At 41.8% G+C, this 72,089-nt stretch overlaps 1 non-coding gene across 1 annotated transcript; it reads right to left on the reverse strand.

Annotated features, from left to right (window-relative positions):
• Positions 1-32,023: 32,023 nt before the first annotated feature.
• On the reverse strand, positions 32,024-32,130 carry LOC113000580 (small nucleolar RNA R71). Its single transcript, XR_003265913.1, has one exon. It is a non-coding gene; the product is annotated as a small nucleolar RNA R71 (small nucleolar RNA).
• Positions 32,131-72,089: the final 39,959 nt, after the last annotated feature.

Consider the following 72,089-nt stretch of genomic DNA (forward strand, 5'->3'; position numbering starts at 1 on the left):
CCTCAAATAAACGTTGGTGGCGACTCCGCGCGTATTCCTTTCGTGGAACACGCATCCCGCGAGTCACGCGTCGCCCTCCCGCCGAAGGGTAGGTTGCGACAGTTGGCGACTCCACTGGGGACTGTTTTTTAGAGAGTTAGGCCATTTAATCTTGTGCAATGTTTTATCATGACTTTCTCCTTTGTTGGTTTCCCTTTATTTGTTTTATGTTCTTGTATATAAACTATTTGTTGCTTTTAGTGTGTTTTAGAATGTATGCATGAGGTAAATATTTATTCATTTGATGCACACAAACACTAACACTATTTGCACACACTGTGAGTGAAAAAGGGCCCTATACCCGGGTTCATGGGAACATAAGGAGTGGAGGTGAATCTGTGATCATGCTAGGTCTCCGACTTGCTTGATTACGGTGAACCCTCATCTAGAGCTTTTCTCTTTGAAAACTTATTGTTGCTAGTAGTCCCTACTGCTGCAATATGTTCTTCGAAGGGGATGATACCTCTAGAAACCATCAAGAGAGATATGACTACCTTGGGGATTATTGCTAAAAGCCTAGTTAGTTCTCTCCCTTATAGGTCCCTTAAATAGGGGGCACGGAGCAAACACGCTGCGTGCCATTTTTCACACTGCCATGCATGAGTATCATATACCCTTTTGCTTATGTTCGGTAAATATTGTCATACTGTGCACATTCCCGCATTGTGTCTTTTGCATAGGCATTGCATATGGGTTCTGTCTTGATCCCTACTGTAAACAAACCAACGGAGGGTCCGTGTCGCCTTCTTAAAAACGTGCGTTGGGGCATTTCGCTACCCCTAGACGTCGTATCTAAGAAGGGGACAAATTCCCCGGACCCCCGCATTCCTAGATTGCATCTGTGTCATATGCATTCCATCATGCATTCATCCATCCCACCCATGAGATATCGGAGTTTTGATTTGCACCAGCTTTTGTCTCACTTTAGTAAGCATGGGAACAAATCAAACCGGCAAGAGGTTCTACCAAGTCAAGGTCAAAAGCCTAGATACCACCAGCATCAAGGAATTAGGGCGGTTGATGGAACCCCTCCAAATGCAAGCCTTCCGCAAGACTTACGGAAAGATCTTAGAGTTGACCATAGCAGAGGTGTCCATAGAAGCCATTGCATCACTTACCCAATACTACGACCAGCCTTTGAGGTGCTTCACATTCGCAGACTTCCAATTAGTACCAACCATTGAAGAATTTGAGGAAATTCTAGGATGTCCTCTCGGGGGAAGAAAACCATATCTTTCCTCCGGGTGTCTCCCCTCTTTGAGCAGAATTGCAACTGTGGTCAAGGATTCAGCAAGAGGTTTGGACCGCATAAAACAGACTCGGAACGGCATAGCGGGCCTACCACAGAAGTACCTAGAAGACAAGGCGAGGGGTATGGCCAATCAAGGAGACTGGGTCCCGTTTATGGATGTGTTAGCTTTGCTAATTTTTGGGGTCGTCCTCTTTCCAAACGTGGATGGTTTGATAGACCTAGTAGCAATCGACGCTTTCCTTGCCTACCACCATAGCAAGGAAAGTCCGGTGGTAGCTGTCTTGGCAGATCTATTTGACACATTTGACCGAAGGTGCGAAAAGAGTAGCGCACGGATCGTCTGTTGCTTACCCGCCCTCTGTGTTTGGTTGGTTTCACACTTGTTCCAACAAGACACAAGACATCCATGTCCGCTCTTGAGCCATCGCTCGTGTACTGAAAAGAGGAGAATAGATTGGGACCAGCTCTTGGCCGGGATAGGAGGTAGAACAATCAGTTGGTTCCCCCGATGGAAGGAAGGAAAAGAAGGAGTCCTTTTCTCATGTGGAAGATACCCAAACATTCCGTTGGTAGGAACGGGGGGTTGTATTAACTACAATCCCGCGCTCGCTATAAGACAACTAGGGTACCCCATGAGGGGAGCACCGATGGAAGAAAGCATGTCTCCTTTCCTTGTGAGGGATTTCGGCGCACAAAATTCCAAGACTATACAAAGAATCCATAAGGCATGGGAAACCCCGTTAAGGAAAGATCAAGAGCTTAGAGGCGTTCGTAATGGCATCATTGGTGGGTACCACGAATGGCTGAAAGTTCGCATACGAGGTTTAGATTGGCTCGCCAAGTTAAAAGTCGTCAGCGAAGAGAATTTTGAAGCACCGGAAGAGGACGAGGAAGTCCAAGCTCTCAAAAGCGAGTTAGGAAAGGCAAAACTCGCCAAGGAGAAGTCCAAGTTGGCTGCTACACACGTTCGGAAGGAGTGTGCCGGGTTACGGGAAGAGAATGCAATTACCGCAAGAGCCCTTGAACAAGAGACCAAGAGGGCTCGCAAGGAAGAGTATGGCCGGAACAAATTTCGCGGAGCTCTATGGGGTAGCAATAGTGAACTCAAGTTGCGAAGGGAAGAAAGGGACCAGTCGCGAGCACATGGCATGGTTTTGAAAGAGGAGTTAGTTGCCTGTTCAAGGTCCAAAAGAAGCTTGTCTCAGCGTTTATGCGAGACGGAGACCAACATGCTAGCTATCATCGCCAAGTACCAAGAAGAGTTAGGTCTAGCCGTGGCCCACGAGCATAGGATTGCGGACGAATATGCCCAAGTATACGCGGAAAAAGAGGCTAGAGGAAGGGTGATCGACTCTTTACACCAAGAGGCAACCATGTGGATGGATCGGTTTGCTCTTACCTTGAACGGGAGTCAAGAACTTCCCCGATTGTTAGCCAAGGCCAAGGCGATGGCAGACACCTACTCCGCCCCCGAAGAGATTCATGGGCTTCTCGGCTATTGTCAGCATATGATAGACTTAATGGCCCACATAATTAGAAATCGTTAGGAAACTTGTATGGTCTCTTAGACCTTGACTAGATACGACTTCCTTTTTGAAATAAAATGAGTTGGTCCCATGTTTCTACTCCAAAAAGCTTGTGCAAATCAAGTCACTCCCGCATTTTATCTCTAGCATGCATTGTATGTTGGTCTCGTCCTTTGTCACGGGAAGCCGGAAGGTCCATATCACCTTCTTAATTGTACACATGGGGCACTGCGCCCTCAAATGCGCAAGTAAGAAGAGATAATTTTCCGAGCTCTCGTGTCCGTAAAATGCATTCATATCATGCATCGCATAAGCATCTCTTCATAACATCATAATGGACATATCCTGCATTTGTCCGTTATCATATTCCGGCCTCACATTTTGCATGAGTCATGGCATCATCATGCATATGCGTTCAACAAACTTTTTGATCTGCAAAATTGCATACCATTTGTTTTCATGTTTGCTCATCCTTGCGTTTTCCTCTACAAAACAAAAACAAAAAAGGGGGAAGCGTGAAACTTCACACTACATTCTTAGTTCCATGTGTTAGGCACCACGAGCCAACCATGTTGGGATCATAAACCCGTTTCACTTAAAAACAAAATAATTGAACATGGTACCTAATGCATGGTTAACTAGGAAATGGTGTTTCTTCGGGCATCTCAATTTCATAATTACATTTTCCATGCATAAGCTTAAAGTATGCCCGAGTCATTCATCCCTATGAGATGTTGTTGAAGTATTGGCGATCAGAATTGCCATTCCTTGGATTATAGGGTTGAACCAAGCTCATGCTTTTACAAAAAGGTTCATCAAGTCAAGTTGAAATATGGAAGTAACCGTCTTGCAAAATTGGGGCAAAAGATGAATCGAGTCACATCACTGCTTCGTCTACTGCCAAACATATTTAGGATTATTGATGTCCTTGTTACTTCCAGTTTCACCTTGACAAAGATGTCGTGGACCATGTTGAAAATCTAAATTGATTCAACCCCATATCCTGCGTAAAAATTCGCAATCTTCAACTGTACATCATTCGCATACATCCATGCTTTTCATTGGTTGCATTGCTCATTGCATTCTTTCCTTGAAAAAGAAAATAAAAATAAATAAATAAATAAAATAAAATAAAAATGATCTTAATCATTGTTATCAAAAAGAAAAGGACACGCTTTACGACTCCCTTACCGAACTCGTGCTAGAGCTAGAGTAATGGGTGAAGTAGAGGAGATACAAGAGAAGATGAAGGCCGACATGGAGGCCATTAAAGAGAAAATGGCCACAATGATGGAGGCCATGATGAGCGTGAAAAAGATAATGGAAGCCAATGCGATTGCAATTGCCGCTACCAGCGTTGTTGCTAAGGTGAACCTGATGTCCCCATCCGGCATCAACCAAATGAATCATCCAACCTCAGATATGGTAGGCAAAGATTTGGGAAGTACGGATGACCCCATGATGTGCAAATTCAAAACGAGCACGCCTTCCCATCATATGGCTTGCCTCCCAACTATACACCACCCAATATGGCGTACACTCCCAATAAGAATGTCAATAACTCCACTCCTATACCCATTGAAAGCCAGCAACCCCAAACTGATCATGCACATGTCTCTTAAACTGTGGAAGAGACCCATGAAATTCCCCATCACAATCTAGCCGACTTCGAGCCTTGGCTCGGATATACCACTGAAGGGCAAGCAGTTGGTGGTATACCCCTACAAAACCCTTTGGAGGGCCCTCAGTATCACCCACAACTGCACCTTTTGCATTCCACAGCGGTTAAAAACCCTTATGACTATGGCAGGAATGGGAAAGTTGGATCATCTAGAGGAAAGGCTCAGGGCCATTGAAGGAGGTGAAGATTATGCCTTTGCTAACCTAGAAAAGTTGTTCCTAATACCCAAACATGGTCATTCCCAAGTTCAAGGTGCTGGACTTTGACAAGTACAAGGGGACTACTTGTCTCAAGAACCATCTAAAGATGTATTGTCAGAAGATGGGGGAATACGCAAAAGATGAGGAATTGCTGATACATTCCTTCCAAGAAAGTCTTACTGGGGTAGCTGTTACCTGGTACACTAACTTGGAACCTTCCCGAGTCCATTCTTGGAAGGACCTAATGGTTGCCTTTGTTAGGCAGTATCAGTACAATTTTGATATGGTTCCGGATAGGATGCAACTACAGAACATGTGCAAAAAAGGGGACGGATCATTCAAAGAACACGCCCAAAAGGTGGAGGGATCTGGCGGCCCAGGTGGTACCCCCAATAATGGAAAGGGAGACGATAATCGTGATGGTAGACACATTATCGGTACTCCACTATGAAAAGATGGTGGGCTGCGCACCCTCAAAGCTTTGCAGATTTGGTCTTCGCCAGTGAAAGGATCGATGTGGGTCTGAAAAAAAAGGCAAATTTGATCATCCTACTAGGACGACTGAGAAAACTGGGGCAAATAAAGAGGGTGAGGATAAGGGAGAAACCCATGTTGTGACTGCCATTCCTGTACGACCAAGTTTCCCACCAACCCAACAATATCTTTACTCAGCCAATAACAAACCTTCTCCTTACCCACCACCCAGGTATCCACAAAGGCCATCCCTAAATCTACCACAAAGTCTGTCTACCGCACTTCCAATGACGAACACCACCTTTAGCACAAACCAAAAACACCAACCAAGAAGTGAATTTTGCAGCGAGAAAGCCTGTAGAATTCACCCCAATTCCAGTGTCCTATGCTGACTTGCTCCCATATCTACTTGATAATTCAATGGTAGCCATAACCCTAGCCAAGGTTCATCAACCTCCATTTCTCCGAGAATACGACTCGAACGCAACGTGTGCTTGTCACGGAGAAGCCCCGGGGCGTTCCATTGAGCATGGTAGGGCTCTGAAGCGTAAGGTGCAAGGTCTAATTGATGCGGGCTGGCTGAAATTTGAGGAGAATTGCGTGTAAATCCCGACATTGACAAGAGATGCCACACATGGGGCAATTTTGAAAGCTGTTGTTAGGTGTCCCTAATGACTCATCAGGGTTTCCAAGTTTATGCCATTATTGTAAACCACAGCTACAATGTTAAATGAAATGGATAAAGTTGATATCTTTGTCCCTCATCCTCTCACAAACGCATGTTTGCTTATTCAACTTTCATCGGAATGTGGGTGCAAGCCGTTGGTCTATTTGCTCAAGCGACCTGCGCTCCTGAGGGTTGACTTCAAAGACCGTTCAATCAGAGATTACTCATCTTGCACGTTGGTGGGGGTGCCGTAAAACAACGAGCAAAGTTCAAAGCAAATAAGTTTCAAAATAAAAAAATAAAAAGGCATTCGATTGACTGTGTTTTCAAGTAAAAATATAGACATTCATGTGACCTCATTTTGTCTTTTTAGAGAGAAGTGAGTTATCAAGAATAGGATGTTGGACAAATGGCCTCAGTTACCTTAAGAAAAAGGGGGGTTGAATTAAGATGCAAAGACTATTCCCCAATTGAACTATCAATCTCTCTTTTCGGATTAACAATGCACATAGGGACAACCCTTCCCTTGTGTTCAAGAATCCTCTACTACAAGAGACCCACGGTCTCTTAATCCCTTTTCAGAAATAAGAAGAAGAAATCTCTCTTAAAAGGGATAGATTGTACAATGAAGACCAATCAAAATTCATTATTGAATATGCAAGTGGTTGACCAAGGAATCTTTTTGAGAGGATAAGACATTTCAGTTCAGAAAAACTCTTGATCTTTCGAGAGGATAAAACTGTTTGGGCAATGAAAACTCTCTTTAAAACATTTGAATGGCCGTTCATAAAACATTTGAATAGATATGTCTCTTGGAAATTATTTTCTGAAAATCCCCTCTGGTAATCAATTACAAGACTTACGTAATCGATTACAGGTTTTAAAAATTTGAATAAAAACATTTTTAACTACTGGTAATCGATTACCAGAGAGCAAATCTCAAATTGAAATGATAGAATTCTTTGGTCAAACCTTTGTTTGTTTCAATTTGGAAACTTCTTCCTAAAGATTCTAAAGAGATCAAACTTGATCATATATCTTGATTTTCTTGGATAAAACTTAGAAGCACTTGATCCTTTAGCATCATCAAGACATCAAAACATCTTCTACATAGGAGTCATTTGACTTAATCCATCAACTGAAAGATCCTTCAATTATTTCTCGTCCTTGGAAAATTCTTTTTGCAAGAATCAACTGCTTCTTTCATTCTTCCTCACTATGAGGTCGTGAAAACAAGACAACACTTGGTACCTCTAAGCCCTACACTGGGGCAACGAAAGGCACCATGCAAAAACCTCAAGCGAACCTAGGGGCAGATTAGAAGTTCTCACCCAATAGGTTCCCTCCTACAAGGCCATGACGAAAGACAACGATTGGTACCTCAAAGCCTTACACTGGGGCAATGAGGGGCACCGTGCATGAGCCTCAAGTGAACCTAGGGGCAGATTAGAAGTTCTCACCCAATAGGTTCCCTCCTACAAGGTCATGACGAAAGACAACGATTGGTACCTCAAAGCCTTACACTGGGGCAATGAGGGGCATCGTGCATGAGCCACAAGTGAACATAGGGGCAGATCAAAAGTTCTCACCTGTCGATGTTTTTAAACAAGAAAAAGAAAAGGGGGGACAAACCCTAGGGTTTCAATGGATTGATCAAACATCAAACGACTCCATTGCCGTCACTCCAAAATGGTCAAGTGACTAAATCAAACAGAACACACACTCTGAGGGAGTTCCCGGAGAGATTTGCAAAAAAGATAGGATGAGGTTGCATGAATTATCAACTCTTTCAAAAGGACAGTCAATCTGTGTTTTCCAAAAAAAAAAAATTAAATCAAAATCAAAATCACAAAATAGGGAAAGAATGTCATGAACATTGTACAACTTTCCATTACATTGCATTGTTTCATATGAAGTCTGCATTTACCAAAATTTCACGACAAAGGTTGCATGCATCTGCATCCCCAAAAATTATGTTAACTGCATAGATTTCCTACATCTGATGTCCAAATCTTGTGGATTTGGGATGACCGGCCCTCTCGATGAGTCGATCTCTTGCTTTCTCATAAGGGTGGACCCTTGGGTACTTGTACCTATCACCTTTAGAGGACTACACGTCCTCGCCTTGAGAGGACTACATGTCCTCGCCTTGAGAGGACTACATGTCCTCGCCATCAGAGAACTACATGTCCTCGCCATGAGAGGACTACACGTCCTCGCCTTGAGAGGACTACATGTCCTCGCCATCAGAGGACTACATGTCCTCACCATCAGAGGGCTGCACGCCCTCACCTTGGGTACTAGTTACCCTCACCGATAGAGGACTACACGTCCTCGCCTTGAGAGGACTACGCGTCCTCACCATCAGAGGGCTGCACGCCCTCACCTCCAGAGGACTATACGTCCTCGCCTTGAGAGGGCTACACGCCCTCACCTTGGGTACTAGTTACCCTCACCGTTGAGAGGACTACACGTCCTCGCCATCAGAGGGCTGCACGCCCTCACCTTCAGAGGACTACACGTCCTCGCCTTGAGAGGGCTACACGCCCTCACCTTGGGTACTAGTTACCCTCACCAGTGAGAGGACTACACGTCCTCGCCATCAGAGGGCTGCACGCCCTCACCTTCAGAGGACTACACGTCCTCGCCTTGAGAGGGCTACACGCCCTCACCTCCAGAGGACTACCTGTCCTCGCCTTGAGAGGGCTACACGCCCTCACCTTGGGTACTAGTTACCCTCACCAGTGAGAGGACTACACGTCCTCGCCATCAGAGGGCTGCACGCCCTCACCTTCAGAGGACTACATGTCCTCGCCTTGAGAGGGCTACACGCCCTCACCTTGGGTACTAGTTACCCTCACCAGTGAGAGGACTACACGTCCTCGCCATCAGAGGGCTGCACGCCCTCACCTTCAGAGGACTACATGTCCTCGCCTTGAGAGGGCTACACGCCCTCACCTTGGGTACTAGTTACCCTCACCAGTGAGAGGACTACACGTCCTCGCCATCAGAGGGCTGCACGCCCTCACCTCCAGAGGACTACCTGTCCTCGCCTTGAGAGGGCTACACGCCCTCACCTTGGGTACTAGTTACCCTCACCGTTGAGAGGACTACACGTCCTCGCCATCAGAGGGCTGCACGCCCTCACCTCCAGAGGACTACCTGTCCTCGCCTTGAGAGGGCTACACGCCCTCACCTTGGGTACTAGTTACCCTCACCGTTGAGGGGACTACACGTCCTCGCCTCCAGAGGACTACATGTCCTCGCCTTGAGAGGGCTACACGCCCTCACCTTGGGTACTAGTTACCCTCACCGTTGAGAGGACTACACGTCCTCGCCTTGAGAGGACTACACGTCCTCACCATCAGAGGGCTGCACGCCCTCACCTCTAGAGGACTACATGTCCTCGCCTTTAGAGGGCTACGCGTCCTCACTTTCAGTGGGCTCCATATCCACACCTTAAGATAATTTAAGGTCCTCTATCCTTAAATGCTTAACCGAGACTTGCACTCCCGGTTAAGGGACCAGTAGTTTCCTTTTAACGGTTCCTGGGCCACCCCCTGATATTGGAGGAGGGCCAACTGTGCGAGCACAACTAGAGAGGGAGGCTATCACACTGCTACTATGCATACTGGGGCAAGATTTCACCCGTGCCGCTGCAAAGAGACGAGTGCGGATCATGCGCACCAACATGTCCACTCTTACACAGATATAGATGACATTGCTACTTAGCAACATTCTGCCCAGCGACCGCAACGCCAATCTCCCCCTGCAAAAGTATCAGTTGGTCTGTGTCGTCCCGACATGGGTAAGTATGCATATAGTTCAACTGATTTCTGATACCATCTATTGTTTGCAGGGATCGCACCCACAAGACACCCAGTGGACCCGGAAAAGTCCAACAGGGCCCTGGGGTTTCCAGCTCTGGTTACGGGCCTCTATCAGTCCTACAGGATGCCCGTACCCCCCCGGCAAGGTTATGTCATCATAGGTAAGTATGCACATCGCTCAACTGATTTCTGATTTCATCAATTGTTTGCAGGGATCGCACCTGCAAGACACCCAGTGGACCCGAAGAAGTCCAACAGGGTCTTGGAGTTGTCAAGCTCTAATTACGGGTCTCTGTCAGTTCTACAGAGTACCTGTAACCTCCAGCAAGGGCATCAGGCCCCCTACTGATCGAGCTTTCATCAAGAAGTACTGCGTCCCTAGGCAGGCGCAGGGCGAAACACTACAGCAGCATTGGGATGGCCGGTAGCGGGCAATAGACACACCGCCACCACCTCTAGAGTTCACCTCAGCTCATCCGCAAAAAGGTTAGAGCGTTGCCTACGACACATGGCCGACCAGCAGGCTACCAAGTCCAAAGCCAAAGGTAAGCAAAGTACTAGGTCCGTGACCTACAAGCCATCATGCGTCCAGCTAAAGACGTTAAAGAAGCGCTACTAGGAGGCAACCTAGTACCTTTTGAATCTATGCTTGTTATTTGATCACTTTTTATAGTAGGACGCACCTAGTTGCTCATGATCCTGGGGATTTAAATAAAACAAGCGCAAGCTCGGAAGGTAGTCATACCTCACAAAATATATATATGTATGTTTAGGTAGAAAGATACCTTAGATATGCATGTATGTAAACAAAAACACACTTCACAAAATATATATATGTATGTTTAGGTAGCAAGATACCTTAGATATGCATGTATGTAGCAAAAAGATACCTCACAAAATATATATATGTATGTTTAGGTAGCAAGATACCTTGGATATGCATGTATATAGCAAAAATACCTCGCAAAAATATACACATGTTTAGGTAGCAAAATACCTCATGAAAAAAAAAAGGGGGAAAAAAGAAAACAAACAAGAAAAAGAAATAAACAAATGATAATGATAAAAAAAAAAAAGAAGAAGGAGAAAAAAAGAAAATAAGTTGTCTAGCTGAAAAACCAACATGCTTTTGAAAAGAGACGATTTCCAACTTTTCTTTGAAAAAATTCATTGATCATAACCAATTTTTGGAGAATGTGTTTACACCTGAAGGGTGAATGCTGTGAAATTTCCCCGGACGCCCGAAATGGACTCGGATGAATGCACAAATTGATAAAAGAACATATTTTGGAAACATTGGGTTGATTAAAATAGAGGAAATGAATCCTGAGCCCTAGCATCACATGACCATAAAAATTTGACACTTGAGTGTCCGCATAGGTGCATGCATGACCAGTTTTGCATAAAGTTTCCAAATCATCATTTTTGCATTTGTGTCATGGAAATAATGTGGGGCATCCCTTTTTATCCTTGAACCAAACCAAACCCTGACATGTATCATGCCTAGCCATTCTACAAGTCTTGAGCCAAAATCCTGACTCACCATAAACCTTGACCCAGGGTGAGAATGTCAATCCTTACCCTCGGAAGCAAAAAAGAAGAGAAGGAAAATTTCCAATCAAAGAAAAAGAGAAGGAAAATTTCCAATCAAAGGAAAAAAGGAAGCAAGGAAATTCCCAATCAAAGAGTGGGAGAAAGAAAAAAGAAAAGAAAGAAAATTCCCAACCAAAGAATGGGAGAAAGTAAAAAAGAAGAAATCTCCTGGTCAAAGAAACCAGAAGAAATGTGCAGAGAGGTCTTTGGACCGGACAATATCTGAACAATACAGAATTGTCACCAAATGAACAAAAAGAAGGAAAGGAATCCACGACCTAAAATGGTCTTCTCCCTTTAATTACCAACCAAAATCCCGTGCGCTAGCGACCTTTTTTTCTCGCCCCGCACTAAACAAAAAAAAACAGAAAAAGAAAAAGCCAGAAAAATCAAAAGCCAAAAACACACAAAAAGCCGAAAGAAGAAACCACCAAAAGAACCCGTTCCCAAGGGAAGTCCTATTTGATCCATGATCACGCATGTAATTTTTGATTTGATAGGAAATAATTTGCAAAGTCAAGTCATGACATATCTATGGTTCGGAATTAGGATGAAACACTTACCTGTGCGAGATTAATACACTTTGAGTGGATTTCTTCTATTTTTGTCGAACCCAGTGTTTCCTCTAAATGGTCATTTAGAAACGAAATGCTAACATCCAAAATCTCATTTATGGTTATGGGAGATTTCATCGGCAGACTCTCCTTCCCCGGTAGACGCATTGTTTTTCACTCAAAAAAGCATATGCTGCTCTAAATCAGTTGGAATATTTGTCTCTTTGCTAAAGCATGTTTGCATTTTAGTGGAGAAAACACCGAGACTTTTTCCAGTCTCACAAGTTATCCAGAACTACGTAGGTCTGAGTTCCTCATTGGAGGATACGTAGGAGCAAGAGCCTCGCTTTTGTCGACCACACCGCCTTTTGTCGCCATGACTCAAGAGCTGGTAGCCCGCGGAGACACCTTACGGTAATCCGCACCTCGTCATTCAGTGATCCCAAGTGTGATTGACAAGCAGAGACCAATATGGTCATCTGCGCCCTTTCCGGAGATGTCAGCATTTTCCGATGGAGACTTTTCAAGTCTCACAAGTTATCCAGAACTACGTAGGTCTGAGTTCCTCATTGGAGGATACGTAGGAGCGAGAGCTTTGCTTTTGTCGGCCGCCCCATAATCTTTGTCATACTGACCCTGAGGTCATGTGACGCGCACCTTTTTGTCATCCAGAGGCGGCGGGCCCGATGACAAGCAGAGACCAAGTTTGGTCATTCTGCACCCATGATACGCGGAGATACCTTATGGTTATTCGCACCCTTTTGTCATCCAGAGGCGGCGGGCCCGATGACAAGCAGAGACCAAGTTTGGTCATTCTGCACCCATGATACGCGGAGACACCTTATGGTTATTCGCACCCTTTTGTCATCCAGAGGCGGCGGGCCCGATGACAAGCAGAGACCAAGTTTGGTCATTCTGCACCCATGATACGCGGAGATACCTTATGGTTATTCGCACCCTTTTGTCATCCAGAGGCGGCGGGCCCGATGACAAGCAGAGACCAAGTTTGGTCATTCTGCACCCATGATACGCGGAGATACCTTATGGTTATTCGCACCCTTTTGTCATCCAGAGGCGGCGGGCCCGATGACAAGCAGAGACCAAGTTTGGTCATTCTGCACCCATGATACGCGGAGATACCTTACGGTTATCCGCACCCCTTTGTCATCCAGAGGCGGCGGGCCCGATGACAAGCAGAGACCAAGTTTGGTCATTCTGCACCCATGATACGCGGAGATACCTTATGGTTATTCGCACCCATTCTTTTGCTATCTGTAAGACAGAACGCTTGATAGCATGCAGGGGCTGACACAGTCTTCTGCACCTTTTGTTCCTCCGGGAACAACAAAGTCATTTACATGCGGAAATTTCATGGTCGCCCGCGACTCTCGTCAACCGAGAGGAGCGAAATTAGTGTCATACACTGATTTTCGGGGACCTTTGCTTGATGACATGTGACCATTCTTTGGTCCTTGTGAGGTGCTTGGCACCCATCATTAGGCAATTTGTGAAATCCTAGGAACGACGAGTCACGGTCACCCGCGACTCTCGTCAACCGAGAGGAGCGAAATTAGTGTCATACACTGATTTTCGGGGACCTTTGCTTGATGACATGTGACCATTCTTTGGTCCTTGTGAGGTGCTTGGCACCCATCATTAGGCAATTTGTGAAATCCTAGGAACGACAAGTCACGGTCACCCGCGACTCTCGTCAACCGAGAGGAGCGAAATTAGTGTCATACACTGATTTTCGGGGACCTTTGCTTGATGACATGCGACCATTCTTTGGTCCTTGTGAGGTGCTTGGCACCCATCATTAGGCAATTTGTGAAATTCTGGGAACAACAAGTCATTTGCATGTGGAGATTTTATGGTCACCCGCGACTCTCGCCAAGTCGAGAGGAACGAAATTAGTGTCTTATCTTTACTTTCCTTTTATCTCCAATAAAAGACAAGTAAAGAGGGGCAACTGTCATACCCTAATTTCGTCCGGGGACCTTTGCTTGATGACGTGCGACCATTCTTTGGTCCTTATGAGGTGCTTGGCACCCATCATTAGGCAATTTATGAAATTCCAGGACATGCCGAAAAACCAAAAAAATATTGATGCACAATCCGTAAGTTTCCGTGACACACCGGAAATCAAATGGAAGCATCGTTGCATAATTAAGTGAGGTTCCGTAACATTCCGTAAGTCAAAAAGGGGATGATTATGTAATCCGCAAGGTTCCGTAACATTACGGAAAGAAAACAAGTATCGTTACGAAATTCGTAAGTTTCCGTAACTTTACGAAAAAAGAATCACCAAAAAACAGCAGAGGGGGGTGTACTTAGTAAAAAGGGGGGTGCAAATAGCACCCAGGCCCATTTGGGCCCTCCAGAAGATTCCTCCAGAAGGCGGTTGCTTCTGGAGGAAGCAACCCTGCTCGCCTGGGCGAGCTGAGCTCGCCTGGGCGAGCTGGGCGGCAACCACCTCCCCTATTTTGCTATAAATAGGGGAGGAATGCAAGAAGAAAAGGGTCCAGCCCCTTAGGCACTTCTCTCTCTTTCGAATTTGCTTGGAAAAATCGTTTCCGTGAAGAAAATCTAAGCCGAGGCGCTTCCGAAACGTTTCCGTAACGTTTTCCGTGAGGAATCTCGCAAAGGTTTCAACCGTTCTTCGACGTTCTTCATTCGTTCTTCATCGTTCTTCGATCTTCAACGGGTAAGTACCTCGAACCAAGCTTTTCGATTCATTCTATGTGCCCGTAGTGGTCCACATTGTGTTTCGTGCATTTTTATTCTCGTTTTGTTTACTTTTTGTACCCCCTGTTGACGTGCTTAAGCCATTTTACTTAAGTCATTTCTCGCTTAACTTAAAAATAAAATAAATTTCCACCGAACGTTTGAATTGTATTATCCATTAACTTCGGTTAAAATCAATTCCGACCGTTCGGTCGTGCCGTAACCACGTTGGAAATCAAAAAGAGGTAAAAAATAATATAATAATCAAAAAACATCTTTTAGTAAAATAAAGCGGAAAATCAATCGGACGTTTTCTCTTTGGGATTTCTCATTCTTAATCGAATTGATTAATAACTAAAGTGAAACTAAGGCTAAAATCAACTCGCCTAGTCAAGCTCGTCCACAAAAATAGGCTTTTGAAGTTTGTCATTTCAATTTCTCACTAAGTAAAATGGATCATTTTTTAAGGTCCAACGCCTTAAATGATCACCACTTAAGTAAAAAAGAATCACTTGACAAAAAGAAAGAACTACGTAGGTCTGAGTTCCTCATTGAGGATACGTAGGAGCAAAAGCCCCGCTTTTGTCGACCACCACAAGAGATCGTTAATGGTCCAATGCCTTAACATTTCTCTCTTTTCAAAAACAAGAGATCGTTAATGGCCCAATGCCTTAACGTTTCTCTCCTTTCAAAAACAAGAGATCGTTAATGGTCCAACACCTTAACATTTCTCATCTTTCAAAATCAAAAGACCGTTTAATGGTCCAACACCTTAAATGACCTTTTGTTCAAATAAAAAACATATTTTGCAAAAAAGACAAAAAAACAACTTAACCAAACACTTTGTTCCGAAAGAACTACGTAGGTCTGATTTTCTCATCCCAATTGAGGAATACGTAGGAGCAAAGGGAAACACCCTTGTCGACCACAAAAAAGGAAAAAATATAAAAAGGGTATAAAGGATATAAGAACATAAAAGGGAACATAAAAATCAAAGTCATGTTTGCACATTCGATTAAAGGCTGCCGTCCCTTGGGACGGGCGTGTGGGGTGCTAATACCTTCCCCGTGCGTAAATACAACTCCCGAACCTTTCACTTAAAAAGTTCGTAGATCGCGTCTTTTCCGGTTTTTCCGACGTTTTCCTCAAATAAACGTTGGTGGCGACTCCGCGCGTATTCCTTTCGTGGAACACGCATCCCGCGAGTCACGCGTCGCCCTCCCGCCGAAGGGTAGGTTGCGACACGCACCAATATGACCACCCTGACCCAGATATGGATGACGTTACTCCTCAGCAACATCCTGCCCAGCGATCATAATTCCGACCTCCCTCTGCCGAAGTGTCAGCTGGTGTACGCCATCCTGACGCGAATGAGCATCCATGTGGCTCAGTTAATCGCTGATGCCATTTATATTTTTGCAGGTATGGCGCCTACCAGGCACCCTTTGGATCCAGATAAGTCCAACAGGGCCCTGGGATTTCCCTCGCTGATCACAGGACTCTGCCAGTCATTTGGAGTCCCCGTTGCACCTACCAAGGTAATTCGGCCGCCCATCACCCGGGCTTTTATTGAGAAGTACTGTACCCAGAGACAGGCTCAGGGTGATGCTCCACAGGCCGCAGGCGCGCCACCACCACCTCATCAGGCTGGCCAAGCTGGGGCATTTGACATGGAGCAGTATTTACGGCATTTGGTTCGCCAGCAGGCAGCCAACCACCGGGCACATGTACAGACCCATGATTGTCTGTACCAGATGAGCCTCAGCATGCAGAGCCAAGGCTTTGCTTCTTTTTCATGCCCTACTCCAGACTAGTTCAGGGCAGAAGTCGCATGGCCCGGAGATTGGCCCGAGGCCCAAGCAGGAGAGGCACCCCCAGAAGCTCCCGGCGATGGAGAGGAGGCCCACGAGGACGAGGAGATGGCCGATTTGCTTGACTTCTTGGGAGGGAGTGGAGCTACATGATTGGGAGATCCCCAGATTCATGTTTTCTTTCATATTTTGTTTATCATTTTTATGTTATGACTTGAGAGACTAATGTTTGTTTTTGTTGTTTCGATTGTCGTTTGTACGGCGCATACATTTTTGTTTGGATTGTTGCGTTAGTGTTTATATCATTACTATCAATGATGTTTGAAATTCTGGAACGGTGTAGAGTTCTTCGTTTAGGAACATCGTCAAAAAAATATATATGTAAAACAAACAAAAATCATGATAAAAATAAAAATAGAAAAGAAAAAAATGAAATGGAAATAAGAGAGCAAGTAAGAAAAAAAGAGAGCAAGTAAGGAAAAAGAAAAATAGGTTGTCTAGCTGAAAAACCAACATGCTTTTGAAAAGAGATGACTTCCAACTTTTCTTTGAAAAAAATTCACTGATCATAACTAGTTTTTGAAAAAAATGTGTATACACCTGAAGGGTGAATGTTGTGAAAATTTTTCCGGACGCCCGAAATGGACTCGGATGAATGCCCAAATGGATAAAAGAACATATTTTGGAAACATTGGGTTGACTAAAATAGAGGAAATGAATCCTGAGCCCTAGCATCACATGACCATAAAAATTTGACACTCGAGTGTCCGCATAGGTGCATGCATGACCAGTTTTGCATAAAGTTTCCAAATCATCATTTTTGCATTTGTGTCATGGAAATAATGTGGGGCATCCCTTTTTATCCTTGAACCAAACCAAACCCAGACATGTATCATGTCTAGCCATTCTACAAGTCTTGAGCCAAAATCCTGACTCACCATAAACCTTGACCCAGGGTGAGAATGTCAATCCTTACCCTCGGAAGCAAAAAAGAAAAGAAGGAAAATTTCCAATCAAAGAGAAAGCAAAAAAAGAAAAGAAGGAAAATTTCCAATCAAAGAGAAAGCAAAAAGAAAAGAAAGAAAATTCCCAATCAAAGAATGGGAGAAAGTAAAAAAAGGAAGAAGAAGAAGAAGAAGAAGGAAAGAAAGCTCCAGATCAAGGATCGAAAGAAAAAAGGAAGAAATGTGCAGAAAGGTCTTTGGACCGGACAATATCTGAACAATACAGAATTGTCACCAAATGAACAAAAAGAAGGAAGGGAAACCACGACCTAAAGTGGTCTTCTCCCTTTAATTGCCAACCAAAATCTTGTGCGCTAGCGACTTTTTCGCCCCGCACTAAACAAAAACAGAAAAGGAAAAAGCCAACAAAAAAGGAAAAGGCCAAAAACACACGAAAGCCGAAAAAAAAAACCACCAAAAGAACCCATTCCCAAGGGAAGTCCTATTGATTCATGATCACGCATGTAATTTTTGATTTGATAGGAAATAATTTGCAAAGTCAAGTCGTGACATATCTATGGTTCGGAATTAGGATAAAACACTTACCTGTGCGAGATTGATACACTTTGAGTGATTTCTTCTATTTTTGTCGAACCCAGTGTTTCCTCTAAATGGTCATTTAGAAATGAAATGCTAAACATCCAAAATCTCATTTATGGTTATGAGAAAATTTCATCAGCATACTCTCCTTCCCCGGTAGACACATTGTTTTTCACTCAAAAAAGCATATGCTGCTCTAATCAGTTGGAATATTTGTCTCTTTGCTAACGCATGTTTGCATTTTAGTAGAGAAAACACCGAGACTTTTTCAAGTCTCACAAGTTATCCAGAACTACGTAGGTCTGAGTTCCTCATTGGAGGATACGTAGGAGCAAGAGCCTCGCTTTTGTCGACCACACCACCTTTTGTTGTCATGACCCAAGAGCTGGTAGCCCGCGGAGACACCTTACGGTTATCCGCACCTTGTCATTCAGTGACCCCAAGTGTGATTGATGAGCAGAGGCCAATATGGTCATCTGCGCCCTTTTCGGAGATGTCGGCATCTTCTGGTGGAGACTTTTTCAAGTCTCACAAGTTATCTAGAACTACGTAGGTCTGAGTTCCTCATTGGAGGATACGTAGGAGCAAGAGCCTTGCTTTTGTCGGCCGCCCCATAATCTCTGTCATACTGACCCTGGGGTCATGTGACATGCACCCTATTGTCATCCAGAGGCGGCGGGCCCGATGACATGCAGAGACAAAATTTGGTCATTCCGCACCCCTTTGCCATTCAGACACAGTTGTGTCCGATGGCACGCAGAGACAAATTATGGTCATTCTGCACCCTTTGTCATCCAGAGGCGGTGGGCCCGATGACATGCGGAGACAAAATTTGGTCATTCCGCACCCCTTTGCCATTCAGACACAGTCGTGTCCGATGGCACGCAGAGACAAATTATGGTCATTCTGCACCCTTTTGTCATCCAGAGGCGGCGGGCCCGATGACATGCGGAGACAAAATTTGGTCATTCCGCACTCCTTTGCCATTCAGACACAGTTGTGTCCGATGGCACGCAGAGACAAATTATGGTCATTCTGCACCCTTCGTCAATTGCGGCCGACAAGCCCGTTGACACGCGGAGATTTACATGATCTTCCGCACTCACAAGATCTGTCATACTGACTTTTGAGTCACGCTGACGGGCGGAAATACCCGAGTGGTTATCCGTATAAACATTCTTTTTCTATCTGTAAGACAGAACGCTTGATGGCAGGCAGAGACTGACACCGTCTTCTGCACCTTTTGTTCCCTCGGGAACAACAAGTCATTTGCATGCGGAAATTTTATGGTCACCCGCGACTCTTGTCAATCGAGAGGAACGAAATTAGTGTCTTATCTTTACTTTCCTTTTATCTCCAATAAAAGGCAAGTAAAGAGGGGCAACTGTCATACCCTAATTTCGTCCGGGGACCTTTGCTTGATGACATGCGACCTTTGTTTGGTCCTTGTAAGGTGATTGGCACCCATCATTAGGAAATTTGTGAAATTCCGGGACATGCCGGAAAACAAAAGAAAATATTGATGCACAATCCGTAAGGTTCCGTGACACACCGGAAATCAAATGGAGGCATCGTTGCACAACTAGTGAGGTTCTGTAACATTCCGTAAGTCAAAAAGGGGATGATTATGTAATCCACAAGGTTCCGTAACATTACGGAAAGAAAACAAGTATCGTTACGAGATTCGTAAGTTTCCGTAACTTTACGAAAAAAGAATCACCAAAAAAAGGCAAGGGGGTGTACTTAGTAAAAATGGGGGTGCAAATAGCAACCAGGCCCACTTGGGCCCTCCAGAAGATTCCTCCAAAAGGCTGTTGCTTCTGGAGGAAGCAACCCTGCTCGCCTGGGCGAGCTGGGCGGCAAGCATCTCCCCTATTTTGCTATAAATAGGGGAGGAAGTGAAGAAGAAAAGGGTTCAGCCCCTTAGGCACTTCTCTCTCTTTCGAATTTGCTTGGAAAAATTGTTTCCATGAAGAAAATCTAAGCCGAGGCGCTTCCGAAACGTTTCCGTAACGTTTCCGTAAGGAATTTCGCAAAGGTTTCGACCATTCTTCGACGTTCTACATTCGTTCTTCATCGTTCTTCGATCTTCAACGGGTAAGTACCTCGAACCAAGCTTTTCAATTCATTCTATGTACCCGTGGTGGTCCGCATTGTGTTTTGTGTATTTTTATTCTCGTTTCATTCACTTTTTATACCCCCTCTTGACGTGCTTGAGCCATTTTATTTAAGTCATTTCTCGCTTAAACTAAAAATAAAATAAATTTCCACCGATCGTTTGAATTGTATTATCCGTTAACTTCGGTTAAAATGAATTCCGACCGTTCGGTCGTGCCGTAACCACGTTGGAAATCAAAAAAAGAGGTAAAATGATAATATAATAATAAAAAAAATGTCTTTTAGTAAAATAAAGCGGAAAATCAATCGGACGTTTTCTCTTTGGGATTTCTCATTCTTAATTGAATTGACTAAATAACTAAAGTGAAACTAAGGCTAAAATCAACTCGCCTAGTCAAGCTCGTCCATAAAAATAGGTTTTTGAAGTTTGTCATTTCAATTTCTTACTAAGTAAAATGGATCATTTTCAAGGTCCAACGCCTTAAAATGATCACCTTTTAGGTAAAAAGAATCACTTGATAAGAAAGAACTACGTAGGTCTGATTTTCTCATCCCAATTGAGGAATATGTAGGAGCAAAGGGAAACACCCTTGTCGACCACAAAAAGAGAAAAAAAAATATAAAAAGGGTATAAAGGATATAAGGACATAAAAGGGAACGTAAAAATCAAAGTCATGTTTGCACATTCGATTAAAGGCTGCCGTCCCTTGGGACGGACGTGTGGGGTGCTAATACCTTCCCTGCGTGTAAATATAACTCTCGAGCCTTTCACTTAAAAGTTCGTAGATCGCGTCTTTTCCGGTTTTTCCGACGTTTTCCTCAAATAAACGTTGGTGGCGACTCCGCGCGTATTCCTTTCGTGGAACACGCATCCCGCGAGTCACGCGTCGCCCTCCTGCCGAAGGGTAGGTAGTGACACAAATAAACATTAAAAATGCAGTATCTAGGAAGTGATCCTAGGTCGTCTCCCAACGAGCAATGGTCAACCAAATGTTCATAACAGATAGAAGGAGAATAGTAAAATTCTTGGAGCCAGAGCATCCATCAGATCAACCTAGGCTTTGAATCAGCCTTCTTCAACAAGTACTTTAGAGCTGCATGGTCAGTATAAACAATAATGCGAGTACCAAGCAAATAAGAACAAAATTTTTCAAGAGCAAAAACTATGGCCAGTAGCTCTTTCTCAGTAGTAATAAAATTCGCTTGGGCAGCATCTAAAGTCCTAGAAGCATAATATATCACCCTGGGCAATTTATCAATTTTCTGAGCAAGGACAGCCCCTAATGCATAATTTGATGCATCACACATAAGCTCAAAAGGGGTTGTCCAGTTGGGTGCTTGGATGATGGGGGTGGTAGTCAGTGCTCTTTTGAGGCAATCAAAAGCCTATTTGCATTTATCATTAAAGTCAAACTCCACCTCCTTTTGCAACAAGTTGGATAGTGGAAGGGCTACTTTGCTAAAATCTTTTATAAAGCGCTTGTAGAATCCTGCATGATCAAGAAAAGATCGCATCTCTCGCACGCAAAAGGGGTAAGGAAATTGTGAAATAACAGAAATTTTTGCAGGATCTACTTCAATGCCCTTATTGGAAATAATGTGGCCTAAAACTATACCTTGCTCAACCATAAAATGACATTTTTCAAAATTTAGAACAAGGTTAGTTTCAGTGCATCTATTCAAATCCTTTTCCAGACTATCCAAACAAATATCAAAAGAGGATCCATATACAGTGAAATCATCCATAAACACCTCTATGCAATTTTCTAAAAAATCACTAAAAATACTGATCATGCACCGCTGGAAGGTACCAGGGGCATTGCACAGGCCGAAAGGCATCCTCCTATAGGAAAAAGTGCCGAAGGGGCAGGTGAATGTGGTTTTTTCCTGATCCTCAGGAGCAATAGTGATTTGCATATAACCAGAAAAACCATCAAGTAAACAGTAGTGAGATTTACCTGCCAGGCGTTCAAGCATGTTGTCAATGAATGGCAAGGGAAAATGGTCCCTTTTGGTAACCTGGTTCAGCCTCCTATTGTTGATGCAGACTCTCCAACTGTTCTGCACCCGAGTAGGAATCAGCTCCTCCTTCTCATTTTTTATGACGGTGAGGCCGGTTTTCTTCGGGACTACCTGGACGGGACTCACCCATTGGCTGTCGGAGATAGGATAAATGATTCCAGCTTGCAAAAGCTTGGTTACCTCCTTCTTCACTACATCAAGAATCACCGGGTTGAGTCTTCTCTGTGGCTGCCTTACTAGTTTAGCCCCATCTTCTAAATTTATTCGATGCATACATGTGGATGTGCTAATACCAGGAATGTCCACTAGGGTCCAGCCTATAGCCTTCTTATGCTTCTTGAGAGCAGATAACAGCTTCTCCTCTTACTCATCAGCAAGGGAGGCAGATATAATTGCGGGAAAACTTTTGCTATCATCCAAGTAAGCATATTTTAAATTTGATGGCAGAGGCTTCAATTCTGGTGTGGGCGGCTGGATAGTGGTAGAAAGAGATGGTTTCTCAGCCTATACCTCATAAAGAAAGTCAGAGGTATGTGTACTTCCTGAAACATGGTTAATTCTATCTGACTCTAGAAAATCAATCTGAAGAGGTAAAACATCACCAAACATGTAATCAATATCAATTTCAGATTCACTCTCAGCATCAAATTCAGACATATGATCAAGTAAAAATTCAGATTCAATGCATGAAGAGTGACAGGCATGCAGATTAGAAAGAAGATCAGTCATGTGTATTCATCAACAATATGGTCAATTATTTCAGCACGAAATATAGAAAGATCTTCAGATGGGTGTTTCATAGCATCAAGAATATTAAAATGAACAGTTATATCACCAAACTCCATAGATAGTGTGCCGGCATAAACATCTATCTTAGTTCTAGCAGTTTTCATAAAAGGTCTGCCTAGAATGATGGGAACTGATCCTTGAGAAAATCCTTCCTCCATATTCAAAATATAAAAATCAACAGGGAAAATCAGTTCACCACCTCTAACTAAGACATCCTCTATGAAACCAGCAGGATAGGCAACACTTCTATTAGCTAAATGAATTACCACATCAATTGACTGCAAAGGACCAAGAGATAGAGAATTAAAAATAGACAGAGGCATAACACTAACAGAAGCTCCTAAATCTAGCATGGCATTGTCAAACTTACTGTTCCCTATAATACAAGGTATGCTGAATGTACCTGGATCTTTACATTTTTCAGGGATTTGGGGAACAAATTTACTAATCAATGCGGAGACATTTCTGCCCATACTAATTCTTTCACTTCCTTTAAGCTTCCGCTTATTAGTGCACAACTACTTCAAGAATTTAGCATATCTTGGAATTTGCTTTATTGCATCCAGCAGAGGTATGTTTACTTCTACTTTTCTAAATGTTTCCAAGATCTCCTTCTCTGCCTCTTCCATTTTTTTGTTGGAAATTGCTCTTGGAGGGAATGGAAGAGGGATATGTTGCTTCTTTAAATCAGAATTACCAGTGGAAGATTCACCTGCATAGAAATTGTTAGGTAACTTACTCTTTAAATTTTTGTCATCATCTTTTTCTGGAGTAGAGTGAAGTTGGGCAGGTTCATTTGCAGATGAGGAAGATGTTGCTGGTTGAGGTCCTTGACACTGCTTTCCCGACCTCAATGTAATGGCACTCACATTTTTGGGATTCTGGACAGATTGAGAAGGTAATTTGTCAGAATTCTGGGACTGTTGTTGATTTAACTGTGTAGCTAATTGTCCCATCTGATTAGTTAAGCTATGAATGGAGGCTTTGGTCTCTTGTTGAAACTACATGTTTTGCATAGTCATTTGCCTCACAAGTTCTTCAAGGGAAGGTTGCGAAGGAGCCTCATACTTCTCTCTATGTTACTGAGTCCTTCATAAAAAATATTGGAGAAGAAGCAACTCAGAAATCTGGTGGTGAGGGCAACTGGCACATAGTTTCTTAAATCTCTCTAAATATTCATATAAGCTCTCTTCACTGAGTTGCCTAATTCCTGAAATATCTTTTCTGATGGCCGTGGTCCTGGAAGCAGGGAAATTTTTTTCTAAGAATACTCTCTTGAGGTCATCCCAGCTCGTGATTGACCTTGGAGCAAGGTAATATAGCCAGTCCTTTGCCACTCCCTCTAAAGAATGAGGAAAAGCCTTCAAAAATATGTGATCCTCCTAGACATCTGGGGGTTTCATGGTGGAGCAGACAATATGGAATTCTTTCAAATGTTTGTGCGGGTCTTCACCTACAAGGCCATGAAACTTTGGAAGCAAATGGATCAGTCCAGTTTTAAGAACATATGGGACATCCTCATCAGGGTATTGGATGCACAAGCTTTCATAGGTGAAATCAGGTGCAGCCATTTCCCATAGAGTCCTCTCACGGGGTGGAGGTTGGGCCATGTTCTCAAAATGCTCAAAATCAGGATGTTCAAAATTACCAACCACAAAATGCTCAGTCTCACCAATAACAGAATGCTTAGGATGCTCAAAAGGTACAAAATGATGCCTAACTAATCTATGAAGTGTCCTATCTATCGCAGGATCAAAGGGTTGTAAGTCAGATGGATTGCCTCTAGTCATACACTACATTCAGCATGCACAACTAGTTGCCTTCTTATGCAAGTAACAATGTAGGTTTGAACTACAGCTACCCTCAAATGATATCCAAATGACTTAAAATTTTTTGAGCAACACCCTAAAATCATGAACAGATGGCCCAAAAATTTTCAGGCAAAAATTCAAAGTCTAACTATGGAAACTACCTAAGGAAAGTTTAGAAAAATAAAACAATAAAACTTGAAAAATAAAAAAAAAACTAGTAAACAGGAGATTTGGGCTAGCTAGAGACCTCAGCCGGCCTTCGGCAGGTTGCCACTTAAAAGGAATTTTTTTCTACCCCAAATACATATATAATAATAGTTATTCTGATACCCGGAGCAAAAGTTATGGCCATTTGAAGTTTTGCTAAACACAAGTTCTCAAATTTTTTTTGAATCTCTCAAATCTGGCCACAACAAGTGTTCCTGGTATTTTTACACAAAATATGAGTCAAAAGAACCTACCATACCAAAATTCAGCCAAAAATAACAACCTTAACTATCAAAACAAAAATCGCCAATTAAATTGTCAGCAGCAGTCACTAATTCAGTCGCTAAGGGATTTGCACTACTACTCTGTTTTCCAAATCAGCAAAAGTGGTCGCTAAATCCGTCGCAAAGCACTATTCACAGCAAAACACAAAAACTGAAACAAGGGAAGCGCTGAACAGAAAAACTAAAACAAAACACCACACTAAACAAAATAACAAGACACTAAACAACACTAACGCAACACTAACACAACACTAACACAACACATGAAAGCATAAAACAACTAAACATAAAACACAAATCACTAGCTATTATGAACCTTTGGACACTGCTCCCCGGCAACGGTGCCAAATTTGATCGAGGCCATACCCGAATCAAATAAACATTAAAAATGCAGTATCTAGGAAGTGATCCTAGGTCATCTCCCAACGAGCAATGATCAACCAAACGTTCATAATAGATAGTAGGAAAATAGTAACGAATTCAGGGTTTCAAATTGTAAGAGTGCTAAGGAAATGTGGGACACTCTACAATTAACACATGAAGGAACAACAGATGTTAAAAGATCTAGGATAAACACATTAACTCATGAATATGAACTATTTAGGATGAATGCAAATGAAAGCATTCAAGACATGCAAAAGAGGTTTACACATATAGTAAATCATATTGCAGCCTTAGGGAAAGAGTTTCAAAATGAAGATCTCATAAACAAAGTGTTAAGATGTTTAAGCAGAGAATGGAAACCTAAAGTAACAACCATTACTGAATCAAGAGATTTATCTAACATGACTCTTGCTACTCTATTTGGAAAGTTACAGGAACACGAAATGGAATTATTGAGATTAAGTCAACATGAAGAAAATGACAAGAAAAAGAAGGGAATTGCTCTTAAAGCCTCGTCTTCAATCCAAGAAGAAAGTGATAAGGAAATTGATCTAGATGGAGATGATGATCTTAGCCTTTTTTTAAAAAGGTTCAACAAGTTTCTTAAAGTAAGAGGAAATCAAAGGCGACCCAATTTTAAATCTAAAAGAAGGATAGAAACTTCATTCTCTACTCCAAAGTGCTTTGAGTGCAATCAACCTGGACATCTGAGGGTTGATTGTCCTATCTTCAAGAAAAAGATGGAGAAGTCTGAAAAGAAAAATTTTAGTGAAAAGAAATTGAAGAAAGCATACATCACATGGGATGAAAATGATATGGAATCTTCTGAAGATTCAGAAAATGAAGAGATAAACCTCTGCCTAATGGCTAAAAGTTATGAAAGTGATGAAGAGGTAACATCTTCAAATAACTTATCCATTTCTTTTGATGAATTACAAGATGCATTTGCTTATTTGCATAAAGAGTCAATTAAACTTGCAAAGTTAGTTTCATCTTCTAAGAAAACAATTTCCGATTTAGAAAATGAAATTTCAAAATTAAACAAAGAATTAGATCATCTTAGAAATGAAGTCTCAATTTCTAAATCAAATGAAAAAGTTCATATCTCTACTATTTCTGACAAGAAAATATCTGATTCTTGTAGTTGTTATGAAAAATATGAAAAAGAAATTAAAGAGTTGAAAAACTCACTTGCAAAATTTTCTTATAGTAAAAATAATTTAGATGTCATATTAGGAAAACAAAGATGTGTCTCCAATAAGGCTGGAATGGGATATAAATCTGAAAAACAACAAAAATTTCATAAAAACTTCTCTACTTCCACACAAAAATATAATTCTAGTTATATCACTTGTTTTTACTGTGGAAGAAAAGGGCATGGCATATCTACTTGCTACTTTAAGAAAAACTACAACAACATTAAAATGATATGGGTCCCAAAAGGATCTTCAGTTTACGCTAACACACAAGGACCCAATAAAGTTTGGGTACCTAAGTCAAAAAACTTGATTATATAGGTGTCTTTGAGGAAGGAGTGGTACATAGATAGGGGATGTTCAAAACATATGACTGGAGATGCATCAAAGTTTACACATATCTCTCCCAAGAAAAGCGGGCATGTAACATATGGTGACAACAAAAAAGGTAGAATCGTAGGAGTTGGAAAAATAGGTACAAGTTCTTCAAACTCCATTGAAAATGTTCTACTTGTTGAAGGTCTTAAGCACAGCCTGCTTAGTGTTAGTCAATTATGTGACAAAGGCTATCTAGTATCATTTGATTCTCAAAAATGTCTTATAGAACATAAGCATGACATTAACATAAAGCATGTAGGACATAGAGTCAACAATGTATACATGATAGACTTAAGCCTAAAACTAGATAACAATAATTGTTTTCTTAGCAAAGATGATGATCCATGGTTATGGCATAAAAGAATTGCTCACGTAAACATGGATCACTTAAACAAATTAATTTCAAAAGATTTAGTAGTTGGTTTGCCTAAATTGAAATTTGAAAAAGATAAACTATGTGATGCATGTCAAAAGGGTAAACAAACTAGAGTCTCATTCAAACCTAAAAATATTGTTTCAACCACTCAACCCTTACAATTATTGCATATGGATTTATTTGGTCCATCTAGAACCATGAGTTTTGGAGGAAATTACTATGCTCTTGTTATAGTTGATGATTTCTCTAGATATACTTGGACATTATTCATTACTCATAAAAGTGATGCATTACAAGCATTTAGAAAACTTGCTAAAGTTATACGAAACAAGAAAAATCTTAAGATTGCATCCATTAGAAGTGATCATGGGGGTGAATTTGAAAACAAAGATTTTGAATCATTTTGTTAAGAACATGGTATTGAACATAATTTTTCTGCACCTTGAACCCCTCAACAAAATGGAGTTGTTGAGAGGAAAAATAGGTCATTGGAAGAAATTGCTAGAACTTTATTAAATGATACTTTTCTTCCAAAATATTTTTGGGCTGAAGCTGTCAATACTGCATGTTACATCATGAATAGGGCCTTAATAAGACCCATTTTAAAGAAAACCCCATATGAGTTATATAATGGTAGAAAACCCAACATCTCACATCTACATGTTTTTGGTTGCAAATGTTTTGTACTTAATAATGGTAAAGATAATCTAGGAAAATTTGATGCAAAATCTGATGAAGGCATCTTTCTTGGATATTCATTGCAAAGCAAAGCATATATAATATATAACAAAAGAACTATGAATATTGAGGAATCCATTCATGTTACTTTTGATGAATCTAATGCTATCTTGTCAAGAAAGAATATGCTAGATGATATTGCAGAATCTTTAGAACAAATTCATATTCATGGACAAGATTCTAAAGGAAAAGGGAAAGGAAGCAATGAAGATCCTCCAGAAGAAGCCAAATCAAATAATGAACTCCCAAAAGAATGGAAAGTCTCAAAAGATCATCCCCTCGACAACATTATTGGTGATATCTCAAAAGGGGGTAACAACTAGACATTCTCTTAAAGAATTATGCAATAATATGGATTTTGTATCTATGATTGAACCTAAAAATATAAAAGAAGCCATAATATATGGTAATTGGATAATTGTCATGCAAGAAGAACTGAATCAATTTGAAAGAAACAATGTGTGGGATAGAGAAACCTAAAAATTATCCCATCATAGGAACAAAATGGGTATTTAGAAATAAGTTAGATGAACATGGAACAATCATTAGAAATAAGGCTAGATTAGTTACAAAAGGATATAATCAAGAAGAACGTATAGATTATGAAGAAACATATGCTCCATTTGCTAGATTAGAAGCCATAAGAATGCTCTTAGCATATGCATCCATAATGAATTTTAAGCTTTATCAAATGGATGTTAAAAGTGCTTTTCTAAATGGCTTAATTCAAGAAGAAGTATATGTTGAACAACCACCAAGTTTTGAAATATTGGATAAGCCAAATCATGTCTTTAAATTGAAAATGGCTTTATATGGCTTGGTACAAGCGTCTAAGTAAGTTCCTTTTAGAAAAGGACTTTTCTAGAGGAAAAGTGGATACTACCCTTTTTATAAACAGAAAATCACATGATATTTTATTAGTTCAAATTTATGTTGATGACATTATTTTTGGATCCACTAATGAATTGTTGTGCAAGGAATTCTTCCATGACATGCAAAGTGAGTTTGAAATGTCAATGATGGGAGAACTTAACTTCTTTCTTGGATTGCAAATTAAACAAACTAAGGATGATATCTTTGTCAATCAATCCAAGTATTGCAAAGAGTTAATCCCCAAATTCGACATGGAAAATGCTAAGCACATGGCTACACCAATGAGCATTGCTTGCTATCTAGATAAAGATAAAACCGGTCAGTCAATAGATGTTAAGCAATATCGAGGTATGATCGGATCACTTCTTTATTTATCTGCTAGCAGACTTGATATAATGTTTAGTGTATGTATGTTTGCTAGATTTCAATCAAATCCTAAACAATCACATCTTAGTGCTGTTAAAAGAATCATAAGATATTTAGTAAGCACTATGAACATAGGTTTGTGGTATCCTAGAAATTCCACATGCACCTTAATTGGATATTCTGATTCAGACTTTACCGGTTCTAAAACAGATAGAAAGAGCACAAGTGGAACTTGTCAGTTGTGGACTTGAAGAGGGCAAATAAAGCAGCGCTTACCTTAGTTAATTTCTAATTAGGAAATTTCGCAATTTTATTTTATGTTGTTCAGTGTTTATTTCGTTTTGGGCCAGAGTATTGTAATAGGGCCCAGTGACTTTGAGTGACTCTTTTTAAATAGCTACCTTGGGATTTGTGCAAGGCATTCTGTTATGCTATTTTCATTATTCAGAGCTTTGGTTTTAGGTTTTCACGTTTTTCTGTTCCCTTGTTACAATTTTCATTCTTAATGCAAATTTCCGTTTTCTGCTTCTAATTACGAGTTCATTCGTGCTTCTTCTTCTACTTTCATTTACGTTTCTGTTTCATGTTTCATTTGCATTTTCTGTTTGAATCCATGGAAGGCTAGATTTTCTGGTGTTGTTTCCTTTTGAGGACGGAGCCCAACTCTCTTTAAGGTTTCGCTTGTAATGTGATTTCCTGGCAGTTTTCCCTTCACCAGTTATCCTAATTTCGTGAATATTAATCAGTGCACGCTTCGTGTTTGATTAATTGCCTCTGAGCCTAACTTGCGTTCATGCTTAATGGACGAAGGGCTAACTGGTGTATGTGGTGCCTAATCACGTATTGAAAACCCTAAGTTGATTTTCGCTTAGTAAATTGAAATAGGGTTGGATTAAGTGGTTGACTGTTAGGGACGAATTCTCCATAACCCAGGATAAGAGAATGGCTTCTGAATCAGAGGAAACAACCCGTTTTTAATATTAGTAGTTTCATATTCCAGTTTACTTGTTCTGCTCTTTAATTACCAAACAACCAAACCCCCCCCCCCAATCGTTACTGTCACTGCAAGTATATTATGAACATTTGGTTTGTTACTGCTCGTTGGGAAACGACCTAGGATCACTTCCTAGTTACTGCATTTTCATGTTTATTTGATTCGGGTACGGCCTCGATCAAATTTGGCGCCATTGCCGGGGAGCAGTGTCCAAAGGTTCATAATAGCTAGCTAGTGTTGTGTGTTTAATCCTTTCGTGTTTTATGTTTAAATTGTTAGTATTGTGTTAGTATGTGTGTTAGTGTTGTTTAGTGTCCTGGTATTTTGTTTAATGTGTGTTCTGTTTCAGTTTTCCCATTAAGCGTTTCCCCTGTTTCAGTCTTGGGTGTTTTGCTGTGAAGATTGTGCTTGCGGCAAAAACAGAGTAGTAGTAGAAATCAATTAGAGACGGATTTTAGCGACCACCCATGCTGAATTATCTGAGATTTTTTGTTTTAGTAGCTAGGGTTGTTATTTTTGGCTGAATTTTTTTGTGGTAACTTCTTTTAATCCATTTTGTGTGGGAAAAATAGCTAGAGCCTTTAGTTTGGTCTGATTTGAAAGTTCCAAAAAACTAGCAAATTTTGTGTTTGTCAAAACTTCAAACGGCCATAACTTTTGCTCCGGTTATCAGAATCGCAATTATTATATATGCATTTGCGGTAGAAAAAAATTTCCAGCCGCCCTGGCTGAGGTCTCCATCGTCCAAAAAAAAGCGATTCTGTCATAAGTTTTTTCATTTTTCAAGTTTTATTCACTTATTTTTCTTAACCTACCATTTTTAGCTTTCATAGTTAGACTTTGAATTTTTGTCTGAAAGTTTTTGTGCTATCTTCTCATCATTTTATAGGGTTGCTCACAAAATTTCAAGTCATTTGGATATCATTTGAGGGTAGCTGTAGTTCAAACCTAAACCTTTATTTACATGACAAGGCAACTAGTTGTGTGCATGCTGAATGTAGTGTATGACTAAAGGCAATCCATCTGACTTACAACCCTTTGATCCTGAGATACATAGGACATTTCATAGATTAGTTAGGCATCATTTTATACCTTTTGATCATTCTGAGCATTCCATAACTGGTGAATCTGTGCATTCTGTTATTGGTGATTTTGAACATCCTGATCTTGAGCATTATAATTTTGAGCATTCTGATTTTGCACATTCTGAGAACATGGCACAACCTCCACCTCGTGAGAGGACTCTAAGGGAAATGGCTGCACCTGATTTCACCTACGAAAGCTTGTGCATCCAATACCCTGATGAGGATGTCCCATATGTTCTTAAAACTGGACTGATTCATTTGCTTCCAAAGTTTCATGGCCTTGCAGGTGAAGACCCGCACAAACATTTGAAAGAATTTCACATTGTCTGCTCCACCATGAAACCCCCAGATGTCCAAGAGGATCACATATTTATGAAGGCTTTTCCTCATTCATTAGAGGGAGTGGCAAAGGACTGGCTGTATTACCTTGCTCCAAGGTCCATCACGAGTTGGGATGACCTTAAGAGAGTATTCTTAGAAAAAAAATTCCCTGCTTCCAGGACCACAGCCATCAGGAAGGATATCTCAGGTATTAGACAACTCAGTGGAGAGAGCCTGTATGAGTACTGGGAGAGATTTAAGAAACTATGTGCTAGTTGCCCCCACCATCAAATTTCAGAACAGCTTCTTCTCCAATATTTTTATGAAGGACTCAGTAATATGGAGAGAAGTATGATAGATGCTGCCAGTGGTGGAGCCCTTGGAGACATGACTCTTGCTGAAGCCAAAAATTTAATTGAGAAGATGGCCTCCAACTCCCAGCAGTTTAGCGCCAGAAATGATGCCATAGTCATTAGAGGAGTGCATGAGGTAGCTACAAACCCATCTGCATCATCTGAAACTAAGAAGCTTGAAGGCAAACTGGATGCATTGGTTAACTTGGTAACCCAGCTGGCCTTGAATCAGAAATCTGTACCTGTCGAAAGGGTTTGTGGTTTGTGCTCCTCTGCTGACCACCATACAGACCTTTGCCCTTCCATGCAGCAACCTGGAGCAATTGAGCAGCCTGAAGCTTATGCTGCAAATATTTACAATAGACCTCCTCAACCTCAGCAGCAAAATCAACCACAGCAGAACAATTATGACCTCTCCAGCAACAGATACAACCCTGGATGGAGGAATCACCCTAACCTCAGATGGTCCAGCCCTCAGCAACAACAACAGCAGCCTGCTCCTTCCTTCCAAAATGCTGCTGGCCCAAGCAGACCATACATTCCTCCACCAATCCAACAACAGGAACAACCCCAGAAACAACCAACAGTTGAGGCCCCTCCACAACCTTCCCTTGAAGAACTTGTGAGGCAAATGACTATGCAGAACATGCAGTTTCAGCAAGAGACCAGAGCCTCCATTCAGAGCTTAACCAATCAGATGGGACAATTGGCTACCCAATTGAATCAACAACAGTCCCAGAATTCTGACAAGCTGCCTTCTCAAGCTGTCCAAAATCCCAAAAATGTCAGTGCCATTTCATTGAGGTCGGGAAAGCAGTGTCAAGGACCTCAACCCGTATCTTCTTCCTCATCTGCAAATGAACCTGCCAAACTTCACTCTATTCCAGAAAAAGGTGATGACAAAAATTTACCTAACAATTTCTGTGTAGGTGAATCTTCTTCCACAGGTAATTCTGATTTGCAGAAGCAGCACATTCCCCCTCTTCCATTCCCTCCAAGAGCAGTTTCCAACAAAAAAATGGAAGAGGCAGAGAAAGAGATCTTGGAAACGTTTAGAAAGGTAGAGGTAAACATACCTCTGTTGGATGCAATAAAGCAAATTCCAAGATATGCCAAATTCTTGAAGGAGCTGTGCACTAATAAGCGGAAGCTTAAAGGAAGTGAACAAATTAGCATGGGCAGAAATGTCTCCGCATTGATTGGTAAATCTGTTCCTCAAATTCCTGAAAAATGCAAAGATCCAGGTACATTCAGCATACCTTGTATTATAGGGAATAGTAAGTTTGACAATGCCATGCTAGATTTAGGAGCTTCTGTTAGTGTTATGCCTCTGTCGATTTTTAATTCTCTATCTCTAGGTCCCTTGCAGTCAACTGATGTGGTAATTCATTTAGCTAATAGAAGTGTTGCCTATCCTATTGGTTTCATAGAAGATGTCTTAGTTAGAGTTGGTGAATTGATTTTCCCTGTTGATTTTTATATCTTGAATATGGAAGATGGATTTTCTCAAGGATCAGTTCCCATCATTCTAGGCAGACCCTTTATGAAAACTGCTAGAACTAAGATAGATGTTTATGTAGGCACACTGTCTATGGAATTTGGTGACATAACTGTTCATTTTAATATTTTGGATGCTATGAAATACCCATCTGAAGATCTTTCTGTATTTCGTGCTGAAATAATTGACCATGTTGTTGATGAATACATTACTGATCTTTATTCTAATCTGCATGCCTCTCACTCTTCATGCATTGAGTCTGAAATTGTACTTGATCATATGTCTGAATTTGATGCTGAGAGTGAATCTGAGAGTGATATTGATTGCATGTCTGATGGTGGTGTTTTACCTCTCGAAATTGATTTTATAGAGTCAGATAGGACTAACCATGTTTCAGGAAGTACACATACCTCTGACTTTCTTTATGAGGTAAAGGCTGAGAAACCATCTCCTTCTACCACTGTCCAGCCGACCACACCAGAATTGAAGCCCCTGCCATCAAATTTAAAATACGCTTACTTGGATGATAGTAAGAGTTTTCCAGTGATTATATCTGCCTCCCTTGCTGATGAGCAAGAGGAGAAGTTGTTGTCAGTTCTCAAGAAGCATAAGAAGGCTATAGGCTGGACCCTGGCGGACATTCCTGGTATTAGCCCATCCACATGTATGCATCGAATAAATTTAGAGGATGGAGCTAAACCAGTAAGACAGCCACAGAGAAGACTCAACCCGGTGATTCTTGATGTAGTGAAGAAGGAGATAACCAAGCTTTTGCAAGCTGGAATCATTTATCCTATCTCCGATAGCCAATGGGTGAGTCCCGTCCAGGTAGTCCCGAAGAAGACTGGCCTCACAGTGATCAGAAATGAGAAGGAGGAGCTGATTCCTACTCGGGTGCAGAACAGTTGGAGAGTCTGCATTGACTATAGGAGGCTGAACCAGGTTACCAAAAAGGACCATTTTCCCCTGCCATTCATTGACCAGATGCTTGAACGCCTGGCAGGTAAATCCCACTACTGTTTCCTTGATGGTTTTTCTGGTTATATGCAAATTACTATTGCTCCTGAGGATCAGGAAAAGACCACATTCACCTGCCCCTTCGACACTTTTGCTTATAGGAGGATGCCTTTCGGCCTGTGCAATGCCCCTGGTACCTTCCAGCGGTGCATGATTAGTATTTTCAGTGATTTTTTAGAAAATTGCATAGAGGTGTTTATGGATGATTTCATTGTATATGGATCCTCTTTTGATGGTTGTTTGAATAGTTTGGAAAAAGTTTTGAATAGATGCATTGAAACTAACCTTGTTCTAAATTTTGAAAAATGTCATTTTATGGTTGAGCAAGGTATAGTTTTAGGCCACATTATTTCCAATAAGGGTATTGAAGTAGATCCTGCAAAAATTTCTGTTATTTCACAATTGCCTTACGCCTCTTGTGTGCGAGAGGTGCGATCTTTTCTTGGTCATGCAGGATTCTACAGGCGCTTTATAAGGGATTTTAGCAAAGTAGCCCTTCCACTGTCCAACTTGTTGCAAAAGGAGGTGGAGTTTGACTTTAATGACAGATGCAAAGAGGCTTTTGATTGCCTCAAAAGAGCGTTGACTACCACCCCCATCATCCAGGCACCTGATTGGACAGCCCCTTTTGAGCTTATGTGTGATGCATCAAATTATGCATTGGGGGCTGTCCTTGCTCAGAAAATTGATAAATTGCCCAGGGTGATATATTATGCTTCTAGGACTTTAGATGCTGCCCAAGCAAATTATACTACTACTGAGAAAGAGCTTCTAGCCATAGTTTTTGCTCTTGAAAAATTTTGATCTTATTTGCTTGGTACTCGCATTATTGTTTATACTGACCATGCAGCTCTAAAGTACTTGTTGAAGAAGGCTGATTCTAAGCCTAGGTTGATCCGATGGATGCTCTGGCTCCAAGAGTTTGACTTGGAGATCCGTGATAGGAGCGGAACACAAAATCTAGTTGCTGATCATTTGAGTCAGATCGAACGTGTCTCTGATGCAGATTCACCTATTCGGGATGATTTCCCGGATGATCATTTGTATATATTGTATAGTATTTCTGACTCTCTTTCTACTCCCTGGTTTGCTAACATTGTCAATTATTTAGTTGCCTCTGTTTTTCCTCCCTTAGCATCTAAGGCCCAAAAAGATAAAATTAAAAGTGATGCTAAGCATTTTATTTGGGATGACCCCTACTTGTGGAAATTGTGCAGTGATCAGGTCATTAGACGGTGCATTCCAGATCATGAGACTGACTCAGTCCTGCAGTTCTGTCATTCTTCCGCACCGGGAGGTCATCTGGGTGTTCAAAGGACAGCTCGCAAAGTGCTTGATTGTGGTTTTTATTGGCCCACCATCTTTAAAGATGCGTGGAAGATCTGCAGCACTTGTGAGCAGTGTCAGAGAGCAGGAAATACACTTACATGGAGACAACAAATGCCTCAGCAGCCTATGCTATTCTGTGAGGTGTTTGATGTCTGGGGTATAGATTTCATGGGTCCTTTTCCTGTCTTTTTTGGTTATGTTTACATTCTCCTTGTAGTTGACTATGTTTCAAAATGGGTGGAAGCCAAGCCCACTAGAACTAATGATGCTAAAGTTGTCGCAGACTTTGTCAGGTCTAATCTGTTTTGCAGGTTTGGAGTACCTAAAGCAATTATTAGTGATCAAGGAACCCATTTTTGCAACAGGACAATGCATGCCCTGCTTAAAAAGTACGGGGTGGTACACAGGGTATCCACACCATACCACCCCCAGACCAATGGACAGGCAGAAATTTCTAACCGAGAAATCAAGCGAATTTTAGAGAAGATTGTGCAGCCAAGCAGGAAAGATTGGAGTACCAGGCTTGATGATGCTCTCTGGGCACATCGGACTGCCTACAAAGCACCCATCGGAATGTCTCCTTATCGGGTTGTCTTTGGAAAGGCATGTCATCTTCCAGTGGAAATTGAGCATAAAGCTTACTGGGCAGTGAAGACTTGCAACTTCTTTATGGATCAAGATGGTGAGGAAAGAAAGTTGCAACTGAGTGAGTTAGATGAAATCCGCCTAGAAGCCTACGAGAATGCCAAGTTCTACAAAGAAAAGACCAAGAAGTTCCATGATAGCATGATAGTTAAAAAAGACTTCGTGGTTGGGCAAAAAGTGTTATTGTATAATTCTAGGCTTGGACTCATGAGTGGTAAGTTGAGGTCTAAGTGGATTAGTCCTTTCGTTGTTACTAATGTTTTTCCTTATGGTACAGTTGAGATCAAAAGCGACTCCACAAACAAGAGCTTCAAGGTCAACGGACATCGACTTAAGCCATTCCTCACGAACCCTTCTTTAGTGGACGTAGTGGTGGAAGAGACTTCCTTACTCCACCCTACTCTTTCTCCACCATGACTTAGGGAGTTTTTCTTTTCCTATCTCCTTCTTTGCTTTTATTACACTTGTCCGATTCTCTTTGATGATTTAATTCTTTTTAATCTTTTAATTGTGCTACATTGAGGACAATGTGTTGTTTAAGTATGGGGGGGGGGGGGAGTGTTCTTTGATTTTGCTAGTTTTGTTGGTTTTGTTAATTTGTTAGTTGTGTTAATTTGTTAATGTTGTTAGTTTCGTCGGATTTTTAGTTTAATATTTTGGGTCAATTTTGTGTGCACGTACGACTTTGCATGTTTTTCTTTGAATTATAGGATATGTTCAAGAAATGGGTAATTGTTTTGAAAATAAAAGTTCTTGACATTTTGTGACTTGAAATCCTTGATTCTTCTCTACATGTCATGATAGTTTTGAAAGCTCAATTTGAAAGTGATGATTTTACCTTTGTGAGAATTTGAGCCATCCATCATCATAATCATTTGGTGTGTTTTGCCCCATTGATTGCTTGCACAATAGCCTTGGCTTGATTCTTGTTGATGCGTCCAAATTCACATGCATATTTGGAAATGATTGAGGCAATTTTGTTCTTATAAGCTTCTAGCCAAATGGACTTACCTTGAATTAATTCCTTTGATAGCCCTTTTGAGCCTTGTTTCCCTTTCCTTGTTTTGAAGCTCACTACAAGCCTTAAGTGAAAAACCATGATATTACCATATCCTTAAGGAATTTTGGAGCTTTGGAATTGTTTTGGGAATAAGTGTGGGGGGTTTTTGTTTCATTGGACAACTTGTTTTGTTGGCTATGCTTCATGATGTATTTTGGGCCATACTTGATGTACATTGTATATTGGTTAAATGTTGGACATGCTGAATGAAATGTTGTTTCTCAAAGGCTATAGAGTAAAAAAAAAAAAAATTCGAAAAAAAAGAAAAAGAAAAGCAATAAAGTTGAGTGAATAAGATCTTAAATGGCACAAGAATGATGAAACTCTAGGTTCTACTCTTCATGTTTAAATTTTATCTTTACTTCTTTTTATTTTCTTATCTTAATATGCACTTATTCCCCTTTGCTCCTCTATTCCTTTGGGATTTAGCCACTTATTCCATATTTCTCCATACCTTGTCCTTGGCCCCATTACAACCTTAAAAGACCTTTTGATCCTCATGTGCTTGTGTTTGTGGGTTGATTGTCAATTTTAGAATCTTGCCAAGTCTATGTGGTGTTTGCTTTCATGGGTGCTTTGAGGGTAAATAGTAGCCTAGACACTTGAGAGATAGAGTGTATATCTTGTGAGGCTTTATCACTTTTCATTCTTTAGCTGATTAACTATTTTGCCATGATTGGGTTGCTTGGATGATTTTCATGAATGTCTTGACTTTTTGGATCTCCTTATGTTAGATGTTACCCATTCCTTTCATTCCTTGATGTTCATTGAGAAATATATGAATGTGTTTGTTTGTCTCTCTTTGATATCCTTGGATTTTGTTCTTTGTTTCATTTTGCCCAGGAGTGCAAAAGGCTAAGTATGGGGGGTTTTGATGTGCCATCATTTTCTTCTATTTTCTAAACCCTTTTTGCACCATTTTAATTATTGATTGGTCTTAATTGTCAATTAATTAGGCAGTTTTATTATTTGGGCTCATTTAGCTAATTTGATGTTTTTAATCTAATTTCAGGAATTAATGAAACATTGGACTTAATCCGGATTTTAGTTGTGGACTTGAAGAGGGCAAATAAAGCAGCGCTTACCTTAGTTAATTTCTAATTAGGAAATTTCGCAATTTTATTTTATGTTGTTCAGTGTTTATTTCGTTTTGGGCCAGAGTATTGTAATAGGGCCCAGTGACTTTGAGTGACTCTTTTTAAATAGCTGCCTTGGGATTCGTGCAAGGCATTTTGTTATGCTATTTTCATTATTCAGAGCTTTGGTTTTAGGTTTTCACGTTTTTCTGTTCCCTTGTTACAATTTTCGTTCTTAATGCAAATTTCCGTTTTCTGCTTCTAATTACGAGTTCATTCGTGCTTCTTCTTCTACTTTCATTTACGTTTCTGTTCATTTACGTTTCCGTTTCATGTTTCATTTGCGTTTTCTGTTTGAATCCATGGAAGGCTAGATTTTCTGGTGTTGTTTCCTTTTGAGGACGGAGCCCAACTCTCTTTGAGGTTTCGCTTGTAATGTGATTTCCTGGCAGTTTTCCCTTCACCAGTTATCCTAATTTCGTGAATATTAATCAGTGCACGCTTCGTGTTCGATTAATTGCCTCTGAGCCTAACTTGCGTTCATGCTTAATGGACGAAGGGCTAACTGGTGTATGTGGTGCCTAATCACGTATTGAAAACCCTAAGTTGATTTTCGCTTAGTAAATTGAAATAGGGTTGGATTAAGTGGTTGACTGTTAGGGACAAATTCTCCATGACCCAGGATAAGAGAATGGCTTCTGAATCAGAGGAAACAACCCGTTTTTAATATTAGTAGTTTCGTATTCCAGTTTACTTGTTCTGCTCTTTAATTACCAAACAACCAAACCCCCCCCCCCAATCGTTACTGTCACTTGGTTTGTCACTGCTCGTTGGGAAACGACCTAGGATCACTTCCTAGTTACTGCATTTTCATGTTTATTTGATTCGGGTACGGCCTCGATAACCTACACGTCCTCGCCTTCAGAGGGCTGCATGCCCTCGCCTTCAAAGGCTACATGCCCTCGCCATAAGAGGACTACATGTCCTCACATTCAGAGGGCTACACGTCCTCGCCATTAGAGGGCTGCACGCCCTTAGCCTTCAGAGGGCTACTTGCCCTCACCTTTAGAGGACTACACGTCCTCCCATTCAGAGGACTAGAGGTCCTCGCCTTTCGAGGACTACACGTCCTCACCTTCAGAGGACTAAACGTCCTTGCCTTCAGAGGATTACAAGTCCTCACCTTTAGAGGGCGACACGCCCTTGCCTTCAACGGTTGCACGACCTCGCCTTCAAATGGCTACACGCCCTCGCCATGAGAGGACTACAGGTCCTCGCCTTCAGAGGACTACACGTACTCACCTTCAGCGGACTACAACACCTCGCCTTTTGAGGGCTGCATGCCCTTCGCCTTCAGAGGGCTACTTGCCCTCACCTTTAGAGGACTACGCGTCCTCCCATTTAGAGCACTACAGGTCCTCGCCTTCCGAGGACTACACGTCCTCACCTTTAGAGGACTACACGTCCTCGCCTTCAGAGGACTACATGCCCTCACCTTGAGAGGGCTGCATTCCCTTGCCTTCAGAGGAATGCACGTCCTTGCCATCAGAGGACTACACGTCCTCGCCATCAGAGGATTACACGTCCTCACCTTCAGAGGACTGCATGCCCTCGCCTTCAGAGGGCTACACGTCCTCACCTTTAGAGGGCTGCACGCCCTCGCCTTTAGAGGGCTACACGTCCTCACCTTCAGAGGACTACACGTCCTCGCCTTCAGAGGGCTGCATGCCCTCGCCTTCAAAGCCTACAGGTCCTCACCATGAGAGGACTACATGTCCTCACATTCAGAGGGCTACACGTCCTCGCCTTTAGAGGGATGCACGCCCTCGCCTTTACAGGGCTACACGTCCTCACCTTTAGAGGACAACACCTTCTCGCCTTCAGAGGACTACATGCCCTCACCTTGAGAGGGCTGCATTCCCTTGCCTTCAGAGGACTACACGTCCTCGCCTTCAGAGGATTACACGTCCTCAACTTCAGAGGGCTACAGGTCCTTGCCTTCAGAAGACTACACGTCCTCACCTTTAGAGGACTACACCTCCTCACCTTTTGAGGGCTGCACGCCCTTCGCCTTTAGTGGGCTACACGCCCTCACCTTTAGAGGACTACACGTCCTCGCCTTTTGAGGGCTGCACGCCATTTGCCTTCAGAGGGCTACACGCCCTCACTTTTCGAGGACTACACGTCCTCCCATTCATAGGACAACTAATCCTCGCCTTCAGAGGACTACACGTCCTCACCTTCAGAGGACTACATGCCCTCTCCTTGAGAGGCCTGCATGCCCTCGCCTTCAGAGGACTACACATCCTCACGTTCAGAGGACTACACATCCTCGCCTTCAGAGGACTACACATCCTCGCCTATAGAGGGCTGCAAGCCCTCGCCTTCATAAGACTGCAGGACCTCGCCTTTAGAGGGCTGCACATCCTCACTTTAAGAGGGCTACACGCCCTCGCCATCAGAGGACTACACATCCTCGCCTTCAGAGGATTACACGTCCTTACCTTCAGAGGACTACAGGTCCTCGCCTTCCGAGGACTACACGTCCTCACCTATAGAGGACTAAACGTCCTCGCCTTTAGGGGGCTACACGTCCTCACCTTCAGAGGACTACACGTCCTCCCCTTTAGAGGGATGCACGCCCTAGCCTTTACAGGGCTACACGTCCTCACCTTCAGAGGACTACACCTTCTCGCCTTCAGAGGACTACACGTCCTCACCTTCATAGAACTACACCTCCTCGCCTTTTAAGGGCTGCACGCCCTTCGCCTTCAGAGGGCAACATGCCCTCACCTTTAGAGGACTACACGTCCACCCATTCTGAGGACTACAGGTCCTCAGCTTCCGAGGACTACATGTCCTCACCTTAAGAGGACTACACGTCCTCGCCTTCAGAGGACAACATGCCCTCGCCTTCAGAGGACTACACATCCTCCCCTTTAGAGGGCTGCATGCCCTCGCCTTTAGAAGACTGCACGCCCTCGCCTTTACAGGGCTTCACGTGCTCATCTTCAGAGGACTACACATCCTCGCCTTCAGAGGGCTGCACACCCTCGCTTTAAAAGGGCTACACGCCCTCGCCATGAGAGGATTACACGTCCTTGCCTTTAGAGAACTACATGTCCTCACCTTCAGAGGACTAAACGTCCTCGCCTTCAGAGGATTACACGTCCTCGCCTTCAAAGGGTTGCACAACCTCGCCTTCAAACGGCTGCATGCCCTCGCCATGAGAGGATTACAGGTCCTCGCCTTCAGAGGACTACACCTCCTCGCCTTTTGAGGGCTGCACGCCCGTCGCCTTCAGAGAGCTACTTGCCCTCACCTTTAGAGGACTACACGTCTTCCCATTCAGAGGACTACAGGTCCTCGCCTTCCAAGGACTACACGTCCTCATCTTCAGAGTACTAAACGTCCTCGCCTTCAGAGGATTACACGTCCTCGCCTTTAGAGGGCAACACGCCCTCACCTTCAAAGGGTTGCACGACCTCACCTTCAAACGGCTACAAGCACTCGCCATGAGAGGACTACAGGTCCTCGCCTTCAGAGGACTACACGTCCTCACCTTCAGAGGACTACACATCCTCGCCTTTTGAGGGCTGCATGCCATTCGCCTTTACAGGGCTACACGTCCTCACCTTCAGAGGACAACACCTTCTCGCCTTCAGAGGACTACATGCCCTCACCTTGAGAGGGCTGCATTCCCTTGCCTTCATAGGAATACACGTCCTTGCCTTCAGAGGACTACACATCCTCGCCTGTAGAAGGCTGCATGCCCTCGCCTTCAGAAGACTACACGCCCTCGCCTTCAGAAGATTGCACGTCCTCACCATCAGAGGATTACACGTCCTCACATTCATATGACTACACACCCTCGCCTTTAGAGGGCTACACGTCCTCACCTTCAGAGAACTACACGTCCTTGCCTTCAGAGGGCTGCATGCCCTCGCCTTCAAAGGCTACACGCCCTCGCCATGAGAGGACTACATGTCCTCACATTCAGAGGGCTACACGTCCTCGACTTTAGAGGGCTGCACGCCCTCGCCATTACAAGGCTACACGTCCTCACCTTCAGAGGACTACACGTCCTCACCTTCATAGGAGTTCACCCCCCCACCTTTTGAGGGCTGCACACCCTTTGCCTTTAGAGGGCTACTTGCCCTCACCTTTAGAGGACTAAACGTCCTCCCATTCTGAGGACTACAGGTCCTCGCCTTCCGAGGACTACACGTCCTCACCTTCAGAGGACTACACGTCCTCGCTTTCAAAGGACTACATGCCCTCGCCTTGAGAGGGCTGCATGCCCTCACCTTCAGAGGAATACACGTCCTCGCCTTCAGAGGGCTGCACATCCTCACTTTCAGAGGGCTACACACCCTCACCTTCAGAGGACTACACGTCCTCGCCTTCAGAGGATTACACGTCCTCATCTTCAGAGGGCTACAGGTCCTTGGCTTCAGAGGACTACACGTCCTCACCTTTAAAGGACTACACCTCCTCACCTTTTGAGGGCTGCACGCCCTTCGCCTTTAGTGGGCTACACGCCCTCACCTTTAGAGGACTACATGTCCTCGCCTTTTGAGGGCTGCACGCCATTCGCCTTCAGAGGGCTACACGCCCTCACTTTTCGAGGACTACACGTCCTCCCATTCATAGGACAACTAATCCTCGCCTTCCGAGGACTACACGTCCTCACCTTCAGAGGACTACACGTCCTCACCTTCAGAGGACTACATGTCCTCTCCTTGAGAGGCCTGCATGCCCTCGCCTTCAGAGGACTACACGTCCTCACGTTCAGAGGACAACACATCCTCGCCTTCAGAGGACTACACATCCTCGCCTATAGAGGACTGCATTCCCTCGCCTTCAGAAGACTACAGGTCCTCGCCTTTAGAGAGCTGCACATCCTCACTTTAAGAGGGCTACACGCCCTCGCCTTCAGAGGACTACACATCCTCGCCTTCAGAGGATTACACATCCTTACCTTCAGAGGACTACAGGTCCTCGCCTTCCGAGGACTACACGTCCTCACCTATAGAGGACTAAACGTCCTCGCCTTTAGGGGGCTACACGTCCTCACCTTCAGAGGACTACACGTCCTCGCCTTTAGAGGGATGCACGCCCTAGCCTTTACAGGGCTACACGTCCTCACCTTGAGAGGACTACACCTTCTCGCCTTCAGAGGACTACACGTCCTCACCTTCATAGGACTACACCTCCTCGCCTTTTGAGGGCTGCACGCCCTTCGCCTTCAGAGGGCAACATGCCCTCACCTTTAGAGGACTACACGTCCACCCATTCTGAGGACTACAGGTCCTCACCTTCCGAGGACTACATGTCCACACCTTAAGAGGACTACACGTCCTCGCCTTCAGAGGACAACACGCCCTCGCCTTCAGAGGACTACACATCCTCCCCTTTAGAGGGCTGCATGCCCTCGTCTTCAGAAGACTGCACGCCCTCGCCTTTACAGGGCTTCACGTGCTCATCTTTAGAGGACTACACATCCTCGCCTTCAGAGGGCTGCACACCCTCGCTTTAAAAGGGCTACACGCCCTCGCCATGAGAGGATTACACGTCCTTGCCTTTAGAGAACTACACGTCCTCACCTTCAGAGGACTAAACGTCCTTGCCTTCAGAGGATTACACGTCCTCGCCTTCAAAGGGTTGCACAACCTCGCCTTCAAACGGCTACATGCCCTCGCCATGAGAGGATTACAGGTCGTTGCCTTCAGAGGACTACACGTCCTCACTTTCAGAGGATTACACCTCCTCGCCTTTTGAGGGCTGCACGCCCGTCGCCTTCAGAGGGCTACTTGCCCTCACCTTTAGAGGACTACACGTCTTCCCATTCAGAGGCCTACAGGTCCTCGCCTTCCAAGGACTACACGTCCTCATCTTCAGAGTACTAAACGTCCTCGCCTTCAGAGGATTACACGTCCTCGCCTTTAGAGGGCGACACGCCCTCGCCTTCAAAGGGTTGCACGACCTCACCTTCAAACGGCTACATGCACTCGCCATGAGAGGACTACAGGTCCTCGCCTTCAGAGGACTACACGTCCTCACCTTCAGAGGACTACACCTCCTCGCCTTTTGAGGGCTGCATGCCCTTCGCCTTCAGAGGGCTACTTGCCCTCACCTTTAGAGGACTACACGTCCTCCCATTCAGAGGACTACAGGTCCTCGCCTTTAGAGGACTACATGTCCTCACCTTCAGAGAACTTGACGTCCTCGCCTTCAGAGGACTACATGCCCTCACCTTGAGAGGGCTGCATGCCCTCGCCTTCAAAGGAATACACGTCCTCACCTTCAGAGGAATACACGCCCTCGCCTTCAGGGGGCTACACGTCCTCACCTTCAGAGGGTTGCACGCCCTCGCCTTTAGAGGGCTACACATCCTCACCTTCAGAGGACTACACGTCCTCGCCTTCGGAGGGCTACATGCCCTCGCCTTCAAAGGCTACACACCCTCGCCATGAGAGGACTACATGTCCTCACATTTAGAGGGCTACACATCCTCGCCTTTAGAGGGCTTCGCGCCCTCGCCTTTACAGGGCTACACGTCCTCACCTTTAGTGGACTACACCTTCTCGCCTTCAGAGGACTACATGTCCTCACCTTCATAGGACTACACCTCCGCGTCTTTTGAGGGCTGCACGCCCTTCTCCTTCAGAGGGCAACTTGCCGTCACCTTTAGAGGACTACACGTCCTCCCATTCTGAGGACTACAGGTCCTCACCTTCCGAGGACTACATGTCCTCACCTTATGAGGACTACACGTCCTCGCCTTCAGAGGACAACACGTGCTCGCCTTCAGAGGACTACACATCCTCGCCTTCAGAGGATTACACGTCCTCCCCTTCAGAGGACTACACGCCATCACCTTCAGAGGGCTACACGTCCTCACCTTCAGAGGGCTGCACGCCGTCGCCTTTAGAGGGCCATATGTCCTCACCTTCAGAGGACTAGACGCCTCTCCTTCAGAGGGCTGCATGCCCTCGCCTTCAAAGGCTACACGTCCTCGCCATGAGAGGACTACATGTCCTCACCTTCAGAGGGCTACACGTCCTCGCCTTTAGAGGGTTTCACGCCCTCGCCTTTACAGGGCTACACGTGCTCATCTTCAGAGGACTACACGTCCTCGCCTTCAGAGGGCTGCACACCCTTGCTTTCAAAGGGCTACACACCCTCGCCTTCAAAGGGCTACACGCCCTCGACATGAGAGGATTAGACGTCCTTGCCTATAGTGGACTACACGTCCTCACCTTCAGAGGACTAAACGTCCTCGCCTTCGGAGGATTACACGTCCTCGCCTTTTAAGGGCTACACGCCCTCGAATTTAGAGGACTACACGCCCTCGCTTTTGGCATATGGTCGTACTTATTTTACGATGATTTGTCTGAAATGCAAAAATGTGTGTAAGTCTGGTGTACTTTCGTTCACTCACCTTTTTTCAATAAAATGTAATCTCGGGTTATCAACCATGCCCAGGTTACGAGCTATTTGTAATCTTTTAAGAAATGGCTGAAACAAAAAAAAAAACAACAAAAGCAAACAAGAACAAAAAATATATTTTTTGACTGAAAAGCCAAGACGCTTTCGAAAAGAAATAAACTCCAACTCTTTCTTTGAAAAAGATTCACCGATCAAGACACAAAAGGGTTTTGTCGAAAAATGTGTATACACCTGAAGGGTGAATGCTGTGAAAATTTTCCCGAACGCCGAAGATGGACTCGGATGAATGCATGAATTGATAAAAGAACATGTTTTGGAAACACTGGGTTGACTTAAATAGGAAAAATGAATCCTGAGCCCTAGTGTCACATGACCATAAAACTTGATGCTTGAGTGTCCACATGGGTGCGTGCAAGATCAGTTTTGCATAAAATTTCCAAATCATCATTGTTGCATGTGTGTCATGGAAATAATGTGAGACATTCCTTTATTCCTGAACCGTTGGCCAAACCAACACCCTGACATATATCATGTTCAGCCGTTCTACAAGCCTTTTGAGCCAAAACCTCAAACCACCATAAACCTTGACCCAGGATGAGAATTTCCATCCTTGCCCTCAGAAGAAGAAACAATGGGATCTCCCCAGAAAAAAGAGCCATTCACTATTAAGCGGCCAACGTGCTTCAAAAACAAAAAGAAAAAGAAAGTTCCCAATCAAAGATTGGAAGAAAACAAAAGAGAAAAAAAAAAGAAGTTCCCAGTCAAAGATCGAAAGAATACAAAGGAAAAAATGAAAATCCCCGATCAAAGATCTAAAGATAATGAAAGAATTATACAGAAGGGTCTTCGGACCAGAAAAATATCCAAACAATACAGAATAGTCACAACCAAATAAGGAAAGAAAGGAAACCACGACTTGAAGTGGTCCTCTCCCTTTGATTTCCAACCAAAATCCTGTGCGCTGGCGACTTTCTCGCCCTGCACTAAACAAAAACAGAAAAGGGAAAGGCCAAAACACTCGGATCCAAATTTCCCACCAAAAACACCATTCCCGAAAAAGTCCTATTGATCCATGATCACCCTTGTAATCTTTGATTTGATAAGAAATGATTTGCAAAATCAAGTCATGACATATCTATGGTTCAGAATTAGGATGAAACACTTGCCTGTGTGAGGTTTATACACTCTGAGTGATTTTCTTCTATTTTCAGTTGGACCCAGTGTTTCCTCTAAATGGTCGTTTAGAAATGAAACGCTAACATCCAAAATCTAATTTGTGGTTATGAGAAAATTTCATCAGCATACTCTTCTTCCCCAATAGACACATTGTTTTTCTCCAAAAATTATATTATGCTCTGATCAGTCGGAGTACTAAAGCATGTTTGCATTTTAGTGAAAGAACGCCGAGAATATTTTAGTCTCACACCTTTTTCATCCAGAGACGGCGAGTTCGATGACATGCGGAGATACCTTACGGTTATCCGCACCTTTTGTCAGCTAGAGGCAAGCGAGCCCGTTGACACGCAGTGACTAACGTCGTCATCTGCACATTTGTCATCCAGAGACGGCAAGTCCGATTACATGCGGAGATACCTTCAGGTTATCCGCACCTTTTCTCAGCTAGAGGCAAGTGAGCTCGTTGACACGCAGTGACTAACATCATCATCTGCACCTTGGTCATCCAGAGACGGCAAGTCCTATGACATGTGGAGATACCTTATAGTTATCTGCACCTTTTGTCAGCTAGAGGCAAGCGAGCCCGTTGACACGTAGAGACACACGTCGTCATTTGCACCTTTGTCATCTAGAGACGACGAGTTCGATGATATGCAGAGATACCTTATGGTAATCCACACCTTTTGTCAGCTAGAGGCAAGCAAGCCCGTTAACACGCAGAGACTAACATCGTCATCTACACCTTTGTCATCCAGAGACGGTGACTCCGATGACATGTGGAGATACCTTATGGTAATCTGCACATTTTGTCAGCTAGAGGCAAGCGAGCCCGCCGACACGCAGAGACTAACATCATCATCTACACCTTTGTCATCCAGAGACGGTGAGTCTGATGACATGCGGAGATACCTTATAGTTATTCGCACCTTTTGTCAACTAGAGGCAAGCGAGCCCATTGACACGTAGAGACTAACATCATCTGCACCTTTGTCATCCAGAGACAACGACTACATTGACATACGGAGATACCTTATGGTTATCTGCACCTTTTCTTAACTAGAGGCAAGCGAGCACATTGATACACAGTGACTAACATCGTCATTTGCACCTTTGTCATCCAGAGACGGCAAGTCCGATGACATGCGGAGATACCTTATGGTTATCTGCATCTTTTGTCAGCTAGAGGCAAGCGAGCTCGTTGACACACAGAGACTAACATCGTCATCTGCACCTTTGTCATCCAGAGACGGTGAGTCCGATGACATGCGGAGATACCTTATGGTAATCAGCACATTTTGTCAGCTAGAGGCAAGCGAGCCCGCCAACACACAGAGACTAACATCATCATCTGCACCATTGTCATCCAGAGACGGTGAGTTCGATGACATGCAGAGATACCTTATGGTTATCCACACCATTTGTCAGCAAGAGGCAAGCGATCCCATTGACACGTAGAGACTAACGTCATCATCTGCACCTTTGTCATCCAGAGACAGCGATTACAATGACATGTGGAGATACCTTATGGTTATTCGCACCTTTTCTCAGCTAGAGGCAAGCGAGCATGTTGACATGCAATGACAAACGTCGTCATTTGCACCTTTGTCATCCAGAGATGGCAAGTCTGATGACAAGCGGAGATACATCTTTGGTCAGCTAGAGGCAAGCGAGCCCGTTGACACGCAATGGCTAACATCGTCATCTGCACCTTTGTCATCCAGAAACGGCAAGTTCGATGACATGTGGAGATACCTTATGGTCATCTGCACCTTTTTGTCAACTAGAGGCAAGCGAGCCCGTTGACACGCAATGACTAACATCCTCTTCTGCACCTTTGTCATCCTCAGATGGCAAGTCCGATGACATGCGGAGATACCTTATGGTTATCCGTTCCTTTTGTCAGCTAGAGGCAAGCGAGCCCGTTGACACGTAGTGAATAACATTGTTATCTGCACCTTTGTCATCCAGAGACGGCAAGTCCGATGACATGTGGAGATACCTTATGGTTATCTGCACCTTTTGTCAGCCAGAGGCAAGTGAGCCCGTTGACACACAATGACTAACGTCGTCATCTGCACCTTTGTCATCCAGAGACGGCAAGTCTAATGACATGCGAAGATACCTTATGGTTATCCATTCCTTTATTCAGCTAGAGGCAAGCGAGCCCGTTGACACGTAGTGAATAACATCGTTATCTGCACCTTTGTCATCCAGAGACGGCAAGTCCGATGACATGCGGAGATACCTTGTGGTTATCTGCACCTTTTGTCAGCTAGAGGCAAGCGAGCCCTTTGAGACATAGTGACTAACGTCTTCATCTGCACCTTTGTCATATAGAGACGGCAAGTCCGATGACATGTGGAGATACCTTATGGTTATCCGCACCTTTTGTCAGCTAGAGGCAAGCAAGCTTGTTCACACGCAGTGACTAACGTCGTCATCTGCACCTTTGTCATCTAGAGGCGACAAGTCCGATGACATGCGGAGATACCTTATGGTTATCCGCACCTTTTGTCAACTAGAGGCAAGCGAGTCCGTTGACACGCAGAGACTAACATCGTCATCTGTACCTTTCCCGGAGGTGTCAACGTCTTCCGGCCAAGACTGCGAAAAAGTCTCGTTTGCTATCCGTTAGACTCAAGGGTCCGATAGCATGCAGTGACTTATGTCGTCATCTGCACCTTTCCCGAAGATGTCAACATCTTTCGGCCGAGACTGCAAAAAAGTCTCGTTTCTACCATTAGACTCAAGGGTCCGGTAGTATGTGGAGATACCTCGTGGTTATCCGCACCTTCGTCAGCCAAGGCGAACAAGTTCGATAATATTGGGATGATGTTGGTTGTCCAATTCTAATTATTTTGAAAATCTTTGCAGGTTTTACCTTCGCTATCCAGAGACATTCAAGTCCGACAACGCGCAAGATTCTTCTCTGCTAGGCAGGGACGATCGAGTTCGATAACATGTGGAAATGTCATGGCTATCCCGTTTTATCGCTTTCAAGGCACTGAAGTTTTACAAACGCTCCTGATGCCTTTTCTATTCTCTCTGAATGACATGTTCCACTGGTTGGGCTATTGATTGGTCGAGCGAGGTTCAACTAGAACAAAATTAGTGTCTTATCTTTACTTCCCTTTTATCTCCAATAAAAGATAAGAGGGGCAACTGTCATACCCTAATTTCATCCGGGGACACTTGCGATCGGCTTTTGAACCTTGTTTGTTTCCTTCGGGACCCTCAAAACAAGCATTTTTGCATAATCCGTAAAGTTTCGCAACATTCCGAAAGTCAAAACAAGCATTGTTGTGTAATCTGTAAAGTTTCGCAACATTCCGAAAGGAAAAGCAAGCATCATTGCGTAACCCATAAAGTTTCACAACATTTCGGAAGAAAAACACCCATCGCCATGGAACCCGTAAAGTTTTGAGAGGTTTTGGAAAGAAATTGGTAGAAAAAACACAAAAGGGTGTATTTAGTAAAATGGGGGTGCAAATAGCAATTTTCAAATTTGGGCCCATCTAGAGGATTATGGACCTTTTCTTTCTTCCTGACTAAGCAACCAGCTTGCCTAGGCGAGCTGGGCGACAAGCACTTCCATATGGGTGCAAATAGAAATTTTCAAATTTTCGAATCTGGGCTCTTCTAGAACATTTTGGAAGCTGGGTTGCTTAAGGAGGAAGCAACCTAGCTCGTCTGGGCGAGCTGGGCGGCAACCTCCTCCCAATTTTTCCTATAGATAGGCCAAGGGAGGTTGTTCCAAAGGGCCCCTGACCCCTATGCTATGCATTTCAGCTGTTTTTGGTGAAAAAATGTGTTTCCGTGAACAAAATCCAAGCTGACGTGCTTCTGTAACGCTTCCTAGACGTTTCTGCGAGAAATTTCGTGAAGATTTTCCGCCGTTCTTCGTTCTTCAACCAGTAAGTTTTCGAATCTGAGACTTTCAATTCATTTCTTGTTTTGTTAGCTTTCATCTTCATTTCGTTCACTTTCGGTTTTCTTTTCTTCCGTTTTTAACGAGCTTTAACCGATCGTTTAAGCCGTTATCTCGCCTAATAAATGATAAAATGAATTTCAACCGATCATTTGTGTTGTAATGTCGTTTAATCACTCTTAAAGCAAAATCTAACCGATTGTTCACGCTATAACCTCGGTTAAACCAAAAAAAGACAAAATAATAATAAAATAATCAAAATATCTTGAAAAAATAATAATAAAATAATCAAAATATCTTTGAATAAAATAATCAAAAAAATCAATCGAACATTTTTCTTTGGAAGTTTCCTTGAATGAATTGACTAATAACCAAAGTGAAACTAAGGCTAAAATCAACTCACAAATCAAGCTTTGTCCGCAAAAATCACTAAAAACCGTTTTAAGGTCCAATGCCTTAAATGACCCTCTTTGCTTTTATCGGTTAACATGGACCGTTCAAAAGCATAAAATCAACATGTAACTTTACCGCTTTTGCAAGAACTACGTAGGTCTAATTTCCTCATCGCAATTGAGGATACGTAAGAGCAAAAGCCCCGCTTTTGTCGACCACCCCAAGAGTTGTTAATGGTCCAACGCCTTAACATTTATCTCCTTTCAAAAATAAGAGATCGTTAATGGTCCAATGCCTTAAACGACTTTTGTTCGGTTAAAATATATCTTCTGAAAAAAGATAAAAACAACTTAACCAACGTTTAGTTCTGAAAGAACTACGTAGGTCTGATTTCCTCATCGCAACGGAGGATACGTAGGAGCGAGGGAAACACCCTTGTTGACCACAAAAAGATAAAAAAAAATACAAAAGGCCCATAAAAAACATAAAAACATAAAAAGGGAAAATAAAACAAATTGAAGACATGATATTGCACATTTGATTAAAGGTTATCGTCCCTTATGACGGACGCGTAGGGTGCTAATACCTTTCCCATGTGTAAAAACAACTCCCAAACCTTTCACGATTAAAGTTCGTAGACAACACGTTCTGGTTTTTCTGACGTTTTCCTCGAATAAACATTGGTAGTGACTCCGTGCGCCTTCCTCCCTTGGAAGACGCACCCGTGAGTCCCGCGTCGCCCTCCCGCCAAAGGGTAGGTTGCGACACATGACTTTGGCTTCAAACTCTACTATTGGAGATTCCCTGGATGTAGGTGAATTAGAAGATGATGACTCATAAAAGTAAGTCGCTTCAAGGTTTGATGCCACTGTTTTGTCATGCAAAAGCTTTTTTTTTCTCTCTGCGTTGTTTCTTCTAAAGTTTGCTTCAATTTCTAAATCCAATGGAACCAATTCACCTGCAGAAGATCTACACATGCAAACACTAACAGAAATAATAGTTAACCAATTCAAGAAGAAAATAAATTCTAAACTAAACAAATATTAACCAAAAACAAAAATTAATAAATCAAAGAATAATGAATTAATGCCTTCAAACTGAACTAGACTTTCAAAATGGAAAAAGTTCCCTGGCAACGACGCCAAAATACTTGTTCCGCACTCTGTGATACTACTTGTTCGTGTGGATGTGAAATCTACCGGCAAGTGCACCGGGTCGTGAAGTAAATAATTAAAACGGTGTGAACCGAGTATCGAACTCAGGGAACTTGTTCATTTGGTTAAGGTTTGTTCAATGAGCAAGCATTTGCAAACAGAAATCATGATTGTGAATGAAAGTTAAAGTATGACCTGCTCTAATTACAAAGCAATAAACGTGAGCAAGTAAGTGTGAAAACAGATATTTAAAGGCGTTGGGTCCTCTTACTGAGCAAATTGAAGCAATTAAGGATGTTTCTCTAATTAAAGATGTTTATGTGTTCTATGCTGAAGGCTCAAGTACTAAACACCGATGTCTCATGAATTTAGCCTAATTCTAATTAAACTTCGTTCATAGATGTCTCTTGTTGAACTTAGCTTAATTGAACAGCTTTGTGATCACAGCATAATAAAAACTAAATTACTGAACTCTGTGTCCAGACATACGGTAACCTAATCCTGCTCTATCAAGTTCTAAGGAGACAATACATCTTTCAATGCTAAAGCCCCTAACAGTACACACATATGGGTGGTCAAGCCACAAGCATGCAATAATAAAGTACTGATAGAAACAATGAACACACAAAACAACCTTAATTAAATAGGGAAAGAGTTTACATCAATTACTCAGCAAGAATCCCCAACTGAGGATTTAGCCTTCCATAGCAAGGAAGCTCATTTTACAATGAAGAAGAGGAATTAAGAGAAATTGCTTGCTTACAAAGGAATGGGGATGTCTCCTCCACCTCTAGGAATCTCACAATCACTCAAAAACTCTCAAATCTTCCTAAAAGATCAAAACTTGGCTTCTTTGCTCTGTTCTTTGCCTCTGTGTATTTCACTCATCAAGCTCTTACGGCTATTCAGCGCTTCTCTCATGCCCCCCTCCTTCTCTTCTACTATTCTAGGCTTTAAAAAGGTCTCTCTGACCTCTACGTCGTGCTCAGCACCATTCTCGCGCTTAACGCGAGTAAGTGAATTTTCTCTAAGCGCCAAACTCATGCTAAGCCTGGAAGGTGACAAACGACTCGTTGAGCTAGCTGATAACGCGCTGAGTGCATGCCTGCGTGATAGATTCCCTTCTAGATTCCTCCTATCCGCTAAGTGCGTTGATGCCTCGCTTAGCGGATGACACTCGCTAAGCGCATTGAGCTCGCTTAGCGAGACATCAACTTTAGCATTTCTTCAAAATAACTCCTTTTTGCCTGAAATTGAAGAGAAATTGACATTAATTCCATACACAAGGCTTCTACTGAGTACAGATAAAAACAACAAAATTTATTTACAATCCTACAAAAAGAACCATAAATTGGGGAAAATATATACATTTTGTAAAAGTTTTCTATACAAAAGTTAGTCGTATAAGACGACTAACAACTTAGCTCTCTTTTCCTAAATACACCCAAACCTATCCTAGTAAAACTATGATCTCGGATTTGTTAACTGTTGGATCATCGTCAAATTTGAACACCAAGTGCAAAACGCATCCTCGCACATCCCTACTGTTGGGATTTGGGAACTAATGCCTATGGTGAGATAAATGTTCCTCGATCAATGACATTGAAACAAAGGCTCTAATCTCTTCTCCTTCTCTAACGCCTAGAAACCCTAGCAGAGTCCCCAAAGAAAAAACTTGAGGAATTATAGGGACTCGTTAGAGATGTCGTTGTTACTACCGGACTACACACGTGAGCCTACTTAGAGGTAAAGGATGAGTTTATCGCAGTTTGGGTTTGAATGAACATGTGTGGGGATTCTTAGAGGATCAAATTGAGATTTATTTTCGGATGTTTACAGTATTGTGATTCTTCCTTTATGAGTATAATTATGAGATTGTTGTGTTTGACGGGCCAAATGATGCTCTGATCCAAATTGGTTGATAAAATTGAGTGTCTTGGTGTTTTCATGTTTTTGACCTATGATTTTGATATGATTACGTGAAATTGTTTGAGTTTAATCATATGAACATAACATATTAATATTATTATTGTGTGACATGTATATGATGCATGAGGTGTAACAATGTGTTGTCTTGGGATTATGGATGTGTGATGAACTATATGTAAGTGACAAGTTGAGTATGTGTTAAATTGTGAGATAACACGTGTGTATTGAGATGTTGTATGCATTGGGTTGTGAGTTATGAACTGTACAATCACACGACTGTATGACCTTTACAGGGAAACGAGTTAATGCATGACGAGTATTGTGATGGGATCCACTATGGGAATCCGACGAGTTTAATCACTTTGAGGTGTGACGAGTTAAAATAATTTTGAGAACAATTGAGGAGTCGTGTGTTTTGTAAAGTTCATAGATAGAGTCTACATGCTAAAATGTTTTCTGGCTCAAACCTAAATCAAGAGGGAGAGGCCCTAATGTACTCTTTGAGGTGTATGCCTTGGTGATAAATACACTCGGTTTGAATGTTCCTTGAAGCCTATGTTGATCCCATATGGTTGGAGCATTCTCACAAACACATAGTGACCCTAATTGGTCTCCCTATGATTTTTCCTAGTGAAAGTAACTTGACTTACCAATGTGTGGTCTGTCCTATTATGTACTCCTGGGCACCCGATGAGGTTTTTCACTAACATGGTACCACATTTTCATATAGGATCGAGTCTTAGTATATTTGTTGCATAACTCTTGCGTATTAATTGATATTAATTGGTTGACTGATATTGTCTTTTGATCCTTGAGTACGTGAATGATGTGGAAATGTGAGACGTGTAGTGTTGAGACATGATGTTACACGATAAGTGATGGAATGATGTGAACTGTGTTGAAGTAAACTATATTTCATTTATATGATATGTATATCTATGTTGTCTCGCTTCTCTCTATTAGTTAGGAATGTGATAACTCACTCTCTATATGTTGTTTGTGTTTGAATCATGTGTTGATCTCGAACTTTGTGTTTATGGGAGTAGATGGTTAGGTGGATGGCTATAGAGAACCTCATGCTAGAGGACACTAAAACATAATACTTTGGATATGATGTGACACTGGGGCATGGGGTTCTACATTAATTGCATGAAGTTCTGGACATGTAGTTTTTATCATTTTGTTTCACATGCTGAGTCATTAGTTCATTCTTTGGAGTTATGAACGACCTTGTTTTGAGCTGAAGATGTTTTTAATAAGTTTTATTTGGTAACGGTGAAGTGAATGTGACCCTTTTACCCACATGAATTTGTTTAAGTGATTTGAATAAAATTGATTTAATTAAATTCTAGGTTTTTATATATTTTTCTTAAGTATATGTATTTCGGGGTAGAGGGTCTCAAAGTGATCTTCTTCTACTAAAAAGACACAACTCACTTTCAAGAAAAGATCTTCATAACCAAACAATTAAGAAGTTGTGAGTTACTATATAGCTCTTTTCTTCTCTTCTCTTATCCACTAATGAAAGGACAAAATCTTGCTGAGTTTGAGACTAAGAAGTTATGTTCGAGATGTATTAAGTAATCTCTAATGATCTCTTGATGTGTAGATGTGAACACAAGCTAGTTATTTATAGAGAAAATAGTTATAACTATTTGTAATCGATTAAATTTATAAGGTAATCGATTATTTTGACAAAGTAAATGATTAGATTGTCAAAGTAATCAATTTAAGTGTTTATCCAACATCTGGAAAACAACTCAAGAACATTGTAATCGATTAGATGACCTAAGTAATCGATTAAAGTGTTCTTGTTCACCTTTGAACACTTGAACGAGAGAGAAGTAATTGATTAATCCATTTGGAAATCGATTAAAGCAGAGACTCCTGACTAAATCAGTCATTGTCTCAAACTGATGCAATCCTACCCCCTAAGGGCATTGGATAGAAGACTCCAAGAAGATTGGGCCAAAGATGCAAGAGAAGGCCTTAGGGTTCTCATGAGCCTTAGGGTAGAAGCCCATGGGCTAAGTATGAGCCCACTTATCTTTGTACATATTAGATTAAGGTTTCATTAATTTTGGGCCCTGTATTTAGGGCTCCATAATGTAGGTAGGGTACCCTAGAAATGTAGGATTTTCCAGCCTTGTATTTTAGGGCACCTAAACTAGTTTTGTATTAGGGGTAGTTTTGTAATTTCACATGCATTAAGTGAATATTTGATGTGTGTGTTGAGAAATAAATTTAATTGAATTGGGAGAAGCCCAATCTAATTAAATTTTAGAGGGGGAGGCAAGCATTTGCTTGCTAAATCCCATTGCCACATCATATAATCACACTTTGTGCATGTCCTTCATGCTTGACAAGTCTCATGACACCTAAGCACACTTAGTGGAGAATCTTGAACTTGATCTTGGATTAGTGGGCTGAACCATATCTAAAATTCACTAATCATAATTAGTGAAATTTTGGCTCCAAAATTTGGCTCCACAAATTCAATTTCAAATCCAAGTGAAATTTGAATAGAAATTCAAATTTCCCTCCAATTTTGTGTGACACTTAGGCTATATATAGAGACTATGTGTATGTATTTTTTCAACTTTGATCATTTGAAAATTAAACTTCAGATTTCAAAGCTCTTTTAGAGCACAAAATTTCGTGCTCTTCTCTTCCTCTCCCTTCATTCATCTCCTTCTTCCTCCAAGCTCTTATCCATGGACTCCTATAGTGGTGAGCTTCTTCTAGACTCATCTTCTCCTTGAAGTGGCATCTCCTCTCTCTCTTCCTTCTTCATTCCACTACCATTCATCTTCCAAGAAGCAATGGAATCCATTGATGAAGAAGATCCTAGCCCTACAAGCTCCAATGGAGCTTACATCATGTGGTATCAGAGCAACACTCATTGATGCAATCTTGTCCCCCCAAGGGCATTGGATAGAAGACTCCAAGAAGGTTGGGCCAAAGATGAAAGAGAAGGCTTAGGGTAGATTTTGGGCCCTTGGGCTAAGTATGAGCCCACTTATCTTTGTACATATTAAATTAAGGTTTCATTAATTTTGGGCCATGTATTTGGGGCTCCATAATGTAGGTAGGGTACCCTAGAAATGTAGGATTTTGTAGCCCTTGTATTTTAAGGCACCTAGACTAGTTTATATATTAGGGGTAGTTTTGTAATTTCACATGCGTTAAGTGAATATTTGATGTGTGTGTTGAGAAATAAATTTAGTTGAATTGGGAGAAGCCCAATCCAATTAAATTTTAGAGGGGGAGGTGAGCATTTGCTTGCTACATCCCATTGCCACATCATATAGTCACACTTTGTGCATGTCCTTCATGCTTTACATGCCTCATGACACCTAAGCACACTTAGTGGAGAATCTTGGACTTGATCTTGGATTAGTGGGCTGAACCATATTTGAAATTCAATAATCATAATTAGTAAAATTTTGGCTCCAAAATTTGGCTCTACAAATTCGATTTCAATCTCAAGTGAAATTTGACTTAGGCTATAAATAGAGGCTATGTGTGTGCATTTTTTAAACTTTGATCATTTGAAAATTAAACTTCAGATTTCAGAGCTCTTTTAGAGCATAAAAGTCCGTGCTCTTCTCTTCCTCTCCCTTCATTCATCTCCTTCTTCCTCCAAGCTCTTATCCATGGACTCCTATGGTGGTGAGCTTCTTCTAGACTCATCTTCTCCTTGAAGTGGCATCTCCTCTCTCTCTTCCTTCTCCATTCCACTGCCATTCATCTTCCAAGAAGCAAAGGAATCCATTGATGAAGAAGATCATAGGCCTACAAGCTCCAATGGACCTTACATCATGCAACACTCTTTTGTAAAATCACTCATGCATCCAACATCTTCATGATTTGTGTACATAGGGACTCATTAGGTAGGTTTGTTCTTATTTTTGTTTCAATGCAAACCTAGGTGCTAATGTGGGACACCTTAGGTTTGTCGTAATTTTTTGTAGGAATAATCAACATAAAAATAAAGAAATGGGTATGTTTTATTCCATTACTTTCCTTAACTTTTTAAATAGTGATCAAGGGCTTCCCATGGACCCTAAGAGAATAAAGGTCATTCCTGAGTGGCCTACTCCACCAAGTATAAAGAAAATTTGAGGCTTTAATATCTTAACTAACTTTTACAAAAGGTTTGTCTCATATTTTTCTATACTTGTAGCACCACTCATTGAGTTTGTGAGGAACTATATTTTCTCATGGGAAGATGGCCAGGAAGGGGTTTTCACTCCTTACCGTACTCTAACATACCCAACATCACTAATACATATGTTTTTATTCTTTTTACAGGTGTTGAGGAAAGAATCCATGAGTTTCAAGAACCTTTGGATTTGAGGTCAAATCTTTTTCAAGGGGGAGGGAATGATGCAATCTTGCCCCCCTAGGGCATTGGATAGAAGACTCCAAGAAGATTGCGCCAAAGATGAAAGAGAAGGCCCTAGGGTTCTCATGAGCCTTAGGGTAGATTTCAGGCCCATGGGCTAAGTATGAGCCCACTTATCATTGTACATTTTAGATTAAGGTTTCATTAATTTTGGGCCTTGTATTTAGGGCTCCATCATGTAGGTAGGTTACCCTTGAAATGTAGGATTTTCCTGCCCTTGTATTTTAGGGCACCTAGACTAGTTTTTGTATTAGGGGTAGTTTTGTAATTTCACATGTGTTAAGTGAATATTCGATGTGTGCGTTGAGAAATAAATTTAATTGAACTGGGAGAAGCCCAATCTAATTAAATTTTAGTGGTGGAGGTGAGAATTTACTTGCTACACCCCATTGCCACATCATATAGTCACACTTTGTGCATGTCCTTCATGCTTTACATGCCTCATGACACCTAAGCACACTTAGTGGAGAATCTTTGACTTGATCTTGGATTAGTTGGCTGAACCATATCTGAAATTCAATAATCATAATTAGTGAAATTTTGGCTCCAAAATTTGGCTCCACAAATTCAATTTCAAACTCAAGTGAAATTTGAATAGAAATTCAAATTTCCCTCCAATTATCTGTGACACTTAGGCTATAAATAGAGGCCATGTGTGCATTTTTCCAACTTTGATCATTTGAAAATTAAAATTCAGATTTCAGAGCTCTTTTAGAGCATAAAATTTCGTGCTCTTCTCTTTCACTCCCTTCATTCATCTCCTTCTTCCTCCAAGCTCTTATCCATGACCTCCTATGGTGGTGAGCTTCTTCTAGACTCATCTTCTCCTTGAATTGGCGTGTCCTCTGTCTCTTCCTTCTCCATTCCGCTGCCATTCATCTTCCAAGAAGCAAAGGAATTCATTGATGAAGAAGATCCTAGGCCTACAAGCTCCAATGGAGCTTACATCATGCAACACTCTTTTGTAGAATCACTCATGCACCAAACATCTTCATGATTTGTGTACATATGGACTCATTAGGTAGTTTTGTTCTGATTTTTGTTTCAATGCAAACCTAGGTGCTAATGGGGGACACCTTAGTTTTGTCATAATTTTTTGTAGGAATAATCAACATGAAAATAAAGAAAAATGTATGTTTTATTCCATTACTTTCCTTAACTTTTTAAATAGTGATCAAAGGCTTCTCATGGACCCTAAGAGAATAAAGGTCATTCCTGAGTGGCCAACTCCACCAAGTATAAAGAAAATTTGAGGCTTCAATATCTTAACAAACTTTTACAAAAGGTTTGTCCCATATTTTTCTATACCTGTAGCACCAGTCATTGAGATGGTGAGGAACTACATTTTCTCATGGGAAGATGGCCAGGAAGGGGTTTTCACTCCTTACCATACTCTAACATACCCAACATCACTAATACATATGTTTTTATTCTTTTTACAGGTGTTGAGGAAAGAATCCATGAGTTTCAAGAACCTTTGGATTTGAGGTCAAATCCTTTTCAAGGGGGAGGGAATGATGCAATCCTGTCCTCCAAGGGCATTGGATAGAAGACTCCAAGAAGATTGGGCCAAAGATGAAAGAGAAGGCCCTAGGGTTCTCATGAGCCTTAGGGTAGATTTCGGGCCCATGGGCTAAGTATGAGCCCACTTATCATTGTACAAATTAGATTAAGGTTTCATTATTTTTGGGCCTTGTATTTAGGGCTCCATCATGTAGGTAGGGTACCCTAGACATGTAGGATTTTCCAGCCCTTGTATTTTAGGGCACCTAGACTAGTTTTTGTATTAGGGGTAGTTTTATAATTTCACATGTGTTAAGTGAATATGTGAGGTGTGCGTTGAGAAATAAATTTAATTGAATTGGGAGAAGCCTAATCTATTTAAATTTTAGAGGGGGAGGTGAGCATTTACTTGCTACACCTCATTGTCACATCATATAGTCACACTTTGTGCATGTTGTAACGACCTGCCTCGTCGCTAAGGTATCCACACTCTAATATTCGATGATTTCAAGTTTTATTTTTTTCTTATAAAAAGAACTTCCTTAATTTTTTATCATGAAAATAGAAGTGATTTTGTCACAACATAAATTCATCCAACAACACGCCATTACTTAAGTGAATTTGCATAATTACCTAGAAACAATAATTCGATACACGTCATACACATAACGAAAATTAAATTTGTTCATAGATATAATTAAAATCTCAGTTTTACATCTTTAACTCAACAAAATAAAACTTAAAAACCAACTACGGAGGAGTTGATTACAAAACACAACTCTCTCCCAAAATAACGCCAACGTCATCACGTCGGCTCGACGGCTCCTCCCCAGAATCTTACTCCCTGCACCCTGCCACTGTCATTCTGCTCCCACGAACAAGGTTCGTGATCATCACAGGTATCAACCACACGATACAAAATTGCAAGGGTGAGTTCATTATAAAAAGAACCAATACCAATTCCAAATAACCACAATTAGCAAGGAACATAGGCAAACATGATGAGCATACACAATAATCATTATTCAACACTCATATCCAACAAATATTCATCATCCACATCCAACAATTACTCATCATCCATCCATGGACCCAATCGAGACTGCACAGAATGATGCATGCACCTGACTCAACACTCAGATGCAATGTGGTACGTACCAACAACAACCAAATCTCAGGAAATAACCTAAGTGTGTCCACACGACACTCTCACTTAGGGAACTGTGTTGAGTTTGTTGAGACCACCCGGTTGTGCACGTAACAGCCCCCCTCCCATTGGTGATCAGCCTGGGAGCCCAAAGGTGTTCCCTACCAGGTGACAAGCCCCTTAGTATAAAGTACACTTGGCCATAGTTACTCTATTTCCTGTGTCGTGTGAGCTATGATCACGGCCAAAAGTAAGTGCCAAAGACCATGGACCAATTAAAGCGCCTAAGCATCCCCTCAGAAATGCTTAGATTCTCTAACTACGCTAGTTACCCACGTCTAGGCCATCCGACAAGGTCAGTGCACTCTACCCCCCCATGACATACACTCCATACAACGTATGATCATGGCCAAAAGCTAGTGCCAAAGACCCTGGAAGGTTAGTGCACAGTTCCCCCCATGATCATACACAACATCCAACGTATGAACGTGGCCAAAAGCTAGTGCCAAAAACCCTAGAAGGTCAGTGCATAGTGCCCCCCACGAACATACACAACATGCACATGCCAATGCATTTCCAACATCAATCAACATTCCATTTCCATGTCATTCACAACATAAATATCATCTCATCTCAATGATGTTATCAACAACAACAACAACAACCTCATTTCATATTCACATATTCATCAATAATAACAATTCATGTTGACATGGTCTTTATTAACAACGTCATCTCAAATCAATATCATCATAATTATCATTATCATCACATATCAATTAAAATCCTTAATAGCGACATCAACAACAAATTGTAGAAGCAAAGCTTCGTGGTGAATCAAAGGTGATTCAAAGGTGTTTTGATGATAACAATGATGATAACAAAAGATGATGACAAAGGTGATGACAAAAAGCTCAAAGATCAATCAAAGAACAACTTAAGTGAATCAAGAACAATTCAAGAGTTCAAGATAAGAATCAAGAAGAATTCAATACTCAATTCAAAAGTTTAGAGTCAAGAATCAAGATTCAAGGTTCAAGATCTCAAGAATCAAGATCAAGATTCAAGACTAAAGATTCAAGAATCAAGAGAAGGCTTAATCAAGATAAGTATGAAAAGTTTTTCTCAAAAATTGAGTAGCACATGATTTTTCTCAAAAACATGTTTACCAAAGAGTTTTTACTCTCTGGTAATCGATTACCAGATTGTTGTAATCGATTACCAGTAGCAAAATTGTTTTGAAAAAGTTTTCAAATTGAATTTACAACGTTCCAATTAACTTCAAAAAGTTGTAATCGATTACAATGTTTTGGTAATCGATTACCAGTGCCTTTGAACGTTGAAATTCAAATTCAAATGTGAAGAGTCACATCCTTTCACATAAAAGCTTTGTGTAATTGATTACACTTATTTGGTAATCGATTACCAGTGACTGTTTCTGAATAAATCAAAAGATGTAACTCTTCAAAAAGGTTTTGACTTTTTCAAATTGGTTTTAAGTTTTTCTAAAAGTTATAACTCTTCTAAATGGTCTTCTTGACTAGACATGAAGAGTCTATAAAAGCAAGGCTTTGTTTTGCATTTTCAATGAATTCATTCTTTCAATCTTGAATACTTTTCCAATCAATCTTTTACAATCCTTTACAAGCCTTGAATCTCTTTGAACTTCTTCTTCTTCTTTGTACCAAAAGCTTTCTAAGTTTTCTGGTTTTCTAAACCTTGAAAACTTGTGCTATTCATCTTTTCATCTCTTCTGCCTTTGCCAAAAAGAATTCGCCAAGGACTAACCGCCTGAATTCTTTTTGTGTCTCTCTTCTCCCTTTTCCAAAAGAACGAAGGACTAACCGCTTGAATTCTTTTGTGTCTCCCTTCTCCCTTGTCAAAGAATTCAAAACGACACAGTCTGAGAATTCTTTTGATTCTTCCCTTTCCCTAATACAAAAGTGTTCAAAGGACTAACCGCCTGAGAATTCTTTTGTATCCCCATTCACAAAGTATCAAAGGTTTAACAGCCTGAGATCTTTGTCTTAACACATTGGAGGGTACATCCTTTGTGGTACAAGTAGAGGGTACATCTACTTGTGTTTGACTGAGAACAAGAGAGGGTACATCTCTTGTGGATCAGTTCTAGTGGAGGGTACATCCACTAGGTTCAAAGAGAACAAGGGAGGGTACATCCCTTATGGATCTTTGCTTGTAAAAGGATTTTTACAAGGTTGAAAGAAATCTCAAGGACCGCAGGTCACTTGGGGACTGGATGTAGGCACGGGTTATTGCCGAACCAGTATAAAAACTCTTGTGTGTTTGTTTCCTTCTTCCCTACTCTTTTTTTTTCCTCTGTGCATTTAATTTCCGCTTTTACTTTCTGTTAAGTTTCTCTTCTACTCCATATTCTCTTAACAACATAAGTAAAAGCCTTAGAAGAGTACTTTTTTTAATTAGTAAAGGTTTAGGAATAATTAATTCAACCCTCCCTTCTTAATTATTCTGAAGCCACTCGATTCAACACAAATCGCATTTCGCACACACACACACACACACACACATATATATATATATATCGCATCCCATTAGTTAAAACATAATTTTCTTTGAAGAAAAATCAGCATGCAACAGGGACAGGCAGATATCCTCATAGCTAGGTTCCCTGACCCTAACTATGGTGTTAAAACGGTAAATTTTATAATAAACTCCCCTTACCTATCGTGAGCTACCCCGCGGATTCCTCGTCACGTCTGTCGCAACCTACCCTTCGGCGGGAGGGCGACGCGAGACTCATGGTACGTCTTCCAAGAAAGGAAAACGCGCGGAGTCGCCACCAACGTTTATTTGAGGAAAACGTCGAAAAAACCGGAAAAGACGTGGTCTACGAACTTTAAGTGAAAGGTTCAGGAGTTGTATTTACGCACATGGAAGGTATTAGCACCCCACACGTCTGTCACAAGAGACGACAGTCTTTAATCAAATGTGCAAATATGACTTCAATTTATGTTATCTTCCCCTTTTTCACGCTCCTATGTCTTTTTATGCCTTTTATATATTTTTTATCTTTTTATGGTCGACGAGGGTGTTTCCTTTGCTCCTACGTATTCCTCAATTGTGATAAGGAAATCAGACCTACGTAGTTCTTTGAGAACTAAACGTTGGTTAAATTGTTTTTTTATCTTTTTTTGCAAAATATGTTTTTATTGAATGAAAGGTCATTTAAGGCGTTGGACCATTAAACAATCTTTCAATTCTTTTGAAAGGATAGAAAACATTAAGGCACTGGACCATTAATGATCTCTTGCTTATTTTTGAAAAGAGGTAATAAAGCTACGTGTTGATTTTAGGCTTTTTTAGAAATCTAGTTAACCAATAAAAGCGAAAAACACCATTTTAAGGCGTTTGGACCTTAAAAATGGCTTTTTTGGGTGATGACAAAACTTTGATTTATGAATTGATTTTTGCCTTCGTTTCACTTTGGTTATTAGTAAATTCGATTAAGAAAGAGAAATCCCAAAGGAAAAACGTCCGATTGATTTTTTTGATTATTTTACTAAAAGATATTTTTTTATTATTATATTATTATTTTGCCTCTTTTTGGTTTTAAACGTTGGTCGGATTTCATTTTAACAGAAATTAAAAGGTGTCACAATACGAATGATTGGTGGAAATTTATTTTATTTTTGATTAGGCGAGAAAATGACTTAAATAAATGACTAAAGCACGTCAAAAGGGGGTACGAAAAGTAAATAAAAATGAAAATAAAAGCACGCGAAACAAATGAGGACCACTAAGGGTACATAGAATAAATTGAAAAGTTTGATTTTGGGAACTTACCGGTTGAAGACCAAAGAACACGAAGAACGTCGAAGAACGGTGGAAAATCTTCGCGAAATCACCCGCAGAAACGTCTCGGAAGCGTTACGGAAGCGCCTCGGCTTGGATTTTCTTCATGGAAACAATTTTTCTCACTAATTTTAAGTGATTCTCAGATACCAGGAGGGTTGAACATTTTTGTTCTTCCCTCCTCCCCCTATTTATAGGAAAATGAGGGAGGAGCTTGCCACCCAGCTCGCCCAGGCGAGCTAGGTTGCTTCCTCTAGAAGGCACCGCGGTGCCTTCTGGAGGAACTTCCTGGAAGGCCCAAGTGGGCCTGGTTGCTATTTGCACCCCCTATTTACTAAATACACCCCCTGCCTTTTTTTGCTGATTCTTTTTTCGTAACGTTACAGAACTTTATGAATTTCGCAACGATACTCGTTTTCTTTCTGTAATGTTACGGAACCTTACGGATTACGTAATCATCCCTTTTTTGGCTTTCGGAATGTTACGGAACTTCATGAATTGTGCATTAACACTTCCTTTTGAGTTTCGATATGTCACGGAACTTCATGGATTGTGCAACAATGCATTCTTTTGACTTCCGGCATGTCACAGAACTTCACGGATTGCCTAACGATGGGTGTCAAGTACCTCGAAGTGGTCAAATGAGGGTCGCATCCCAACAAACAGATGGTCCCCGGACGAAATTAGGGTATGACAGTTGCCCCTCTTTACTTGTCTTTTATTGGAGATAAAAGGGTAGTAAAGATAAGACACTAATTTCGTTCGAGCGAAACACCATTTGGCCGGTCAATCTCCCTGCCAGCGGAACCTGCAAAAATTTTGAAAGTGATCAGTACTGACACATCATCCTGATACCCTCAAATTCGTTCTTCTTGGTTGACACAAGGCGCAGAATGACCACAATTTGTCTCTGTGCGTTTATCACTCAATGAGTCTTACTGATAGCAAAAACTTGCGGATGACCATAATTTGTCTCCGCATATCATCGGGCCCGCCGCCTCTGGATGACAAAAGGTAAAAAATGCGGGACCAAATGGTTCCCCACATGTCATCGGGTCCGCCGCCTCTGGATGACAAAGGTAAAAAATGCGGGACCAAATGGTTCCCCGCATGTCATCGGGCCCACCGCCTCAGGATGACAAAAGACGCAGAATGACCATAATTTGTCTTTGCGTGCCATCGGACACGACTATGTCTGAATGAAAAAAAGGTGAGCAGAATGACCATAATTTGTCTCCGCATGTCACATGACCTCAGGGTTAGTATGACAGAGATTGTGGGGCGGTCGATAAAAGCGAGGCTCTTGCTCCTACGTATCCTTAATGAGGAACTCAGACCTACGTAGTTCTGGATAACTTGTGATACTAAAATAGTCTCGGTGTTTTTTTCACTAAAATGTGAACGTGCTTTAGTAAAGAGACAAAACTTCCAACTGATCAGAGCAACATATGTTTTTTGGATGAAAAACAAGGTGTCTACCGGGGAAGGAGAGTATGCTGATGAAATCTTCTCATAACCATAAATGAGATTTTGGATGTTAGCATTTCGTTTCTAAATGACCATTTAGAGGAAACACTGGGTTCAACAAAAATAGAAGAAAATCACTCAAAGTGTATCGATCTCACACAGGTAAGTGTTTCATCCTAATTCCGAACCATAGATATGTCATGACTTGATTTTGCAAATCATTTCCTATCAAATCAAAGATTACATGCGTGATCATGGATCAATAGGACTTTTTCTTGGGAATGGTTTGTTTTCTTTTGGGGAATGCGGCTTTGAGTGTTCTTGCCTTTTCCTTTTCTGTTTTTGTTTAGTGCGAGGTGAGAAAGTCGCTAGCGCACAGGATTTTGGTTGGCAATCAAAGGGAGAGGACCACTTTAGGTCGTGGTTTCCTTTCTTTTTCTTGTTTACTTGGTGACAATTCTGTATTGTTCAAATGTTGTCTGGTCCAAAGACCTTTCTGCACATTTCTTTTCTTCTGATGTTTGATCGGGAATTTTCTTTCCTTTTTTGCTTTCTCCCCTTCCTTGATTGGGAATTTTCCATTTTTTTTTTGTTTTCTTCCGAGGGCAAGGATTGACATTCTCACCCTGGATCGAGGCTTATGGTAAGTTGGGATTTTGGGCTCAATGCTTGTAGAACGGCTGGACATGATAAATGTCAGGGTGTGTGTTTGGCCAGCGGTTCAAGGATAAAAGGGATGCCCCACATTATTTCCATGATACATATGCAACAATGATGATTAGGAAATTTTATGCAAAACTGGTCATGCATGCACCTATGTGGACACTCAAGCATCAAACTTTTATGGTCATGTGGTACTAGGGCTCAGGATTCATTTTCTCTATGTTAGTCAACCTAGTGTTTCCAAAATATGTTCTTTTATCAATTTGTGCATTCATCCGAGTCTATTTTTGGGTGTTCGGGAAAACTTTCACAACATTCACCCTTCAAGTGTATACACATTTTTTTCAAAAACTGGTTATGATCAATGAATTTTTTCAAAGAAAATTTGGAATTTATCTCTTTTCACAAGCATGTAGTTTTCTAGCTAGACAACTTTTTATTTTTATTTATTTTCTTTTTTTCTTCCTTCTTTTTCTTTTCTTACTTGCTCTCTTTTCCTTTTCCTCTTTTTTTTTTCTTTTTTAAGTTATTTATCATTTGTTCATTTCCTCTCTCTTTTTTCTTTTTTCTCTTTTCCTCTCTGAAAAGGTCGTGCGGACGAGGGCGCACACTACCTACTTACAAAAAATGCACGAAATGGTAAGTCGCAAAAACGGTGACGAAATAACTGAGAGCCATAATGCCAAAAATTCTAACAGAAACGAAAAATAATAATAGTAATGTTAGTAACCATATGAACAAAAACAGAAAATAGTAATGTCAACAGCAATATAGACAATAACAGAAAACGCCAATAGCAAACTAACAAAAAAATGTCAATAAAAAGGTGCGGTGACCTCGGTCACGTGGCTCCACTTCTTCCCAAGAAACCGAGCAAGTCCGTCATCTCCTCATCCATACGGGCCTCCTCTGCATCGCTGGGAGATCCTGCAGGCGCCTCCCCTGCATGGGCCTCGGGCCAATCTCCGAGCCATGCGACCTCAGCCCTAAACTGCTTTGGAGTAGGGCACGCAAAAGGAGCGAAACCCTGCCCCTGTTGACTGAGGTTGAGCTGGTAGAGACACTCATGTATTTGTACCTGCCCCAGGTGGTTGGCCGCCTGCTGGCGAACCAAGTGCTGTAGATAACGCTCCATGCCTAGTGACCCAACGGGATCAACCTGATGAGGTGGTAGCGGTGTGTCTGCTGCCTGAGGTGCATCACCCTGCGCCTGTCTAGGCGTGCAATACTTTTCAATGAAGGCCCGAGTGATTGGCGGTCGAATCACCTTACTAGGAGTGACGGGAACCCCAAATGACTGGCAGAGGCCCGTGATCAATGCCAGAAACCCCAGGGCCCTGTTAGACTTATCCGGGTCTAGAGGGTGCCTGGTGGGTGGCATACCTGCAAACAAATAGATGGCGTCAGCAATCAATTGAGTCACATGGACGCTCATCCGTGTCAGGATGGCGTACACCAGCTGACACTTCGGCAAAGGGAGATCGGAATTATGATCACTAGGCAAGACATTGCTAAGCAGCAATGTCATCCACATCTGGGTCAAGGTGGTCATGCTGGTGCGCATGATCCGCACCCGCCTCCCTGTAGCGATCCGGGCGAAATCCTGCCCTGGGGTGCATAACAGCTGGGCAATGGCCTCCTTGTCAAACCCATCGGCCCAATTCCTCTTCTGACCGAACTCGTACTCCTAGCCTTCCTCCAACAATAGCGGGTCACCCAGGAACTGGATAAGGGCATCTGCGTCAAAAGGAATCCACTAACCCCTCACCCATGACCGCATGTCTCGCACTCCCTCTTCTATGGGCCAAGCATTAGCATAAAACTCCAGGACTATATCAGGGTCAAACTTAGCCATGCGAATCACCAGCGACGTCCAATGTCGGCGAGCTATCTCCTCCTAAAAATTTGTGTACTCATCGTCCCTGAGCTGGACGCCTCTCTCTTGTAGACAAAGGATCAAGCCGATGTTTTGATGATGCCAAAAGATCACATGCGTCTCAAAGCTTTATTCAAGACAAAGCAATTAAATATATTCAAGATGGATGATCAAGACAGTCTATAGAGTCTTAGAAAGGGTATATTAAATAGGAAGGGAATTCCAATTGAATTAGCAAAAGGTTTGTCCAAGAAAATTAAGTTAAAAAGTTTTTTACAAGAAATTTACTCTCTGGTAATCGATTACCAGTGGCCAAAACTGATTTACAACAGCTATTAAAATTTGAATTCAAAATTTGCCCTATGTAATCGATTACACATATATGGTAATCGATTACCAGCAGTTTCTGAACATTTTAATTCAAATTTTAAAGCTTGTAATCGATTACACATATACTGTAATCGATTACCAGAGCCGATTTTCAGAAAATATTCTCAACAGTCACATCTTTTTATGTGGTTCTTGAATGGCTATCAAAGGCCTATATATATGTGACTTGAGACACGAATTTGCTAAGAGTTTTTCAGAACAAAAAGGTCTTTTCCTCTTATAAAGCAAAATCGTTTTATCCTCTTACAAATTCCTTGGCCAAATTACTTGTGATTCAATAAGGAATTATTTGAGTGCTCAAATTGTTCAATCTATCTCTTTCAAGAGAGATTTCTTCTTTTCTTCTTCTTCATTCTGAAAAGGGATTAAGAGACCGAGGGTCTCTTGTTGTGAAAGAATTCTAAAAACAAAGGAAGGGTTGTCCTTGTGTGTTTAGAACTTGTAAAAGGAATTTACAAGATAGTGGAACTCTCAAGCGGGTTGCTTGGGGACTGGACGTAGGCACAAGGGTGTGGCCGAACCAGTATAAATCTGAGTTTGCATTTTCTCTTCCCTTAAACTCCTTTATTTATTATTGTTTTATATTTGTATTCAAATTGTTCTATTTGAATCAATATTCAAGAAATTCATTATTAAGGGAATTTATAACTTGAATAAGAAAGTGAAATAGAATTTTTAATTGGGGAAATAAGTTGTAATATCTTAATTCAACCCCCCCCCCCCTTCTTAAGATATCTGAGGCCACTTGTCCAACAAGTGGTATCAGAGCTTCATTCTTGTATAAATTTTAGAAGCTTCAAGAATTATGGCCTCATCAAACTACTTGTTTCCCGAGGGAAATTCTATAAATAGACCTCCCATCTTTAATGGAGTGGGTTACAACTACTGGAAAACCCGCATGCAAATCTTTATAGAGGCAATAGATTTAAATATTTGGGAAGCCATAGAACAAGGACCTTATGTTCCCTCTATAATAGCCGGAAGTGCAACAATAGAAAAACCTAAAGCAGATTGGACTGAGGAAGAAAGAAGATTAGTACAATATAATTTAAAGGCCAAAAATATTATTACATCTGCCTTAGGAATAGATGAATACTTTAGGGTTTCAAATTGTAAAAGTGCTAAGGATATGTGGGATACACTACAAGTAACACATGAAGGCACAACAGATGTTAAAAGATCTAGGATAAACACTTTAACTCGTGAATATGAACTTTTTAGGATGAATATAAATGAAAGTATACAAGACATGCAAAAGAGATTCACACACATAGTTAATCATCTTGCATCTCTAGGAAAAACTTTTCAAAATGAAGATCTAGTAAATAAAGTTTTAAGATGTCTTAATAGAGAATGGCAACCAAAGGTAACAGCCATCACAGAATCTCAAGATTTGTCTAGTATGTCTCTTGCTACGTTATTTGGAAAATTGCAGGAGCATGAAATGGAATTATTGAGATTAAATCAACATGAAGAAACTGATAAGAAGAAGAAGGGAATCGCTCTTAAAGTCTCATCTGCAATCCAAGAAGACAGTGATAAAGAAGATTCAATTGACTTGGATAATGATGAAGATATTAGTCTTTTTGTAAAAAGATTCAACAAGTTCCTGAGAGTCAGAGGAAATCAAAAGCGACCCAATTTTAAACCTAAAAGAAGGACAGAAACTTCATCCTCTACTCTAAAATGCTTTGAGTGCAATCAACATGGACATCTGAGGGTTGATTGTCCCATCTTCAAGAAAAAGATGGAGAAGTCTGAAAAGAAAAATATCAATGAAAAGAAATTGAAGAAAGCATACATTACATGGGATGAAAACGATATGGAATCTTCTGAAGATTCAGAAAATGAAGAAATAAACCTCTGCTTTATGGCTAAAAGTTATGAAAGTGATGAAGAGGTAACATCTTCAAACAACTTATCTATTTCTTTTGATGAATTGCAAGATGCATTTGCT

The sequence above is a fragment of the Glycine max genome, chromosome 19 (genome assembly GCF_000004515.6).
Source record: "Glycine max cultivar Williams 82 chromosome 19, Glycine_max_v4.0, whole genome shotgun sequence".
NCBI classification, from domain to species: Eukaryota; Viridiplantae; Streptophyta; class Magnoliopsida; order Fabales; family Fabaceae; genus Glycine; species Glycine max.